A 72,089-nucleotide genomic window follows, 5' to 3' on the forward strand; every position below is an offset into this window, starting at 1 on the left:
TTAACGAAAGTTATAACGAACCTAAAATTATAAATTATATGTTATAAGATATATTTAGTCTAAATACATCGAAGAGTGAATCGAAATAGTAAAAGGGTAATGTTTTTGTGTTACACCTGTTTTTCCACGATAATTATCGAATATACTTTACAACGATAAGTCACAAAAATAATATTTATTAATTCATACTATTTTAGTGACTTGAAATTTGTTTACGTCTAATTCATAAGCTATATTTTTATAACTTTGGTTGTTTTGTTATTTATAAAAATGTTTGAAGTTTTATATAAGATATGATTTAGTGAGAAAAAGAATTTATTCCATTAAAACATTAATATGTATATATCTTTCGTAGTGATATATATATATATATATATATATATATATATATATATATATATATATATATATATATATATATATATATATATATATATATATATGTGAGAGATATGTATATTAATGAAGACAAAATATCCATACATAGCAAAGATATTTTGTGAGTAAATTGGCCATTAAACAAGTACGTATTTATCATTTAATCTCAACTTTTTTAACGTGTTAACTTAGTATGATGTGAATTTATTGAATAGAGATATAATAACACGACATATACTGGTTTGGATAAGTATGTTCAATAGCCAATCAAGTAATAAAATGAGAGATGGGTGGCATATGTAGGTGTCAAACGACGATGATGGTTATATTTAATTTATGTATAATTTATTTAGCCAAAGTAAGTATAAATAGGAGATTCGTTACCATATCAATAACATATAATTTTGAGAGAGAATAAATGATCGTGGAAAACTATTCAGTAAGTCAGATATATACATCGATCGTATCAAGTGAGTGTATAGTCACTTTCATCTTACACATAGATATGAAATATTTTCTATAAAATACTTCTATAAAATACGTGTTATGTGTAATTATATTGATTGTTTATTTGAAATGACCGATAAATAGATGTTTTATGATAAAAATGCAAAAATGATCCCTGTGGTTTGTCATTTTTTGTGGATTTGGTCCAAACCTTTTGAAAATTGTATTTTTGGTCCTTATTGAGAGGTTTGTGTGTGGAATAGGTCCCTAGAGTTAACCACCGTTTGTTTTTGGCTGTTTAACCCCTCACGTGCATTGCACACGAGGGCATAAATGTATTTTTACTCAAAGGGAGAGGGATGAACCAAATTCATCGATGGAAGCTCCAGCGGTGGCTGATATCACGAGGGGAGGGAAGGGCGTCGATCTCCGACGACCCTTGTGGGCTTAATCATTGTCTGATCGGGAATGAAAAAACGAACGGGTCGATCGGCGAGCATATCACGAGAGGGGAAGGAACATGGCAGATTGACGATGATTTTAGGGGTGTTTGATGCTATGGAGCCGACTAGGAGCATCGAGAAACTTAAGAGGGTCATCGCCCTCTTGATCGCCGACAAACCTACACTCGCCTCAAGTGGAGGTTCTTCGATTGCAAATGAAGAGGAAAGACGGAGGGAGAACGACAGTATCAGGGGTGTTTTGGGGCGATGGTTTTCAGCAGGAGGAGGAGGGGTACCTCCTCGATGGTTCACCACAAAACCGCCACTACCGGTGGTGCTTGGCTGGACCGAAGAGAAAAAGAAGAATGGAAGTAGGGGGGTCTCGTCGATCTTGGTGGTGTTCTGTGACAATGAGGGAGGCCGAGGGTGGGTTGAGAGGGTTGTTACAGGTTTAATCCAGTTGTTTCTTCTCTTTCTTTTCCGGTCACAATAATGGAAGGAAGATGGTGGTGGAGTTGTGGGAGACGACTGGTGGTGTTGGGGTTGCTGTGTGGTCATGAGGAAAAGGGGGATTCCATGAAGCTCCTTCTTGTTTTGTTGCAGGTATACACGAGAACCAGAACCAATTTGTTCTTGGTTGGGAATGAAGATGCAAACAGACATAAAGAATCAATCAATTTTTACTGTAAGGGTTCAATTGTTGTTGGTTGTTTGGATTGTGCATTTTGTCATTGTTAATTTATGGTTGAGTGATGTTCTGATTGAGTGTTGGGTTGAAGAAATTGTTCACGTAATCTTTTTAATTGTGATGTGCAAAATTATTTATGCCCATTGTTTCCTCTTGAGTAAAAAGACATTTATGCCCTCGTGTGCAATGCATGTGAGGGGTTTAACAGCCAAAAACAAACGGTGGTTAACTCCAGGGACCTGTTCCACATACAAACCTCTCAATAAGGACCAAAAATCCAATTTTCAAAAGGTTTGGATCATATCCACAAAAAATGACAAACCATAGGGACCATTTTTGCATTTTTGCCATGTTTTATACAGTGGCGGAGTGAATAGGAAGGTATGCCGGTGCTCTGTCCCTACCAACTTTTTATTTGACCACCAAATAGGCACTCTCAAGAACCATAACAACCATGAATAACCTAAGATCCTAAAGGCTAAAGCCTATTGCCCCCTCCAAAATCCAAATGCATACCCTTAATATAACATTTGAAGTGTTAAATTCTATTAAAAAAGTTTACCCTTAATATAATATTTGAAGTGTTAAATTCTATTTAAAAAGTTTTACTATATAACGAATTCCAATAATGTATGCCCTTAATTAATCACGTTCCAACAAATCTATCATGCCTAAAAAAATTAGGATAAACTATTTTTCCTTTTAAATCGCATATGTATTATACCTTCTAAAATTAACATAAACGTTGCATAAGAGATTAATAGAAGAACAATAATATATCTAACAAAAAGAATAGAAATTACAACTAGAAAACATTTAACAAATTATTTAAATTATTTAAATTATGGTTTATTATTTAAATTATGGTTTGCATCATCAGTATTATATTGAAAATATATATTCACCGTATATTCTTTTGTTTTTTAGATCCTTTATTATCTTGAATTCCATATATCATAATTAAGCAGATTGTTGCCCTCTCCAAATCTAATATGCTCTCTAAATCTAAATTCAAGAATTAAAAAAAAAAAAAAAAAAAAAAAAAAAAAAAAAAAAGGTCATTTTTAACTCCTTATTAGATATTTAACTTTTATGTAATGTGTAATGGTTTTTTTTAGGGATATATACAGTAAAGTTCCGATATTTTCATCCAATTGACACGAAAGTCCCAAACTAATTTTTTTTGACATAAAAGCCCAAATTACCGACATTTATTGACCTGATTGACATTTTTTGCCGGTAACTCATTTAATAGCCGGTAATCGAGATGATGTGGCTACTAACGCTTACTTGGAAGATGACGAGGACATCATTAAATGAAGAAGGGTTAATCGAGCTGGAAAAACCTCTCTTTCTACTGCGACAATTCTAGGGTTTTTACTGTGAAGGAGATACGAATTCGAGTCCAAGGGAGATACGAGTTGGAGCCTTGAAGATGGAAGGTGCGTTGGACTTTGACACGATCGACGTGGAACTAGATGAAGACCTTCTAAAGAAACAGAGTAGGAGATGTAGAGATGGGTTCTTGAACTCACTGTCTCTTGACGATGAAGATGAAGACTTCATTATCCCATTATTCGAGAATGTTGAAGATGATGAAGCACCCGTGGAAGAAGAACCTTTGGATGACGAACAAGAGGAGGAAGAAAATGTAGATGAAGTTGTGGATGAAGAGGAAAATGATACTGAAGCTCAGTTTAAATATTCCACACATGATCCAAATGTGAAATGGAATAGAATGAAACCTCAATAGGGAGAAAGGTATGAATCTCCACAGCAACTTAAACTCTGTTTAACAAATCATGCCATATCTAAAGGTTATCAGATTAGGTTTAATAAATGTGATAGTGTTAGACTACACTGTGTGTGTGCTAGTGATCATGAGAAATTCGGTTGCCCTTATTATGTTAAAGCCTCTTGGATGAGCACTGAAAAGTCATTCCAGATAAAGAAAATGTATCCACATCATACATGTGTCAAGAATTTTAACAATGGAAAACTTATGGGACCAACATGGTTAGCTAGACAATTCCTTAAAGAACTTATTAGCACACCTAATTTGAAACCTAAGGAAATCCAAGAAAAAGTTCAACACAAATTTCACACTAAGATTTCATGGGTAAGGAGTTATAGGGCTAGATGTAAGGCAATGTCCATGATTGAGGGAAAATTAGGTGATCACTATGCAAGGGTATGGGATTATGGTGGTGAATTGCTAAGATCCAATCCAGACAGCACCATTAAAATTTGTTTCGAAGACAACAATGATGGTACAACTATTTTCAAAAGGATGTACATATGTTTCAAATCAATCAAAGAAGGGTGGAAGATGGGTTGTAGAAGGTTAGTAGGGATCGATGGATCTTTTCTGAAAGGGCAGTGTAAGGGACAATTATTAACAGCCATAGGTAGGGACCCAAACAATCACGTTTTTCCCATAGCTTGGGCTGTAGTTGAAATTGAGAATAAGTTTAACTGGAAGTGGTTCCTTCAGTTGTTAAAGGTTGACCTTGGAATGGATGCAGGAAGGGGCATGTGTGTAATTTCAGACCAACATAAGGGTCTTCTTGAGGCAACAAAGGAGGTGTTACCATATGTTGAGCATAGACAGTGTGCACGACATATCTATGCCAACTTCAGAAAAGTATATAGTGGAATTCAGTTAAGGAACCTATTCTGGAAGGCTGCCAAATCAACTGTAGAGGGTGAATTCAAGAATCACATGGATGAGATTAGACAGATTAGCCCAGGTGCTTATGAACATCTAATGGCAAGGGAGCCAAATACATGGTGCAGGGCTTTCTTTTCCACTGGATTGGCCTGTGAGGCTGTAGAAAATGGTATGGCAGAATGCTTCAATGCAGTTTACTTGATGCTAGGAAGAAGCCACTACTGACCATGCTTGAAGAGATAAGGCTATATATGATGGACAGGTTTTACAACCTCAGGGAGTTAGCTGAAAAATGGGAAGGAGATGTGTGTCCATCTGCAATTAAGAAAATGGAAGCATTTGGTGAGGACTTGAAGTAAGTTCTCCTTGTTTTGTATACATTTATGCTAAGTTATTAATAACTTTTATGTTAATTTAGTAACAACTTTTATTTGCAGGTTTTAGAGGGTACACCCTAGTGGACAAAATGAATTTGAAGTTAGAAATGGTCTTGAATCATATGGAGTCAACATAGAGAAAAGGAGTTGTGCATGTAGACTTTGGGATGTATCAGGGATACCATGTGTCCATGCCCAAGCATCTATCATGTTAACTCATCAAGATCCAAAGACATTTATCAGCAAGTGGTTTGGTAAGGCAATGTACATTTCAAGTTATAGTTATAACATTCTACCTGTTAATGGCAGCAATTTATGGATAGAAGCTCCTTATATTAAGCCCTTACCCCCCTTAGAGAGGAGGATGCCAGGCAGGCCTACTGTGAAAAGGAAAAGGCATGTATCAGAGAGGGATGACAAGTTCTCTCAAGTGTCCTCAAAGGGCAGAACTGTCCAATGTCAAAACTGTCAACAAAAGGGGCACAACAAGAAAACCTGTAAAAATCCACATGTTGAACCAGATCCTAAACCCAATAAGAAAATAGGCAGGCCAAGATTGGACCCTAGTCTAACCCAATGGACAAGACGTGGTAGAGGGGGGACAAGGGGAAATAGAGGAGGTGGTAGGGTACCTAGAGGTGGGGGTGGCTTTCATAGCTGGTTTGAAAGAGGTGAAACCTCAAATACAGTACCACCCCAAAAAAGGGTCAATGAAGAATATAATTCTGAAGAGATGGTGGATGTAGATGTGACGAGTGATGGAGATGGGCTGGATATGGTAGATATGGACTACATTACACAACAAATTACAGAGTTGAGGAAATCAGGTTACACTGATGTCGACATTATGAGATGCCTTGGAATTACAAAAGCTCATTTAGAAGAGTTTGGATATGTGGTAAGGTTTCATTTAGTGTTGATGTATATGATTAAGTGTTTTTTACTAATTTTTTTTTCTGTTTTAGGCTGCCAATGTTGAAGGTGGACTAGAAGGAGATGGACAGGGTAATGAAGAAGAAGGAGGACATGGACAAGGAGATGGAGTGGAAGGAGGTGGAGATGGACAAGAAGAAGATGAAGAAGGTGTTCCAGTGAATGATCCAGTACAACAAGGGAATTTTGGGAATAATATGAAACAAAGAACAAGGAGACCCTCAGAGAGGATCATTCTTCAGAAGTTGAAAAAGAAGGTGGTTGACCCTCTTGGTATAGGAATGTGTGAAGATAAGGCATTAGTTATAGATTAGTGATAGGGGTTATCATCTTTTGGTTCATATTTTGTAAAAGGTGGTACTATGTAAACTGATGCATACCATCTTTTGGTTCATATTTTGCATACCACTTTGTGGTTCATATTTTGTAAATGATGGTACATATCCACTTATATTGGTTCATATTTTGTAAACAATTACTGCTAATTAAGCAAGGGCATTAAGCAATGGTCACAATTGATCAATGTCATATTTTATTTCAAGTTTGGTTGTGCAGGTTAGCCTTGGTTATTGACAGTTTTATTATTCATATGTGGTTCATAGTTGTGGTACTTTGATTTCACCATAATTCAATACAACATAAGTAAAATGTTCATTACATTGCAAAAGAAACAACATCGTACATAGTGACTACATATCCTAATTCATTATCTTAAAATACAACCAAAACATAAACCCAAAATAAACCAGAACATTGACCACCTTGGAACAACACCACCTGCACCTTGCACTTGAGTTGGAACAACTTCTACTACTGCTTCTTCCATTTGTTCTACAACATCTCCATTCCACCCATTGTGCAATTGTAAGAGCAAGTCCTTGTACCACTGATTAGGGAGTGGAGGATCCACCAAATCAAAGAATTTGCAATCTTTACTCGAATCCTGGATAATCCAAGATTAAAGAAAGAAAAAAAACTAAAAGATGAATAATTTCAACATTAACAACAAACCCTATAATTTAGGCATCCAATGAATCTTCTTCCAGGATTTCTTGTCTTCCATGAAGTCCACCTTCCAACTAAGTCACCACAGTCGCAATGTGTCCTTTGAGGGGGATTGAACCTTCGCATAACCTTGCTTCCAATAGATGAAGAAGACGACATTCTCATCTTTTCCTTTCAAAAATACGAAGCTAGGGTTCATGGGGATTGACGGTATGGTGCTTAAGTAAGGTCGACAACTCCACATAAGCCTCTCATTTAATAAATCAGTGGTCCATGTAAGCATTTGGTGCCACTTCACCAAGTAAACCGGATGCACCGGCAGAAAAGGTCAATCGGGTCAATAAATGCCGGTAATTCGGGCTTTTGTGTCATAAAAAATTAGTTTGGGACTTTCGTGTTAATTGGATGAAAATATCGGGACTTTACTGTATATATCCCTTTTTTTAAAACGAAAAATATAATAAAATAATTTTTAATTTACTCCACTTATGTTCACTACGGCCCTCGAACCCTAAACATCAAGGCGGGAGAGCAACACCAAATACAGATGGACTAGAAGCCTTTCAGTATGGCTTCTTATAACCGAAAAGAAGATTTTTATGATCTACAATTGTATTGTATTCAAATACTATTATGGAAGGTTTTAATAATACATTATTACAACTTTAAATAAATAGTAATATCATAGAGTAATTAACGTCGATTCGTCGAACAAACAATAATAATCATATCTTTGCCCCCGTTATTCAAAAATTCTGGCTCTGCCCCTGGTTTTATACAAGTTTTAAATTGTATATGTATTTTTATCTACAAATATGTTGGGTAAAACATGGGTAAAACATGAGAGGCCTCGATGTTGTTATTGTTGTTGTTGTTATAGTCATCTAGCGGAGTATAGATGACGACCACTGACCTTTCTAGACAGTCCAGTTGAATGCTAGCAAGCTCGCAACCTGTAGATGTTGGTGAACTATATGTTCGCTGGTGTACTCCTTCCCCCTCATGGTTGCCTTACAAACATACATGGCTGAGGAATCCCCTTAGCAGTAAAGTCCACCCCGATGAAAATCCTTAGACTAGGTCCCTTATGATAGGTGTTTAGGGACGTAAGAGAAGATAATGGGAACGGGCAATCAGGGTTATTGTTGGTTGATGAAATTAGTAAATTTATTGTTAGTTGATAAAATTAATAAATTTATTATTTGTAGGTTGAAAACCTTATATGCTCACCAGGCTCTCAAGCTTGACCCACTCAGCTTTTTATATTACAGGTAGTGGACCCCGAGCATAATTTGGACGATGACGAGGGATTTTGGATTATAGGTCAGTAGTTGTAAATAACTGTTGTAAGGTCTATAATATACTGTTTATGCTTTTGATCTGTATCGATGTGGACATCCCGAGCTTTTGATATATAATGTACACACACACACACACATATATATATATACATATATATATATATATAAAAGATATGTTTTGATAAATTTTTATCATGTTTTGTTTTGGGGACAAATTCCGCAACATCTTTTAAAAGATTACTCTGGTTTTATTTTAAAAGCATAAACTAAATCGGTCTTTTGTGGTCGTGAAATTGGGGATGTCACATGAATCGTCTTCTCACTCTGTCTGTCTTTTTGCGGTTGGTAGGCTATGCTAAAATGCAATCGCGTTCCCAACTCCTCGTGGAACTTCTTCCAGAAAACTGGAAGTAAATCCTAATCAAACATTATAGATGTCGGCACCCCATGCCAAGCTACCACCTCTCGCACATATATCTATTCCAGCCACTCAGCAGAAGAGCTCTCATTGATAGCAAGAAAGCGAGCGCTCTTCGTCAATCGATCCACAATCAACCAAATCGCATAGACATCGCGCGTGGTCCTCGGCAACTTCGTGATAAAATCCATAGACTTTTGTTCCCATTTCCACTGTGGAACCTCCAATGGTTGCAACCTCCCATGGGGATGCTGGTGCTCGGCCTTAACCCAGCGACAGGTCAAGCACCTCTCGACTACCCATGCAACATCTCTCTTCATACAAAGCTACCAATAATCTCTTTTCAGTTCCAAATACATCTTAGTGGCCCCAGGGTGGATCAAGAATCCCGATCTATGCGCCTCCTCCATCAGTATGCATCGAGCTCCACCCGTAAAGGACACCCAAATCCTTCCTACGAAGGTCATAAGTCCTCTGTTGTCCGTCACAAACTTGGACACCTGCCCAATCACACGCTCCCTCTTGCGATTCTCTAGTCTCACGGCCTCCACCTGGGCCTCTCGAATGATATCTAAGACTGGAGTCATCACTGTCATCCTCATATACACGTCTCGGATCGGGGTACTCTCTGCTCTACGGCTCAGGGTGTCAGCTACCACATTAGCCTTGCCCAGATGATAAAGAATCTCGTAGTCATAATCTTTCACCACATCTAACCTTCTCCTCTGTCTCATGTTAAGGTTGGGCTGATCCATAAGATACTACAAACTGTTGTGGTCCGTGTAAATGGTACACCGAACCCCGTACAAATAGTGATGCCAGATCTTGAGGGCAAATACCACTGCCCCCAGCTTCAGATCGTGGGTGGGATATCTCGTCTCATGAGGTTTCAACTTCCTCGATGCGTATGTTATCACATGTCCTCTCTGCATCAGCACCGTACCCATGCCGGTAATAGATGCATCGCAATAAACCATAAAATCCTCTATTCCCTCTGGAAGGGCCAACATGGGAGCCTCGCACAATCTCTGGCAAAGGTTCTCAAATGAGGTTTGTTGCTCGGGACCCCAAGTAAACGCGACGCCCTTCCAAGTCAAACTGGTGAGAGGGACGGAAATGTTGGAAAAATCTCTGATAAATCTCCGATGGTATCCGGCCAGTCCAAAAAAACTCCTGATCTCGGTGGGGGATCTCGACACCTCCCACCTCTTAACTACCTCAATCTTGGTCGGATCGACCAAAATACCATTCTGGTTAATGAGGTGTCCCAGAAACTGGACCTCTCATAACCAGAAATCACACTTGAAGAACTTGGCATAGAGCCTCTCCAATCTCAGTACACCCAAAATATCTCTCATGTGCTCCTCATGTTGCTCTCTAGACCTCGAATACACCAAAATATCATCGATGAACACAATCACTGAACGATCCAACATGGGCCTACACACCCGGTATATGAGGTCCATGAACATTATCGGTGCGTTGGTGAGCCCGAAAGGCATCACCACGAACTCATAGTGCCCATAACGTGTCCTGAAGGCCATCTTCTGTACATCCTCCTTGTAACAACCCGAAATTTCCGTATCATTTTACTGTAACTTTTTCGTAGTACAATTCGCGCAACCAATCGTCGTTTCCATTTCGATTTCCGATCTTCCGTTTAATTAAGTCATTATTTAGTACACATTTAAAATGACTTAATGGGTGTCTTAATACATTTAGAAATCATTTTAGCACCCAACTTTAGTGATCGGAATATTTCTAGAAATTACCGTATCGGGTTACGGTAACTCAATCGGGTACGACCAAAAGCCTCGTCTAACACCGGTATCGGGTAGAATTCCACCGTGTCCAAAACTTAAACACTATATAAACATGTTTAAGACTTCATTTGAAGCCTTTGGCCAATCTCTCACTAAACTCTTACAACCTCTCTCCTCAAGCTAGAATTAAGATCCAAATCTCAAGTTTAAGGCTTCAAATCTTTAAGGTAACCTCCCTAACATGTTATTCAACACCTTTAGCCTTCAAATTGATGAATTAATTGAGTTTTGGGACCAAGAACTTGAGTTTACGGCCAAGGAGCAAGCTTGGGCCGTAAACTCCATTAAATGGGGTTTTAAGCCCTTAAACTCCTTCCTAAACTCAATTGGACTTTAGATATGGCTATGGGACTTCAAGATATGGACTTAGAACATTTGAAACTTTGATTTTGAGCCATTTGAAGGAGTTTACGGCCAAAGCATAAGCTTAGGCCGTAAACTCATGTAAAAGGGGTTTTTCATGCCATAAAACCCTTCCAAATCACTTCTATGGCTTAGATATGAATTATAGGACCTTGGTTAAAACATTTGGACACTTGAAACATGAATTTTGGGAGACTTATGTGAGTTTACGGCCAAGGTATGTGCTTGGGCTGTAAACTCCCCAAAATTAGACATAAATCCAATTCTAAGGTGTTAGAAAGCCATCCAACACCACCAAAATCCTTGGAATAAATCAAGGGACCAACCAAAAATACTTTAAGGGCCTAAAACACATCATTTGTGGGATTTATAAGAGTTTACGGCCAAGGCTTGTTCTTGGGCCGTAAACTCCAAGATTTTTGGTGTTAGAATGCAAACTAAACACCCCTAAAGCCTTTAGATGAATTTTAGAAGTCCTTCTATGCAAGTTTTAGACCTTGAAACACTTTGTATGACCCTATATAAGAGTTTACAGCCATGAGGAGGGTCTCATGGGCCGTAAACTCCATAACACCTCTCAAATGTCCCATAAAACTCATGTAAAGTCTTGGAATAATCCTATTAATCACATGTGATTTGTTTTAACAACATTTAACACCATTTTCATGAAGATTAAGGAGTTTACGGCCAGGATGATTTAAATTCATTCCAAGTGTTCCAAGGCAATTTAGATAATCCATTCTAGCAACCCCTATGTCCATTTGAGCCCTTAAACCATCAAAACCACACCCACATGAGTTTATGGCCGTAAACTCATGTATGTGTGTGTTTTATGGTTGTAAACTCTTTAAAATGTTTACTCTTGGGGAGTAAACTCAAGTCCCAAGTCCCTAGTGCCATTACAAGTCCGAAGATGTCACCCGGGTCACTCCGAACGCTCGTTTTGAGGTGTTTAACCTCATTGGAGTGTAATGTCCCATATGATTAGTGAATGTATCTCTAGTTGTATATATATGGACATTATATCATTTTACATAGGATCATCGCGAGAAATCAAACCCCGAACCAACGTCTAGCATTCAAAACCGACACGTTTCCGAGTCCGGTGAGTTCATACCCCTACCCTTTTTCACTGTTTTCCACTGTTTTCAGGGGGGAACACAAGCAAAGTACAAGGGAATTCTTGTACTCAAAACATGTTTTCAAATATGTGTTTCATATTATTATGCTTTTATAACTGATATTACAACTGATAACAGATTGAACATACAGATCACGTAACATATATTTGTGAAATAAGTCTTTAAACTAGTATGTTTTACATGTATTTCACAAATGGTTTTCCACATTTTATCAGTTAAAAGCACGACATTAAAACGTTTGAACATAATACCTGTACACTGTTTTGTCCTCGGTAACACTCCCCACACATATACGAGTGGAGGACTATCATATTATTACTAGTAAATTTGTTATTCCTGTATGATTGGAGACACGTCCTCGGAGAACACTCCACCCAGATTACGCGAGTGGACGACTACACCCATAACCAAAATCTCTGGTATTTAGAGAGCGTGACTTGAGTGTATAGATCTATACGGGGCTGACTACCCCACACCTAGCTGCTAGCTACAGCCGAACCGAAATGGTTCAAGGGTGACGAAAGTCATAAGTATGTGGACGACTTATTGCCACATGTGGACTACTTATTGCCACAGGTTTCAGTCTATTGTATGGTTATGGAACTCGCAATTAGGATAACAGAGATTTACTTACAGTAATAATGGATTACTTTATATATCGTTTACATCTTTGACATCTTTTACATCTTTTACTTACTGTAACCAACATTCAGGAAGGTACGGGACTTTCCTGGGGAAAACATAGAACCTAATTACGATTACATTTTTTTTTCGTTTACATCTTTAACATCGTTTACATTAGATACATACATGCAGGAAAGCATGGGGCTTTTCTGGGTAACATTTACATAACTAGAAAGAGTAACAAACTGGATAACATTACATCTTTTACAATTTGTAACATACAATAAGGAAAGTATGGGACTTTCCTGGTAACACATGATAAGTAAACAGAACAGTTCAACCAGTCAGATAACCAACTATACATTTTCACATGAATAAACATATTTTCAGTGTACAAACTTACTATACTTTACATTTGTGAAACAATAACCAACGTTAAGAAAATATGGTATTTTCTTGGTGAACATAACATTTCAGATACAGAAAGGAAACCGATACATTTTCATAAAACAAAACCGCTTATGAACTCACCAGCATTATGCTGATTTTCAAACCGCTTGTGTTCTCAGGTCGACGTTAGAACAGGTACCCGAAGATCCTTTTGCTCGAAGACGGAGTACATGAAGATCCGTTTCATTTTGTCTATATATACTATGTATCACAACTGTACAAACTTTACTTTTGAACAACTATAAAACTTTTATTATGTAATGTAATGGTTGCTTTACTTTACTTACTATGTGCATTGGATTTGATACTCAACGTGGTAGTCAACCCCGGAAATGTTTTCCGCCTTCGGTTTTCGGGGTGTGACACTCCTCGCAGACACTCATCTCATGATACCCAGACCTCAGATCGTTCTTGGAAAACCAAGACACCCCCTACAACTGATCGAACAAATCATCGATCCTCGGAAGTGGATAACAGTTCTTCACCGTCAACTTGCTCAACTCCCGGTAATCAATGCACATTCAGTGTGAACCATCCTTTTTCTTGACAAAAAGGTTCGGGGCTCCCCACGACGAACTACTTGATGGGTTTTGGTCATAACAACATCCTATGTGCTCATACAAACCCTAATGCTTGGATCTAGGTTTCTCTATTGTACATGCAAGTTATCCAAGACTATAAACCCTAGATCTAACATATGATAATCAATATAACATATAATTAGGGTTTAGATCATACCTTGATTGTTATGTAGCAATAACAATCTCAATTCCTCCTTGTATTGACTTTAGAAAGCTTAGAGTCACAAATGTCACTCCTCTAATGGTTCACAAACACCATAAGCAAGAGGATGAAGAGGAAAGAGGATGGAGGCTGCCCAAAACGTGTGGAAACCCTAGAACAAAGCTTAGCCACGTTTTTGGTCCTTAAGGGGTCTATATATAGTGAGGCTATTAGGGTTATCTAACAAGGAAACCCTAATTTGGATGCTTAAGCCCTAAGCAACCCATGGACCCCCTTTCCTTAAGGCCTTGGACGATTTCTCATGGGTTTCCCCATAGAATTCGTCCACCCCTTAATATAATGCAATCCATAGCCCAAATTGCAATTATCTTATAATTACAATTCCAGTCCCTTAAGTTTAATTAATCTCTTTTAGTCACAAAACTAATTACTAATTAATTCTTGACTAATATTAATTAAACAATATGATTTCTCCTTTAATATATTATTCTCATAATATATTAATAAATCATATTTAATACTTTCTCTCCATAATTCATCCTATCAATTTGCTTTGGTGAAGGCAACCCAAAAGGACCATGCACCATCGGGTCAAGTACATACCAAAATAGTTATGGACTTAGACACTAATCCAATACTACTTGGCCTGATAAACCCTTTCCCAGCAGCTCATGTAGTTGTGAGGATAACTCCTGCATCTCTGGAGCCGCAAGGCAATAAGGTGCCTTGGCAATAGGCGCCGCTCCCGGCACTAAATCGATCCGAAACTCTACCTGCCTCTCGGGAGGCACTCCCGGCAACTCCTCAGGAAAAACATGTGGAAACTCGCACACTATCGGAACCTCGAAGATAGAACTCGATCTCTCCGCAGTAACTCGCGTATCCATGACATATGCCAAAAATCCCATGTATCCCTACTGTAGACTTTGTCTCGCTATGGCGGCCGAACAAAATGTCGTCCCAGATCGGGTACCCTCGCCATATACTGTAAGCACTCCCCCACTAGGATCTCATATGGTCACCAGCTGACACTCACAATCGATCATAGCTCCAAATCGACTCAACTATTCCATGCCCACAATGACACAGACATCCCTCATCGCAATCAATACTAGATCTATCGGAAACTCAACTCCAAAAATCTCGAGAAAACATCCACGAATCATGTCGGTTTCAAATAGCACATGCTCATCGGCTATGGAAACTCTCAGAGGTCGACTCAACTCCTCTTGTCGGATACTGATATGACGACTAATGCTAAAGATATAAAGGATCGACTCGCACCCGAGTCAAGTAACACCAAGGCAGGCACAGATTTCACAAGAAAAGCACCTATACACAATCACAATATAAGCACAAAATATCTCAAAAGAATACAATAAGAACATGTACCAGCCACAACATTAGGTGTTGCGCGGACCTCCTCCACTGTCAACTGAAAGGCTCTCCCACAAACCTTCAGTGTCTCGGCCTTCGTTGGCTGAATCTCAGTAGCATGCACGGAAGTAGGTGCAGATCCCAGGACTGATCCTTGCACGAGCTGAGGGCACTCGGCCTTCTGGTGGCCGGTCTGTTTGCAATGAAAGAAAACCGAGAATCCCTTGGGGCAATCCTTCGTCGTGTGCCCCTTCTTGCCGTATTTGTAGAAGATCCCCGTACGGCAAGAACCCTTATGACTCTTGCCGCACTTGCCACAAGTGTGGCCCTTCTGGTCCCCAACTCTAGAATCAGCGGGCTTGGCCCGCTTCGTCACCGGCTGAGACTATACTGGTCTCCGATCCCTCCCACGAGACTCCTCCTCCTCCCTGGTCTACAACTCAAGCTCAATCTCTTTCCTCCTGGCATTGGCCTGAAGCTCGGCCAATGTCATATATGACGAGTTTGCCACAAACTCTCATATGTCCTTCCTCAGTATGCTTAGATATCGGCTCACACGTGCCTGCTCAGTGGACATGTGTTTAGAGCAAAACATCGCCCTCTCATGGAACATCCTCGAAATCTCAGTCACTGATTTTGTCTTCTGCTTGAGAGACAGAAACTCACGTGTCAAACGTTCCCTCTCCACTGGGGGAACATACTCGTCTCGGAACATCTGAACAAACCTCCCCCATGACACTGCAGCATGATATGCAGGGATAAAACCAGCTATCACAAACTTCCACCAGTACTTCGCTCCCAAGCGAAGCTGGTTCAATGCAAACCGAACTCTTAAATGGTCGAGGAATGAACACATGTAAAAATACCCCTCAATATTGGATATCCACCTCATCGTAAAAATCAGATCCTGCATCCCATCGAACTATGGTGGCTTCGTGTTGCTGAAATCTTGGAACTGCAACGAGTCACCTCCCTGAGGCCTACCAGGGGTGACGGCTGCAGTGGCCGCGGCAACAACAGCCTCAGTGATAGCAGCGTATTGCTCATCGAACGTCTGTATTAAGGTGGTCTTGATAGACCCAAACATCTCTGGAATCTCACGGATAGCTATATCCACCTCCTCATGGATCATCCTCCGTATCTCCTCATCACTACTCCTACTGGCTCCAGAGTTGTGGCGTGTACCCACTATGATGTCTCTAAAACACAACACAAAATTATCAAAGACTCGCTCGAGCATACTCACACTCGATCACTCGCCCCTACTTGTTCCTTAGCATCCTGAGGATTCTTACTTGGACCGCTCACTGATCCGGTGTTTCCAGTAGTACGGGCCCAATACTACCATCCACACTGCATCAGTGTTCACCCCAAGTCCTCCTCCTCGAATCCCAATAACAAGTACTCTATGCCTCACAAGCTACTCTCATAGTAGTCCTCTCAATAGCTCGCTCCTGCTAGATACTCATACTCAAAGCAACTCACTGATAGCAAAAATACCTAAGCTAAGGCATCACAAATCAGGCCACTTTAGTCCTAACATATGATTTACCTAGCCTATTCTCTAGCATACAATATATCTCATAAAATATCTCGTAACACAAAATAAGGGTATTTTGGGAAATCACCGCTCGGGCTCTGGCTGATTATACACACTGCTCCGGCTCGTCTTCTCTTAAACTCTTTCTTATTTTTAGAAAAAAATTATCTCTTTTGAAAATCTTTCTCAAATCCTTAATTTGAGTCCAAACACACCAGAGGGTGCATCTGAATCCCTCAAACCAAGGCTCTGATACCAATTTGTAACGACGTAAATTTTCTAACAATTTTTTCATTTTCAAACGCAATAAAACTCGTTTCGTAATTCTCAAAATCACATATGTCTCAAATTTCAACAAATAAAACACGATCCTAGAATCATAAAAACAATCTCCCGTCAGTGTGTACAATCATGACGTTGCCTTGCCGCGATCCTCGGAACTACCTAAAACACATAACACATAACACGGTAAGCATAAAGCTTAGTGAGTTCCCCAAAATACCACACACAACACATCAGCCACTCGAGGCTATAACTCAATAAGACCCTCCGGTCAATGTGTCTCAGTGGGACCCTCCGGTTCCACAACTCAGATCGACCCTCCGGTCCCTCAACTCAACAGCTCAATATAATACACGGTAAGCATATCACAAAACATATAGCATGATATCTTAAAACACAGCTCATTCACATAAGACCCTCTGGTCACACATAAAGTTACCACGCACGGTAAGTATAGTGAGAAGAATCACCTCGTAAGCTAGCAAATGAAACCTCAAACTCGGAAATCTTGAACTCTACCTACCGGTCTAGCCTAAACCTAACACATAATAATTATCTCTAATTAATATCGGCTCCCAATAACTACACTAACCCTTCTACACTCATATAAGGGTGAAAAGACCATTTTACCCCTCCATAGGCTTAATAGTCCATAATTTGACCAAACCCTAAAAGTCAACGGCAGGGAGTACGTTGCGCGTACTCGGCTTCCATGCAGACATCAGGGATGCTTGACCCCTATGTCGCGCGTACTGGGATTACGCCCAACATACGACCCAGTTTCACACTCATCTCATTTTTGGTCTTAATCAGTTAAGACATAGGCTCATATCTCAGATTTGGACTTCCCTAATGTCTCTTAGTCCATAAAGTCATTGACTTTAAGCCTTTGCATGGCTGATTAGCTCACAAACACTCAAAACACCCATTCCCTTTGCTTATGTAGCTCATAACTCATGCATGGCTCACTCCTAATGCCCAAGATTGGATTTTTATGACTCTACTACATACAATACACTGAAAAGGGGGAGATCAAGGTCTCTAGAGTTCATTATCTCATAAAGTCTCCATCTTTTGGGACAAAACCCTAATATACTCAAACAACATGCTCATGACAAAGGAAAGGTAAAGTTTGAAGCTTTATAGCTCAATAAGAAGGTTCTCACTCAGATTTGCTCCGATCTAGAGGCTTGGACTTCAACTCCTACTTCTTCAAGACCTCCTCTTCTCTTCAAAATCACACAAACACTCTCAAGGCTCAATCACACACACATAAGCTTTAGGACGAAGGTTAGGGCACTCTTAAGGTTTTCTCTCTGGGAATGGTGGCCAAAAATGAGGCCATCATATCCCTTGTATAGGGAACTCACCCCAAATTAGGGTTGCACTATGGGTTTAGTACGCCCAGCGTACTCACGGGTACGCCCTGTATACTAAGTGGTCTCCGTGTCACAAGCACGCTGATGAGTACGCTAAGCGTACACCTCAGGTACACCCCGCGTACTCATTTTTTTACTCTTTTTAATATAAGGGCTAAATTGGACAATAGTTCAATAGATCAAGGTTTTCGAAGTATATCTGTACTTGGGATGTTACATTCATGCAAGTCTGGACAAAGCTCTTTAGCTCAAAAAGGTCTTAACACATGACTTAATGCTTGCATGAGACTCTTAACTTCATAAAGGTGGCACCTTTATGCATGAGGGGGGTAGGGAAAACCTAGATCTTGAAAAATAATCCTTTTGGGACGTCCTAGTCCAAACATACATCCAACCATGGCAAAAAAAACATAACAAATTGGCCCTAAAGGAGATCTAAGCCACTAGTGTTCAAGATAAGAACTTGATACCTCAAAATCTTTGCAAAACAGGTAGAGGTTCTGTATCTCCAGTATCCCACCAAGCTATGAACTTCACCTCCTTCTAGAGTTTCTTCAAAATGGACCAAAACACACCAACTTTACTTCAAAAGCTCAAAATGTAGGATGGGAGGCTAAAAGGGATGTTTAGGGTTTTCTGAAGGATGTGGGACTTGAAATAAGTCAAGGTCTAAAAGTTAAGAATGAATTTATAGGGTGCAACAACCCATATTAGGGTTTTTCTGAATCCACATGTACACCCAGCGTACCCCAACGTATACTCCTGAAGTCCCGATATGTTCTCAATCCAGTACGCTAAGCGTACTATGTGGGTACCCCCCGCGTATTAGCTGCAAGGGTCAAAAATGCAAAATTCCAAAGTTTAAGGGGAAAAAAGGAAACTTACCGAAAATTGGGATGGTACATATTTTGTATCCCCGCTCGAATAAGAGAACTCTCTTGATTTAACCTTTTTTTAGTTTTAAGTTCTCTGCTACCAATTGCCTCCCTTTTGCACCCTTTCTATGTAACTCTCTTGTAGCATGTATTTTCTTTTACATGAACCACATATCAAATTAACCACCAAAGAAATTTGCTCAAAGAGGTCTTCAACATCATTGTGCTCTTTGCTACATCCACAATAACTTGCTGAAGTTGGTGTGCAAAGTAATGTACATAATGTGCTAAATCGTTATCTTGTAATATCAAAGCTTTTATTGTTTGTCTTATTGTGGCATTGTCCTCTTACCTATTAAAAAATAAGATATAAGACATAAAGGAAATAAAATTCAATTAAAATACATAGTAATCAAAAAAGTTTCGATTACCTAAATCATACTCAATTTATTACCGGTAAAAAAAACTTTATTTATAGCCTCTTTAAGAACATTTGCATGCAAATTTTCAAAATAAATATAATAATGTAATCTTTATTCTTTAGTTTAAAAATTCTTATAATATCCTACTACTCTTTTACAACCAATAATTAAACTTTCTATGAACTAATGATTTAGTGTTGTTTGGTAAAACTATGAAAAAAAAATCATTTTAACTTTTTAAATAAAACCAACTTCAAAATTTTAACAAAAAAATCATCAATTTATAAAGTGTTGTGTATCAAAGAAATTCAATTCACACATGAATTTTATCGTACTCATTAAAGATCAACTCAAAATGAAACAATACATTGGTTTCCCTCCTCCAAGTCCAAGCAGCAAAAAGAAATCCAAATCAATATATATATATATATATATATATATATATATATATATATATATATATATATATATATATATATATATATATATATATAACAATTTAAAGAAAATCTAAAGTCAATTTTCACTAGTTAAATCAGTCTTAAGGGTATATTATTTTTACCAAACACCCTTATGGTAAATGGTTAAGAGATTACCTCTTAATAAAACTAGTAAGAGGTAGACCAAACATCCCAAAACTCTCACCGGATATGTATGATTGAACAGGTTTTCAAACCTAACCTCAAACTGGTTTTGGTTTGACCGATCCAGTTCAGCCTATCATGTTCGATTCAGAGAGACTCACCATATTACAATGTGTAAAGCGGTCTAGAAACCTAATCGACCAGGTCAACACGCCGGTTGAAAACTAGGCTTTGAGACCATTTCAGACCTAAAAACTAACATTTTTTGCCCAGTAAAAATTATATTTTTTAAAAAATAGATTTATATTGGTTCTTGGAATTTCGGACCATTTGATCCTCAATATTATGTGGTGCTCAAGCAGAAGGTTTGTGGTGTTCGGACATAAGGTTTGCGGTGCTCTAGCAAAAGGTTTGTGGTGCTCGATAAGCAGTATGCGGTGTTCGGACTTGAGGAGCTTATGACGTTTTTGGCTTGGCTCACGAGCAGTTTTTGTATGTCAACAGTTAACTCTTCATTATAAATAGATATTCGTGTATGTTTGTAACTTGAAGCATAAAGGCTAGAATTCTAATAAAATCTTCTCTAGTTCTTCCGTAGATTAACCAATCAAAAATCATGTTAACCACGTTAAATCCTTTAAATCCTTGTGTTCTAATTTTTTCCGCATCTTTAATAATGTGTTATTGTGTGGTTATTGATTCTGTATGCCAACATAAAGTGGCCGTTTTCATTTGTTTTCAACATACCTAAAGGAAAACCTACCTGATTCTTGACAAATTATGCGTTCTCAGTTTTCAATTTGTGATATCGACTTTCATAGTTCATAATCTCAGTGTTCATATTACTGCTTACGTCTTAGTTTTGCCTGCTAACTTGTATATTTTTCGTAATCCACATGATATCAAGAACATATCTGGAAAAAGACATTAGATAACGCAATTGCATCCGAATGGAAACGTTACATATATAGAGAAAGAGTGGCACACACATACAACGATCGAGAAAATGCATGAAAAATAACTATAGCATCTAGCTTTATTCTGCATGTTCGTACTAGTATCACCAAGTGAAGTAGCACGTACTACTATCATGATTCATTTTTCTTTCATTAAACAGGCCCTTAATTTTTTAACATTTAGGAATCGAAACGCCACAGGCTGAAGCAACCTTCTTGGCATTTGGAGAGTTGATATATTGTTTAAGACTAGGGTTCTTCACGTAGCCACAGAAACAAGGCTGTTGTGCTTTCAACTTGCTGCAACAAGCTACAGATGGTGTCGCCCCACTAGAGAGAAACGCAGCACATGGCACTAACTCTTGTGGATTACAAGTTGCAGCATTCGTCTTCTCGACATTGTCCACAAGCATCACCACCAAGGCACACAAAAGAATGAATGAAAATGCCTTCTTCATCGTTTCAAAATGAGAATAATAAGTTGAGACTAGAGATCACAGAAGGAAAGATGGTGATTTGTGGTTCTTCAAGCTTAAAGCTTCGTAATTTATAGTGGTTTTAGTAGGGTTTTTTGGGTTATTTAATGGTTTTACTCAAGATTTTGGAAAACCTTATGTGGCATAATACATTTACAAAGTTTATTGAGTTAAAGTGTTTGATAGAAATGTTTGGGTTTGGTCTTCTATACGTGGGTATGCTTCACTTTCGAGCTTTCTTTGGGGCAAAAATGCAAGTGACCATTCACCAACTTTGACGAACTAAAAGTCAATAGATATCGTATACAAGTAAAATCCCGACAGTTGTGTGAAAAATATTAATTTATCTATTCGTTAAATTGTTTAAAATGTTGTATAGGAGTTACAAGAGTCCATGATTCCATTAAGAACAATTTTTTATAATCCATAACAATTTATATTTTAGAGTTATATTTTAGAGGGTTAATAAAACTATATAACCATCTAAATCATGAATTGGTGTATATGTGAAAAGGTTGTTATATATGGATCACAATAGTTATTAAACTAATTAAATTAGAGTTTGTTTGAAATAATAGTTTTCATTTTTCTTTATAGTTGGAGATGAGAATTTTATGATCAGTTATTTCAACCACTTAGACCTGACGGATCACCTGAGGGAAGAGCAGCAAGACCCTTTCCTGCTCACTGGAACACCGCATCGGGAGTGCGGGAACGACGATGTGGGGAGTAGGTGGGGGGTGGGTTGCCACAATCTCTGTCTTTCTCTTATTGGCCGGTTTTTTATTTTTTAAATCTAATTGTTAAAAAATCGTAATATATATATATATATATATATATATATATATATATATATATATATATATATATATATATATATATATATATATATATATAAATAAATTTTAAAAAAAAAATACTAACGGCTAGATATAGGAAATTGAGTTTTTAATTTTTTTTTACCCTCTACAACATATATAAATATACATACGCTTTAACCTTCAAACTCGCACCTCTTTCTATCAATTTCTCTGTACTTTCTTCAAAAAAATTAGACAATCAAACCCCAAACTTCGAGAGAAGAAAAAAATCAATATTTCGAGTTCAAGTACCCAACTCGAAGCATTTTCGCTATCGATTCATCTCAAGGGGTTTATCGTCCATAACTCGATGCTCTCATTCAATCTTCACTACAATTCCAATATCAAAATATTATGCAATGTTACCTGATGCAAGTTTCAAATGTTACTCCAAATATGTTATCAAATTTTATTGTTTTTCCCGATCAACTTTCGCCAAATCAACCCCAAACTCAAATCTCAGTCTTTCAAACCCAAATCCAAACACAACCCTCTCAATCTCAACCACAATACCAAATTTTCGATGAGTTGGATGAAGAGATTATACGGGAAACTCAACCCCACCCCCCTCCCCAACACCGCAAAGGAAAACAACAATTGAAGGAGGGTATTGCACAACTGGGAAGACAGAAGACGCAAGCATGGATTCCACAAGAAGAGATAAGTGTGGTAAAAGCTTGGGTTGACATTTCAGAGGATTCACTGACGGGAAATACACAACCGGGTGACCATTTTTGGTGTCTCATTCTTGAGAGGTTCCGCAAGGAGATGGGAAAAGATAATGAGTACCGTATCAATCATCAACTGAATTCAAAGTTTTGAGAAATAGCTAAGGTCGTTTCAAAAATGAATGGGTTGTACAATAACCTAAAAACCCAACGGAAAAACAACCAAGGAGATGAAGAAATATTTCAAGAAGTTTTGCATTTTTTTCTAGAGGAAGTGGGAAAATCATTCAAGTGGCACGATTGTTGGAAAATATTGATTAAAAGTCCTAGGTGGAAAAAATACGAGCAAGACTTTATACTTGCAGTATAATAATCAAAGCGATCAAAAATGAGCTCTAGTGGTTACACAACTTCCTCCAATGTTCAGGTCGATCTAGATTTAAATGAGGATGACGAACTCGAGCTAGAAGAAAAACTGTCCGACCGTTGGGTAGGGACAAAGCAAAAAAAGGAAGGGAAATGAGACTTCTTCAAGTGCATCGGATTTCAGCATGGGTACGGACAAAATGCGGAGAATGACGGAGCCATTTGATCAATATAATTTTAATTTCATTGAACGTTTGGCGTTCGCCAAAGAAAAAAAAACAAAAAAGAAGGAGCACGTGGAGAGACAACAAATGGAGTATATGAGCTTCTTGATGGAAAAGATCGATTATCTTTCGAGACCGGCTATAGAGCTTGTATTGAAGAAATGAACGGATTATACACAAATATTTTATGTAGATTGTTGTTTGTTTGTTTGTTCTATTTGTTTCTTGTTTTTCCTAGTTATTTAAATCTTAGTTTTTCTATATAATTTTTATTTTAATTAATGTAGTGGTTTTTACTTTTTAATTAATTTTATGTTTATTACTTATTTAAAAAAATTATAAATCATAAAAATCAATTCTTTTTATTTAAAAAAAATGAAGGAAGCTTCACACACACACTGGCTTTTGTTGAGGATAAGAAAAATGAAGGAAATGATGATGTGACATACGAAAAGTGAGAAAAACTTCCCTCACGCATCATCTGGCCTTAACAGTTCAAACACTTATTTCTCATTTTAATATCATCTCGACTTCATTAAATATAGAGTTGTATAATTTGAACAATAAACTAGTCTAGTGCAAAATTAATTGTATCAGAACAATATAATATCAGTATTTTTCATAACTAAAATAAATCATTCATACATTTTTTATGTGTTTTAAAACATTGTTCCGTTCTAAGGTTTGGTATTATATCTCTCTTTCACGGTTTCACCTTTTAATCTTTTATGTGTCACGGAAGCACTATTTCTTTTCCACTCAATCTTTTACTCCTATGTTAATTGCAAGAATGGTCCCTGTGGTATGTCAAAACTAGCAAGTTTGATCCAAAATGGTTTGGCCTGCAAGGATGGTCCAATAGTTTCGTTTTGTTGCGAGTTTGGTCCAATTTGATTTGAACTTTTTTGTAAAGACGATTTTATCCCTTATTATTTAATTTTTCATTTTTATTGTATTACCAACAATTAAAAATTAATTGAAAATAAAACAAAAATAAACTACTCTCTCTCTCTTTCTTTCTTTCTTTCTCCCTCTCTCTCTCTCTTAATCTCTCTCTCTCTCTCTATCTCTTTATATATATATATATACACACACACACACCACTGGCGACAAAAAGGTGTACCGACAGCCCTTCTCCACCCCTCCTTGTTGTCGATCGGAATACACCCCCTGAGGATCGCCGCTTCTCTCAGCTGCTACTTCGCTATTTGTTTCCCTCAACCAAACACCTATGTTCTGATTCCATTCTTCTTCCTTCTCCCTTCGATCCAGTCGTTTCCCTTTCCCCCTTGATTTGTGGATGCTAACGAAGAGAGGAGAGCCAATAGGAGATCACCGGAAATCGAATCCCTTTGCGTGATCTGTTTGACCACCAGACCACCATTTTGACTACTTCCATTCGTATTACTTCTTCCCTCTCCCGATCAGCGAAGATGAAGAGTAAACCCACAAAGGGTTGTCGTTCTCGACGGACCCCCTTGCACTTCATCGCGATTTCTCAGCCGCATCGAAGCTCTCGTCGATCTACCTTTCATTCGAATTGATGGTGGGTTTTCATTTCAGGTAGGGTTTTGTGTGTGGTTTTTGTTTCAAATCTACCCTTCTTCATCTTCGTTTCGGATTTGGAACTAAGAACATACTCACCTTCAACTTTTGGATTTGGGTTTTATTTCATATCCAAAATCAAGAATGTATAACACCCATTGTGTGTTTATGTGTGTGTTGTGTTCTACACTCACTGAAAAATGTTCATCAGAGGGATAAGAAGAGTTACACACATAGTTTGATCTTGAAAGATTTCACATCTACTCCGATCTTAAAAGTCAATTTCATCTAGGTTTACAACTTGAAGATCGTTCTTGAGTTCTTGAAGTTCGTTATTTAGTTCATGAAATCAAGGTTGAGTCTTGATTTGTTAAGAACATACAAGGGGCCACACAGATATATATATATATATATATATATATATATATATATATATATATATATATATATATATATATATATATATATAGAGAGAGAGAGAGAGAGAGTGTGTGTGTGTGTGTGAGAGAGAGAGAGACTTTCTTTTTTTCTTTTTCTTTTTTTATTTTTATAATAAAAAAATTGAAAATGGGGAAATACCAAGGGCAAATCTATCATTATAAAAAGTTTTAAAATTTTTGGACCAAACTCGCAACAAAAAGAAACTATTTGACCATCCTTACATGTCAAACTCATTTTAGACCAAACTTGTTAGTTTTGACATACCACAGGGACCATTCTTGCAATTTTGTCTTCAGCTTAAGTTACGCCCTTCTTCACGGTTCCCTCATTTATTTATTTTCATATATACACATATCAAGAAAAAAAAAAAAAAAAAAGGAAGAGAGAGAGAGGCGTGATTCCATCCCTGGCGGCGGAGGTGAGCACAAGCACCGCCGTAAGGGTTGTTCCCGCCAGTAGCCATTGGACCACATCCGCCACACATATCACTTCCCATAAATTTTATAATTATTTTCTGATTTTTTAATATTAAATAATTTATTTTAAAAAGTTTCATTATTACATAGTCTTGGTGTAAATTCAAAGTAACCAATCGGAGAAGAGGAAATGGAAAGATCGAGTAAATGATGCAAGATGAGATGGAAAGAGTATGCACATATGTTACATTTTGTAAGTAAAACCAAATGCAAATTTTTTTTATTTAAAAAAAATTACAAAAACATAAACATTTTTGCATTTTGGAATAAAAACGTTGTCTATGTTTTATTTTTTATTTTTTTATCATTCTTTTTTGTCTCTTTATCATTTAACAATAAATATTTTACTAAAGAGAGATATATATACAAATACACATGTTTATTATTTTACTTTTCAACAGAAATAATGAAATCATGTTAATAACTTTTAAATATTAAAACACTTAATCAATAAAACCTATAGCCAATTTCAGTATCTAGGTGCGATTCCATTCTTTTAATTTTATATATAGAAAACCATGATTAAGAAGATCAGTACGAACAAAAGATAAAAGGATATTAAATTTTGTTTTTTTTTTCACCCCAAACTTGAATATTAGTTAGTTTAGATGACTCCAATCCAACTAGCCGACATTCCAAACCACAATAATACTTACTTTCTTTCGCTACCGATAAACCATTACTATCTATGTTAAACAGCTAACCAATTCACAAATCACAATCATGATCATATATGATGATTTTACAATTCTGACTTTAACAGTATTTGAGGGATAAAAGTAGCGTTGTGGATGACATGTACAAATTTAGAAGTAACGGGTTCATGTGTGAACCGCTTTAAAAAACATCATAATAAAAATTCTGATTTACGAAACCAAAATTAATCGATCTAATGTTTATAGAAAGAATAGAAGTTTTTTTTTTTTTTTTTTTAAAAAAAATCATAAGAATTACAAGAAAAAACAAAAAAGATCTTAATGTGGGGGTGAAAGCTCATCGCTATTTTTACCTTTCCCCCGAAGCATATCAGTAAAACCACCTCGCATGATTCTCCTGAATCTTGTGTCTTCAACGGGTGATTGTGGGTTAATGACATTTTTCGGGTCGGGTGGTGGTGGTGGTGGGATTTCTCCTGAATCCTTCTTTCCTAAAAGTCCACCTTCACTGAAGAAACTTGTCATGGAGGTCGGGAGTCCAAATTGAGTCCCCATCACTTTGCTAAATGCATCAAAAGTTCCACTCGATCTCTCTTTTACTATCACTTCTAACGCCTCTTTATGCGCTGGGTCGAGCGCTTCCGTGTCTTTCAATAGGTTTTGTATTGTTGGCAGGAGGAGATCGCGTACACTCGCTGATGAAAGATCTGCAAAGAGTGGCAGGAGGACATTTTCGTAATTTTACTTTCGGTTATTTATTTATTATAGTAAAATGAAAGTAAACCTGTAGCATCGAGAGCACGGATAGCTTCGCAAAATGCGTTGGCTCGATCGCGGCGTCGCACCATGTTGGTTACGGGGAGTTGAGCTGAAGAAAGATGAAATATTTTTGATAACAAATGTGCTCTTTTGTCAAAGAAAATTAAAATTAAAAAGTTATTTTGATAAATAATATAAATGTATAGTTATAGATTAAAGGATATAATCTTTTAGGCTCTCGGTTGTGTGTGGAACAGCAACTACTAATGCACGAATAACAGCAATTGTAGCTTCATGAGATCCATCTTCAAGAAAAGCGTCCATTTGAACACGTATTTTGTCAACAATCTACCAGAATATATACATATATAAGTTAGGTTGCTATTGAATTTATTCCTAAAGGAGAAAAAAAATAACATGTTAGTAATTAACTTACAACATCATTTTTGAAGTTTTGAGCTACAGTTCCAAACGCATCGATGCTTGCATACAACACATGTAAGTTTGGTTCAGAGCCCAAAGTCACAAGAGCAGGCAAAACATGTGATGAAGCAACTTTAGCATCAATATAAGGCACCTATTCAAAATCAAAGAGATTAAAAAGGCAACATTAAAAAAAAAGTCAAAAAGAAATCGACTTACAATCACTTTCAGAAGCTTAGCAGCGTTAATTTTCAAATCCATGTTGGAGCTCACAACCATCTCCCATAAGATATTGAAAACCAGATTATGGTGTTCTTCAAACAAGCTGCAAAACAGAATAATGTAATCCAATCCAATCCAATCCCAGAAGTAGTTTTGATTTAAAGAAAAATGAAGGAATACGCACCAAAGGAAACGGACAGAGTTGTACACGTCAGCACTGTGGATTGCTGACTGGGTTGTCTTGTCAGCGCTTTGGATCAACAGATTCCTTAAGTATTCAGTTAATAGTTCATGTTTGTTAGGGAATCCGAGGACACCTGCTAATAGAACTGGTAGGACACACAAGGTGGCAATTCTTGCATCCATAGCAATTATTGGTCTTAGAGCTGAAAAAATAAAAAAATATTTAGTATGGAATATTTTGTAAAAAAAAAAAGGAAAATAACTAAATAAGTTTGTACCTTTAATTTTAGGTTGGGATGTGGAGCGGAAGCATGACAAGTCAGCATTATCGCCAACAGCCACTAAGAATAGAGGAAGGATTATATGTGTTAAATAATCCTCCCCAAATCTTGTGGAAACTGCTAGTAAAAACTGAGGTAATGAAATAATGATGAATAAGGGTTTGTTTAAGATATGAGTAAGGGTAAAAAAGTAAAAAAAATAAAGTTGGAAATATTCTGTACACTTGAGATGCGTTTTCTTAAACTATCTTCCTTTTGTGGTAAGAGAGAGAGAATCTGAATCAGACTGGGAAAGCAATCATCATGAAGCCACTCAAATGTAGGCCAATCTAAACGTCCCCTGTTAAAAAATAAATAAATATAATTTAGAAAAGATAAAGTGGGTGTTTATGATTTTAAATAAACAGGAGAGGTGTGTTGAAACTTGGAACTTACTCTGCATACTTTTGAAGCAATTGAAGTGAAAAAAATGTTCCTGTAGACTCTGAAAAAGACTCATATGAACAAGTGTCGATAGCTATTTGGTGTACAATTGGAAGCAATTGCATCAGTAACCGAAGTAACACATCAACAGTCCATCGTTCTCTTTCACCTAAAACATGGAAGTGTGACTCTACAGAATCTTCAACCCCTGAAACAGGTGGACAACACTAAAAAGATAGAAAGTATTAATTTAAGTGCTAAATGTACAAAATTGCTATTTTGCTATAAGTAAGAAAAATTAACCTACTTTCATTTATTTGTGTATTCACTTATAACAACCTATTTTCATTTCTTTCTATTAGAACCTAGTACTTTCAATTTTTTTCTTCTTAGTTATGGACTTATGGTTAATCTCATAAAAGACCTTATATTTTATGGTTTTCCAGATTAAACCTCATCTTTATTTTTTCCTGAAAAAGACCTTGTATTTTTTCATTTTTTCCAAAAAAAAAAAAAAACCCTTAACCTTCTAACTGTTTCCAAATAAACCCTCAATTTTTTGTTTTTCTCAAAAAAAAAACCTTGCATTTTACAAGTTTTTTCAGAAAAAAAAATGATTAAAAGGGCCAGATCGGAAAAAATGAAAAAATGCAAGGTTGTTTTCAGTAAAAAAAAAGAAAGTTGAGGTTTAATCCGGAAAAAACACATAATATAAGGTATTTTATGAGATTAAACCTATTAGTCATCACAGCATTGTAGTTTGAAAAATCTACCTAATTATAATTTATAGCACTTTACTTCCAATTTTTTTCTTATTGCAACAATATACTTTGAAAAACCTACTCAATTATTTGTATCTGGATGACATTGCTATAACGGAATAGATTTTTCAAAGTATAATGTTGTAATAGGAAAAAATGAAAGTATGATGCAATAATAAACAAGAAACAAATCAATGAAATGAAATGAAAGTATTTATTGGATTTAAGTTTACCTCTACAGAGCTCAACATGTGAGAAATCAAAACTCGTAAAATATGATCCAATTTGTTACCCCACATGAGCACAGCAGGAACTAGCTCTTTAATAGTTGTATCCACAACTGCTCCCGATGGATCACAAACTAAATGGAACATCATTTCCTCCACCTAAAAAAAACAAAAAAAATATATCGGGAAAACAGAGTATCATAATTTTATTTTATTTTTTTTTACAGTTTGGTTTTGTATTTTTGTTGTAAGTCACTGGGCATATTATGATCATGGGAAAATGGTGACATGACATGACATGACATTCCCTTAGACCATGTTATAGCTTACATTGTAGGAAATGGAAAGCTTTGTTTCTCCATTGATAGCCTCTGGAATCATATTTAGTGAGGCTGAGGCTGATGCTGACCTTGATATATTTATCCATATTTGGGAAGAGTGGAAGCAGCAGAGCCAGATTTCTTGCAGCAGCCTCACGAACTACAGTGGCGGAATCCTCTATGAGCTGTTGCACAATAGATAGGATGAGGGAGTCTCTAATCTCTGGCCTCACAAATCCTGCAAGCTCCCCACATGATTGAGCTACAAGCAGCCTGCGTTCCTCATACATGTGACTAATCTGCATAAAATTAAATAAAATTAAATAAATAAATCACAAAACTATAAACACAATAAAATGAAATCTTTTTATCCTCACTTGCTCCCAACATTGGGGAAGCAACTCTGTTTCTGTTCGCATCTCTCCAACATTCCTAGCAAGTGTGACACAGGCCTGAATTGAAAAGAAAATATGTTATGATTTTAGTACTAAGAGAATATACTTATTATATAAAAATGAAATTTGTTAAGTGTTAAAAAAAAAAACATACATCCATAATAATTCGCCTTTGTTGTTCATCTGGGCGTTTAATCAAGTTAAACAATGTGTGTGTCAAGGAATCCCTTGTGTTGCTATCTGGGTGTCTCTCAATTGCACACATCATCAAGGGAAGAAGCTCCTATAAGGAATTTAACAAACAATTAACCCAAGAAGATTTGTATTTTTTTTGAAATTTTATGAAGAAAAAGTAGGAAGATAGATGTAAAGTAAAAAGTAACCTCTCGATGATTGATTAGCACATAAGGAACGATTTTAGGCAATGCATCTGAAAGAATCTGAATAGTTCCAGGACCCTGAAAAGTTAAAATTTTGCATATATAAAAAGATTACTAAAAAAACAAGTGGTGAATCCTGAAAGAATCTGAATGGTTCAAACTTCAAAACTCAAAAAGAGACCTTTTTAGAATCATGTTGAACAGGAGTGTTTGACTCTGGAGTCAACCCATTATCAGTTTTGACTTGCATATTGTCTTTAAGGAGATCCTTAGCCACATCTCTATCATCTGATTTAGAAAATTCCTCATGTTTATCAGCAGTGTTTTGATCTCTCACGTTGGTTGAAGATGATATCATGTCGTTTTCACATAATTTTATGACTTCATCTTTCCTATCGGTTATTTCTTCAACATTTTTTACAGGTGTGGTGTCACCAGATTTTGTAGCATGTAGTCTTTCAATCTCCTGTTGTAGAGATTGTATTTGTTCCTTGTAGCTTTCTTCATCTTCTACATCGCCAGGTGGCACATGTTCTGATTGAGCTGCTTCAGTTTGCTTTTGAAGTGAGGTTATTTCAGCCTTGTAGACAGTTATTTCTTTTCTTCTTTGTTCCAGTGAGTGCTTTACATCTTGAACCTGATTATCTTTCTCCTTGATATCCTTCTGCAAAGTCTCTAGTGACTTTTTTAGTGTTGCTATTTGTGAATCAACTAAATCTCTGCTTCTTAATAAGGTCTGTTTTTCATGTTTCAGCTTCTCGTTTTCTTTCACCAATGATTCGTTCTCTTTTTGCATGGAAAGCTTCTCCTGAAAAAAATGAGGTACTTCTTGATATATTCACTTTAATAGTAGTTTATAATCATTTTTTATATCTTATAATTATTATAATAATTAAAGCTTTTAATCATATTTATCCATACGTCTATAATAATTGAACTTCTACTTCTAAATTGTTGGAATGTTGCTCTCTTGACAAACAAAACACTTCATCTTCAGCTCTCTACATGGAATGTATGCATTGATTGCTTAGTTTTTGATATTGTTGAATATTGTCATATTGTAGATGGATTATATTTAAGATATTGCTATTGATATTTTGATGTTTAATAAGGGCATATATTTGATATTTAACAAGGGCATATATGATATTTTGATATTAAAGAAGGGCATGTACAATATTTTAAAGTTTTATGAAGGGTAAATATGATATTTAGAAATTAAGTTGGGCAAACATGATATTTTGATGTTTAAGAAGGGCATATATTTGATATTTAAGAAGGGCATATATGATATTTTGATATTAAAGAAAGGCATGTACGATATTTTAAAGTTTTATGAAGGGTAAATATGATATTTAAAAATTAAGTTGGGCAAATATGATATTTTGATGTTTAAGAAGGGCATATATTTGATATTTAAGAAGGGCATATATGATACTTTGATATTAAAGAAGGCATGTACGATATTTTAAAGTTTTATGAAGGGTAAATAAGATATTTAGAAATTAAGTTGTGCAAACACGATATTTTGATGTATAATAAGGGTACATACAAAATTCTCCCTTTAACAAATACATGGGATGCAAGTTGTGTGAACATAAAGCAAAGTGCTTGAAGAATTAAATTACCTCAGCTGCTTCTGTAGTGGAAGAAAGATACTGATAATAGTAATGGCGCAAAGCATCTGGCACAGATGCAGATGAATTCTCCCAATCATCTAGATTCTGATCAGTAACCTGAAAAAAATCCAAAATCATATGTTGTCTTTTTTAAATGTAGCATGTATGTTTCATAAGTACAAATGAAACATATGAGATATGAAGTAGCAAAAGTAATTAACCTCTTCATAAAAGGTCATGGCAGTTAAACGATATCCTGCTAAGAGCAAATATTCCTTTACAGCACAGTTTAGGTCATGACGTTCTTCTGCCTTTAAAGGACCCAAATCAGAGAATTTTGTCTCCCCACTTTGTTGAATACTTGACCCGTTTTTTGCTTTAGCATCTGCATACATCATAAGTTACATATTGTAGAAGAAAGTAATTTCAGAAAACAATAAATGTAAGGAAGCTTCTTTCATGAAGGTAGATAAAATTGATGTTTAATCATTTTATTTACACTAAACATGGTTTTCTTATTCATTGGGGAAATGACTAATGGTTATAGAATAAAATGATCATGGGTTCTTATATTTAAACAGCATTTGTAACACTACATAGAGGTATTTTACACACAAACAAGAAAACCCATCAAGTTGAATGAAAATAGAAGATGAATTAAGCATTTTACCACTTGGTTCATCTTGTTTGGACTCAGATTTCTTTTGCAACTCAGTTTTGAGCTTCAAAATGTCTTCTTGAGCCAAACGATTCTCATAGTCTCTGATTGCTAGTTTCTCCTCTAGTGCTTCTTTTTCCTCCAGTAGACTCTGTGGGTCGGCAACTAGTTCAAATAAATTAATAAATAAGTCTCCAAAATGCATTTATTCACAAATATGAATCTTATACAACCAGGCTTATAATACTATTTAAAGAAACATGGCCCTAGTGGCTTAAAAACGATCAATTTCATTCAAATTATTAGTGGCTAAATTGTAGCAGTTATACAGATGTTCTGTTCCAAGGATTAGACAAGTGTGTGACATAGCTATTGGACACTGCTACTCAGAACTTAATGTCCTAGAATTCTAGCTTCTTTTAAATTCTGTTTATGATGTTATAAGAGAACCTATTTCTTTTCATGGTAGACACATGAAAATGGAGGCCATATAACAAAAGCAAACAGATATTAAGAATGATATAAATAGATATAACAATGTGGGTTTGGTTTGTGCACAGGAGAGAGGAAGAGAGAAGCTGCTTGAGAGGGGGAGTAAAATATTTGTTTTACAAAGAAAACTACACCATTTTGTTGTTGTACTTGGTGTAGGTGCAACTGAAATACTGAATCAAAAAATTCTTCATCTCTACTTGCCATAGGAGAAATCTTGATGAAAAAGCTAATACAAAGAAATGTCTATCAGATCAAAAACCTAGATATCACTTGTGAATCAAGTAATGAACTACACAATTGATTGCCAATCCCAAACATCAATGTTCAACAACATGGTAAAACTGGATTAATAGTCAAGTAGTATCCCAATGATTATTCAAATGATTCAGACTTTATACTGATGTGGAATAAACATCAAATCTAATTAAAATCACCAAACAACGATAAGAATTTAAAAAAATAATGTAAAGAGATAAAGGAAAGGAGACGAACACCAAGATTTGAGTGGAAAACTGAAAATGGGAAATGCTATGTACTTAAAAAGTCATTGATTTACACTAGCTTATGAATTGGAAAAAAAGAATTCCTTCAAACAGAACAAAGGCTCTCCTGCTAAATGGGTATAAGTGTAAAACAAGTCAACCAAATTTGTAAAGAAAGAACTATAACTCTATAAGTTGATTCTGCTTAATCAAAATTAACAATGGATAACATTAATTTGGGCTATTAGGATGAAGAATTCTCAGGTTGATTTCGACCAGTGACCACAAGGAATATATGCATGCTCCTAAAGTGGCTTTGATTGTGAGCATATAAATTCTAAGAGGATAAAAATTCAATTGAGAAACCTACCATATTCACAGCTAATTCTGTATGTCAGCAGAAAAACATCTAATGAACTGCATGCAATCTAATTTAGAAATACAAGTGTCTAATTAGTAACAGATACACTGATCCTCATATACTAGACTTACAAATGAAGCTTGTTCACTTTGTGAAATTTCATCAGCCAACAAGAGAATCGTATTCTTGTAATTTTATTATTTCTAGGGTTCGCCTTTCATGAAATCACACCATGAATCTCCTACACGAACACATAAACTAAATAACTCTACAGAAAAATCAAGTCGTTGATAGTTGAGATCAAACTCGGCTCTCATTTCCAATGGCAATTGTCAAACGATAACAAGCCAAACTTAAGCGAAAAACCAGTTCAACAGTCATACAACATGACCAGTGATTGTAAACATATGAAGTCTGTATGGATTTTCAAACCTAGTTCCCTGCGGATTCACATCACATCCTGCTCTCATTTCAAATTTCACTACTAATAATTTATAAGACAAAAATTCAGTCAACTAAGGACAATTATAACAATATATCAACAATTTTAGCAAATAGTTCCAACCTCGAAGAGAATTAAACCGTGAGATCTGATCTGGTGGAAACTGAATGGGATCAGCAAAGAATTCCTTGAGGCGAATAGCTTGATCATCGCGTCCATCATCGAGGAGCTCGTGCAGCAGCTCAAACGCTGATAACAAGTAATTCTCCTCCAATAAGAAGTTTACCACGCAATTACACAGCGATGATTTCTCCACGTCCATTTGACTCTAATCAATCTATCGCAAGAACATTGAAATTTCAAAAATGTCTTTCGCTGTATCCGATTCGATGGAGAAAATTCTATGCATCTCAGGTTCATGAAATTTGAAGGTTTTGTTAAGATCTGTTCATGGAGTCCGAGCTCGAAGAGGAGTAAAAACTCGTTAGTCGCTGTAAGAAATTCTAAGGGGTAAATTTGTAAAATCCAATGGTCGGGTTATTAGTTAAAACTTAAAACTTAAAATGGGTCAGACAAATATTTTGGGAAAATTGCATATTTTTGCAACAAATTATATTTTATATTTTATATTTTTTATTCTCCTTTTTAATCGGTTTTAGTGCCGACTAAGAAGCATTGAAATCTTATCATTTTATTATAATTTACAAATAATTATCAAACTAAATTTTGTTTACCAAATAACATGAATTTGTTGATAAAATGATAATTTTATCATTTTCTCTCTATAACATATATTTTACCTTTTCATTACTAATATAGGCGTTCAATCATAAAATGAGATGGTGAGATGTATATGTTGAGTTATATAATGTACGTCTATCATAAAACTTAATACCCTAGTACCTTTATATTTTTTTGGAATGTTAAATGCATCTGATTAAGAATACAATAATTACATAAACTAGCAATAATTGTTGGATTATGTGTCTAAACCTATAATTATAGTTGGTGTAAACTTGAATTGATAATAGCACAGTCTTTTTAGGTTGCCCTTAAACCTAGCAGTTGAATATGATAGCTTTTAGAGAGAAAAAATTATTTATTAATTTATTATATGGTTAATAAATTAATTAAAAATCATAATAAATGATTTATTAATATATTGTGAGAATAATATATTGATTGGAAATCATATTATTTAATTAATAATTGAAATTAATTCGAATCAATTTTTGGATTAATTTGATTAATTAAAAGTATAGGGTATGTTTTGTCATTTATTGAAAGTTGAGGAAAGGTGCCCATGGACCTTATTGGATGGGGTGGACGAAAATCTCTTGGAAAAGCCCAAAGAATTTCGTCTAAGCCCCTTGAAAGAGGGGAATGGGTTGTTTGGTCACCAAGCAAAAGGATTAGGGTTTTCTCCTTAAACTTTAGTTTTGGCACCAAACTACCTCAGCTATAAAAAGACCAATAGCCTTAGATTTCCATCAAATGCTTCCTTTTGGAGACTTAGGGCCGAAATTTCACTCTTATCCTCTCTCTCTCTCTCTCTCTCTCTCTCTCTCTCCAAGCTCATTAGTTGCTAGGGTTCGGATGTGAACCATTAGAGGCACGACACTTGTGGTGCTTACTTCCAAGAGTTTTTCAAGAAGATTTTAATTAGTTATTTACTACAATAACTACAAGATATGTAAATCCTAACTCATATTAGATTATTGATAATTCACTATGGTTTCTTATTTGTTGTTTAAAGGTCGTATGTTCAATTAGAGAAAACATATATCTTTAATTAGGGTTACATGCACACATAGGTTTTTGTTTGTTATGCTCAAAACTTATTAGTGGTATTAGAGCATTGGCTTGTTATCTATTGAATATTATTGTAACTGTTTGAATTTGATCGATTAGGGTTTGTGGCAATTAACCCTTTTGGGGACTTAGGATTTTCGATTTAATCAGATCCTTTAATTTCAAAATGAATATCAAATTTATTTCTGATTAATTACTAATTAATAATATGATTTCCAAATAATATATTAGTCTTATAATATATTAATAAAATCATTTAACCACTAATTTATTATTCCAAATAATAAATTTAACTCTCTCTCTCCACTAGTCATCCTGTTAAATTGCATGAGTGAAGGCAACCCAAAAAAATCATGCTACAAATCAAATCAAGTACATACTAATTATAGTTATGGGCTTAGACACCTAATCCAACACATGTATCGCAGGGGCTTTAATGATACACATTGTATGCCATCTATACCCATTAATGACACATATTGTATGTTGTAAATATAACGACCCAATTTTCACAACCAAAAATTTTTTTGTTTAAAAACGTTACTTTAGAAAATATTAATAACTAAAACATCGTTTGATCAATCATAATATAAACTGAACCATGTCTGAAAACCACAACGTACAACCAATCAGAATATCAGAGTATCAATCCCAGAAAAGCTCGTAATTGCGGAAACCAAAGAGTGTGTGTGTGACGTGCTGCTACCGCGCCGGCTCCTTTCCCCTAGCTGAGGAGGTACCTGAAACCAAAACTGAAACTGTAAGCACAAAACTTAGTGAGTTCCCCCATAATACTCATACCATGCATACATATAACAAACAATGTTCAGCTAGGAGTTACGGGCCTTGCCCACCCTCGGGAAGATACGGGCTCTGCCCACACTTCGCTAGCCGGGAGATACGGGCCTCGCCCACACTTATGAAGATACGGACCCTGCCCACACTTCGCTATCGGGGAGATACGGGCCTAGCCCACACTCCAACCTCGGAGAGATACGGGCCCTGCCCACACTCAACCGCTAACCCATAACATACAAGTATCACGCAGACAACAAGTATAAGCAACTCTACCATATTAACACATATTTCATACTTGACTAAACCCAGAGGTACGGGCTCGGCCCACATCTCTAGTACTAACATCTCGCCTACACGGGTTGGCCTTGGTGCCTTAGACCCATTCCTACTGGAAAGGAAACTCACCTCGAAATAACTGCTGGTCTGTGTGGGAATTGATCACCTACTACTATTGCTGCTGCTCCGGAAACTCCCCGGCTGTAATTCCCACAATATACTTAATCATACACTGCTAACTGTCCTTTGGGTAAAAAGACCATTTACCCCTGGTCTAGCCCTAAGTCAAATCAGAGTCAACTTTTAGTTGACCCGACTCGCCGAGTTGGCTCTCCAACTCGCCGAGTCCCTGTCCAGACAATTGTCCTGGGTCCCTGATTCTACTCGTCGAGTTAGGCTATGACTCGACGAGTTCATCTCCTAAACTGACATTCAACCCCTTCATCCTACTCGCCGAGTTGTATGAACAACTCGTCGAGTTCATCTTCATCCGAAGAACACTTATGCTAAGACTCGCCGAGTTGTATGAACAACTCGCCGAGTCTGTTCTTGATCTATGAAGATTGCCTTGGACTCGCCGAGTCAGGGCATTGACTCGCCGAGTCCTAACATGGGTGAGTTCAGCTCCCAACTCACCGAGTCACCCCCTGTGACTCACGGATCAAACTCGATACATCATAAAGGGACCAATTCGGTGACTCGCGACCAGACTCGCCGAGTCACATATACGACTCGCCGAGTCGCCGCCATGCATCCACCAAATACACCGATTTGCTCGATTCCAGTCCATGCCATTCATAGATCTGGACTTCTAGGACGCAAATCACACGTAAAGTTTCCAACTTTACGTGTGGATATTCACCAATATGGATTTTAGGGCTCAAAATGCCTTAAAAGGGTAGATCTAGGGCTAACAAGAAACATGGGGCCATAAAGCTAACATATCTGAGCTCCTGGAGCTCAATCTTGCCTAGATCCAGAGGCCAAACATCTTATTACGACATATAATGCACATACAAGCTTGGGGATTTGACCAAGAAAGACCCAAATGAAGTTTTAAGCATAGAATCATGGGGAAAACGGGTTATACCTCAAGGGAACTGCTGGAAGGACACAATAGTTGCCTGGATGGCTTCCCTTCTTCTGGATCTACTTCCTTCCTCCTTCAAAACCTTCAAAAACACACACAATAGCCTCAAACTCTCAAGGAACAGCTTAGAACGAGGGATACAGGACTCTAAGGGTGAATGAGGGTTGGCTTGGGGCAGTTAAGTCGTTTAAATAGGGTGCAAACCCCTGGAACTTAGGGTTTCATCCAACAGCGGCGACTCGCCGAGTCCAGGATATGGACTCGCCGAGTCGCCAACTTAAAACGTGACCTGGGTCACGTCTCTACTCGGCGAGTCGGACCTATGACTCGCCGAGTCCAAGGCTAAAATAGGCATTATTCGAATAAGATTTACATACCAGAAACCAGGTGCTACAAATCTCCCCCACTTATTTTAGACTTCGTCCTCGAAGTCTGCTGCTCGATCCTGAAACAGCTCGGGGTAATGCTCCATCATCTCGTCCATCAGCTCCCAAGTCCATTCCGAACCCTTGCGGTGCTGCCATTGCACCTTCACTAACTCCACTCTCTTGTTCCTCAAATCCTTCGATTTCCTGTCGAGGATTGCGACTGGGCGCTCAATGTAATTCAGGCTGTCATCAACCTGAATATCCTCCAAAGGCACTACTGGTGAATCGTCCACTAAGCACTTCCGCAACTGTGAAACATGGAAAGTGTTGTGGATCTGGCTGAGCTCGGCTGGCAGATCCAACCTGTACGCCACCTTGCCCACCCGGGCTACGACCCTGAACGGTCCGATGAATCGCGGGCCCAACTTGCCCCGCTTCCTGAATCGTATGATGCCTTTCCAAGGCGACACCTTCAGGAGAACCATATCCCCGACTTGGAACTCCAAATCGGATCGACGCTTGTTGGCATAACTTTTCTGCCGACTCTGAGCAGTTTGAAGCCTGCTCCGGACCTGCTGGATCCTCTCGGTCGTCTTGAGCACCACTTTGGTGCTCCCCATGACCCTTTGGCCAACTTCACCCCAGCATATCGGGGTCCTACACCTCCGTCCGTACAGCATCTCGAAGGGAGGGCAGTCGATACTCGCGTGATAGTTGTTGTTGTGGGAGAACTCAGCCAGGGGAAGATAGGTATCCCAGCTACCACCGAAGTCTAGCACGCACGCCCGCAGCATATCCTCCAGAGTCTGGATGGTCCGCTCGCTCTGGCCATCCGTCTGCGGGTGAAAGGCGGTGCTAAAATGCAGACGAGTGCCCAACTCGTCATGGAATTTCTTCCAAAATCTGGAAGTAAAACGCACATCCCTGTCCGAGATCACCGATACTGGCACCCCATGTCGTGCCACAATCTCCCTGATATAGATGTCGGCTAATTTTTCGGCCGATATGCTCTCCTGAATCGGAATAAAGTGAGCACTCTTGGTCAATCTATCCACGATGACCCAAATCGAATCCACTCCACGTGCGGTCCTGGGAAGCTTCGTGATAAAATCCATCGTGATATCTTCCCATTTCCACAGTGGAATATCCAACGGCTGCATCTTGCAATGCGGTCTCTGATGTTCGGCCTTGACCTTCCTGCAGGTCAAACACCGCTCGACGTACCATGCCACATCCCGCTTCATGCAGGGCCACCAGTAATCCAGACGAAGATCCCTATACATCTTCGTCGCCCCGGGGTGAATAGAGAATCGGGACTTGTGCGCCTCCTCCATCAAAATATGGCGCACGCCTCCGTGATACGGCACCCACACCCTACAGTGTAGTGTCAATAGTCCTCGGCTATCATAATCAAAGGAGGAAACCTGACCCACCACGCGCTCGCTCTTCCGATGCTCCTCCTTGATAGCCTCCTGTTGAGCCTCCCGAATCTGCTCCAACAGGGGAGTCACCACGGTCATCCTCAAGCAGACGTCCCTGATCGGCACCGCCTTGCGGCTAAGCGCATCGGCCACCACATTGGCCTTCCCCGGGTGGTAAAGGATCTCGCAATCATAATCCTTCACCACATCCAACCACCGACGTTGCCTCATGTTCAGATTCGGCTGGTCCATGAGGTACCTCAAACTCTTGTGGTCCGTGTAGATGGTACACTGAACCCCGTAGAGGTAATGTCGCCAAATCTTGAGAGCAAAGACCACCGCCCCCAACTCCAAATCGTGCGTCGGGTAGTTCGCCTCGTGAGGCTTGAGCTGCCTCGAAGCGTAGGCAATGACATGCCCCCTCTGCATCAGTACCGCGCCCAACCCAGAAACGGACGCATCACAATAGACCACAAAATCCTCTACGCCCTCTGGCAGGGCTAAGATCGGCGCCTCACACAATCTCCGTCTCAGCGTCTCAAATGAAGCTTGCTGCTCGGGTCCCCACCGAAAGACCACGACTTTCTTCGTCAGCCGTGTCAGGGGTACGGCTATCTTGGAAAAATCCTGGATAAATCTCCGATAGTAGCCCGCCAATCCCAGGAAACTCTGAATCTCAGATGGAGACTTCGGGACCTCCCATCTCATCACGGCCTCGACCTTGGCCGGATCAACCAGAATCCCGTTCTGGTTGACGAGGTGTCCAAGAAATTGCACCTCGCACAACCAAAACTCACACTTGGAGAACTTGGCATACAAGCTCTCCCTCCTCAGGGTCTCCAATACCTCTCTCAGATGCTCCTCGTGTTCCTCCCGAGTCTTGGAATAAATCAAGATATCATCGATAAAGACTATCACAGACCGATCCAGCATCGGTCTGCATATGCGGTTCATGAGGTCCATGAACGCGGCAGGAGCATTGGTGAGCCCAAACGGCATCACCACGAACTCATAATGACCATAGCGCATCCGAAACGCGGTCTTCTGCATATCCTCCTCCCTGACCCTCATCTGATGATAACCCGAACGCAAATCAATCTTGGAGAACCAAGATGCTCCCTGAAGCTGGTCAAATAGGTCATCAATCCTTGGAAGCGGGTAACGGTTCTTCACCGTTACCTTGTTCAGCCCCCGATAATCTATACACATCCGATGCGACCCGTCCTTCTTCTTTACAAACAGAATCGGGGCTCCCCAGGGTGAACTGCTCGGACGAATAAATCCCTTGTCTAGCAGCTCCTGCAGCTGCGTAGACAACTCCTGCATCTCGGGAGGGGCCAACCGATACGGTGCCTTGGCTATCGGAGCCGCCCCAGGGACAAGGTCAATCCTGAACTCCACCTGTCGCTCCGGAGGTATCCCAGGAAGCTCCTCTGGGAAAACATCTGCAAAGTCTCGGACCACCGGAACCTCGCTCACTGTCGCCTTAGCCACCTCTCGGGTATCCATCACATATGCGACATATCCTGCGCATCCCTGCTGAAGGTAGCGCCTAGCCCTCGCAGCTGAACATACAGTGGGTCCACACTGAGGCCTCTCTCCATGAATCACTAACTCTCCCCCGCTTGGGGTCCTGACCCGTACTAGCTGTTGCACGCAATCTATCACCGCCCCATTAGGGCTCAGCCAATCCATGCCTATAATCACCTTGTTCCCACACAACGAAATGGGAACCAAATCTACCAAATAGCGCTCCTCAAACAAACGCAACATGCAATCTCGAAATATCATCGATGCTCATACCGATCGATCGTCAGCGATCTCCACTTTCAAAGGGCAATCTAACTCGCCCGATGACTCATGAAACTTCTTGCTAAGTGCAAGGGAAACGAATGATCGGGAGGCACCTGAATCAAATAACACTTGAACTGGGAGGCCGTTCACATGGAACGATCCCGTCACCACATCGTGTGCGGCGCGTGCCTCCTCGGCAGTCAACTGAAATGCCCGGCTCATCACCACTGGAGCCTCTGCCTTGCCCTGCCGACCATCCGTGATCCGCAGGGTTGCTGGAGCTGGCGCCTTCACTGGCGCTGCAATTGTCAACTGGGGGCAATTGGCCTTCTTGTGGCCCCTCTGGTTGCAGTGAAAACACAGCAACTCTGATGTCTGAATAGCTGAAACTGGAGTAGTACCATCCCTACTAAAGTGCCCTGTCTTGCCGCACTTGTAGCAGCCTCCTGATCCCATCCTACATGCCCCCACCTGCGTCCTGCCGCATTTCCCGCAGCGGCTCGGTCCTGACTGGCCTTTCGGCCTACCATCTGATCCCTTGGGCTTCTTCCCCGAAGCCCCTCCTGCCTGACCCTCCTCTAGTTTTCGTTTTCGGATGTGCTCCAAATCTATCTCCCTCTCCCTAGCCCTGGCAATCATGGAGTCCAGGGTAGGGCAAGCCGAAAAGCTAACATGCTCCCGGATGTCAGCTCGTAGCATATCATGGTAACGAGTCCTCCTCATGTCCTCGTCACCAGCATACTGGGGCACCAATAAATCCCTCTCCCGGAACTTGGCGGTGATCTCCGCCACAGTCTCCGTCGTCTGCCTCATGTCTAGAAACTCCCTGGCCAGCTGCTGAAGCTCGACAGCCGGTGCAAACTCTGCCCTGAACCTGGTCACAAAGTCCGACCAGGTCATTGCCTCGATAGCTGAGGCTCCCAACGAGTCACCCACTGACTCCCACCAATCCTAGGCTCGGTCCCGTAAACACCCCGCTGCGTATCTCACCTTCGACCCCTCGGGGCAGAAGCTAGTCAACTGGGCAGACTCGATATCTGCAATCCATCGCCTGGAGACAATGGGGTCTTTCACCCCATGGAAATCCGGCGCACCACTGCCCCTGAAGTCCTTGAAGGACAGTGTGCGAGATCCTGACTGGCTAGAGGCCAAATCGCTCCTGAATGCCCGTAGGCGATCCTCCATCAACTCCATGATCCCTTCCTTGATCGATCCAAAGAGAATGGGGGTCGACTCAAAGATGCCCCTGGTGATCTCTGACGCGATGAACTCACGTAGCCTCTCATCAATTGGCTCGGAGCCTGATCCCGAACCTGACCCCTCTCCTGAACCGCCATCCGCCGGCCTCGATCGAAGTACCACCATTCTGCAATACATCACAACAATCATTAGTGATACTGCTACTTCCTGAGGGATCACAACTACTTACAGGTTCCCTGGTCTTATCTTGGCCTTCCTTGGTTCGGGTACGGATCCTCTGCTTTCAGTAGTACGGGCCCATACTACCTTCCACATCAATCCGTACCTTCTCCAAGGAATGCCTCGACTCCACCAGATCCTCTTCACTACTGGTGATCACAGCTATACTCATCCTAGGCTTGCCCTAGGGAGATCTCTAATTCTACCCTAACCAGTCCTCAGCTGCTGCAGGCCTCATTGTAATGCCAATTGGCCATTACCCGAATACCATCACATGTGACGAGGCTCAGATAATCCTTCGAGTACCCGACTCGTCCCTACAACGGTTGGACTCAAACAAGAGCTGCGCAGTAGGATCAAATTCGGCACTCTAAGATTATTCAATCCTGATTACATGTGACATGGCGCATTCGCCTAATGGCTAATTCCCATTATTCAGAGTCCCACGAAGCACGAAGCAAGTAGCATTCAGACAAGGGTAACAATCTCAATTAACTCTATCCACTTTCAGGAACTGAGCTAGCATATAGTGCTAAGCTCATACTACCAGGCATAACCTAATCAGGCTATCCTACTTATTGTCTACTCAATAACTAGCATGCAATTTCCCAAACAACTGAAACACAAATAGTAGGCACATAAGGCATCACTCCTAGATCATTAGTCCTATTCTAGCATGCGGTTATACGAAAGCTGATAAACATAACATAAACTTGTATGGGTACTATGGGGAATACTTACTTGAGCTCGGCCGGTCGCGCACATCACACACTTCGATCTTTCTCAAAACTCTTTTCTAAATTTTAGAAAACATTTTCTTTTAGAAAATCTTTCAATCCCTCGATTTGAGTTCAGACACTCCCGAAGACGTGTCTGAATCCCTCAAACCAGGGCTCTGATACCAACTTATAACGACCTAATTTTCACAACCAATTTTTTTTTTGTTTAAAAACGTTACTTTAGAAAATATTAATAACGAAAACATCGTTTGATCAATCATAATATAAATTGAATCATGTCTGAAAACCACAACGTACAACCAATCAGAATATCAGAGTATCAATCCCAGAAAAGCTCGTAATTGCGGAAACCGGAGAGTGTGTGTGTGACGTGCTGCTACCGCGCCGGCTCCTTTCCCCTAGCTGAGGAGGTACCTGAAACCAAAACTGAAACTATAAGCACAAAGCTTAGTGAGTTCCCCCATAATACCCATAACATGCATACATATAACAAACAATGTTCAGCTAGGAGTTACGGGCCTTGCCCACCCTCGGGAAGATACGGGCTCTGCCCACACTTCGCTAGCCGGGAGATACGGGCCTCGCCCACACTTATGAAGATACGGGCCCTGCCCACACTTCGCTATCGGGGAGATACGGGCCTAGCCCACACTCCAACCTCGGAGAGATACGGGCCCTGCCCACACTCAACCGCTAACCCATAACATACAAGTATCATGCAGACAACAAGTATAAGCAACTCTACCATATTAACACATATTTCATACTTGACTAAACCCAGAGGTACGGGCTCGGCCCACATCTCTAGTACTAACATCTCGCCTACACGGGTCGGCCTTGGTGCCTTAGACCCATTCCTACTGGAAAGGAAACTCACCTCGAAATAACTGCTGGTCTGTGTGGGAATTGATCACCTACTACTGTTGCTGCTGCTCCGGAAACTCCCCGGCTGTAATTCCCACAATATACTTAATCATACACTGCTAACTGTCCTTTGGGTAAAAAGACCATTTACCCCTGGTCTAGCCTTAAGTCAAATCAGAGTCAACTTTTAGTTGACCCGACTCGCCGAGTTGGCTCTCCAACTCGCCGAGTCCCTGTCCAGAAAATTGTCCTGGGTCCCTGATTCTACTCGTCGAGTTAGGCTATGACTCGACGAGTTCATCTCCTAAACTGACATTCAACCCCTTCATCCTACTCGCCGAGTTGTATGAACAACTCGTCGAGTTCATCTTCATCCGAAGAACACTTATGCTAAGACTCGCCGAGTTGTATGAACAACTCGCCGAGTCTGTTCTTGATCTATGAAGATTGCCTTGGACTCTCCGAGTCAGGGCATTGACTCGCCGAGTCCTAACATGGGTGAGTTCAGCTCCCAACTCACCGAGTCACCCCCTGTGACTCACGGATCAAACTCGATACATCATAAAGGGACCAATTCGGTGACTCGCGACCAGACTCGCCGAGTCACATATACGACTCGCTGAGTCGCCGCCATGCATCCACCAAATACCTATACGGAGAGGATAATGTATACATGTATGCATAAGAGGGAAAGAGCAATTAATGAATGATGCTAGCAACATAATCAAACTTTAGTCATAAAATGTAACATGTATGTGTGAAAACATTCTTATTAGTGACCGTTGGGTCAACATTATAAAAAAATCATATATTAATATGATTCTAGTATATCATTCAATAATAGAAATATCGTTGGTAGCAATGGAGTTTAATTCGTTGTCGAACTGAATTGTCTTGATGTTTTTGCAATAGAAAAAGCTTTAAGATTTTTCCAAAGGAGTTGCATTCAACTCCATGATCATATGCAACAAGGATTTAGAGATTGAGGTATAATCCATGAGACAATTAATATACTAAAAGAACATTGGAATATAAAGGAATTGCATTAAAGGATAATCTTATTAATCTTCAAAAAAATTGTAATAACATTACTAAATTATTGCTTAGGCAATTAGTAAAAAGGCTCAACTAGAAAACATGACGACCGAGAAGTAAAAAATTATCATTTTTTATATCCGTAAACGCCTATCTTTGTCAGCAAACACCCCCCCCCCTCTCTCCAAAAATAACAATATACTAGTTTGATGACCTGTGCGTTGTGACATGTTTATTAATTTTGTATTTTGACACAAATTTACTAATATTCTCTTACTATGGATAATTTATGTAATTTTTTATATAGGGACTATTTCTATAATATTTTGAAAATCAGGGAACATTTATGTAATTTTGTGAAACACAAAGACTATTTCTATAAATTTGCTAATAAGGGTGATCATACCGTTTCTATAAATTTGCTATTAGAAAAATACCATTTTTATAATTTTGTGAGACAATAAGACATTTTCTGTAAAAAAAATTATGTAGAGGGACCCTTTTTGCAAATTATAGAGACCGTTTTTATAATTTGTTTTTCACATAGGGACCATTTTTGTAGTTCTCTATTAAAATAGGAACCATTTTAGTAAGTTAAGGGACCATCTCTATTTTTTTTTTTTTTTTGGCAAAACTTCAAAAATTGTCCCTGTGGTTTTTGAAAATATCAAGTTTAGTCCTTAAGTTCAAAAAACCTCACAGATGGTTCTTGTGGTTTCAAAACTTTTAATGTTTAGTCCTTCCGTCTAACTCCGTCAGCTTTCTACCGTTAAGTGTGGGGTATTTTCGTCATTTCAATACCCAAAGACCATTTATGAGGTTTTTTCTTATTTTAATTAAAAATAAAAAATAAAAGTTAATATGTAAAGGGTCCCACTCTCTCTCTCTCTCTCTCTCTCTCTCTCTCTTTCTCTCTTTCTCCCTCTCTCGGATGCTAATTGTGTCGCCATTTTCGAAGAGTAAAGATTAAATGGGGAGATTGAATCTTAGAAAATCTAATCTCAATTTTGTCACCAACACCTGGGTGTTAATTCGAATCACTTCTTGTTTTTCTTGATTTCTCGTTCTCCTTTTGGACAGCAAATTCTTGAGGGTTTTTTTTATTCCACCAACACTTTGTAATCTGTCAATCTCTTTCTTCATTTTGTTTTTCTCTTTATTCTGTTAGGAGATTTTAGTTTCCATGTTAGTGATGCTGAGGAACAGATCCAGAGCTGTAACAAAACAATCACCGATCATGGCGGATCACCAAGCTTCGTCTCTTTCACCCCCTACTCCACAAAACCCGACCCGATCTATTTCATCTTTTCTTGGTTCTCCAAGGTTCTTCAATGGTGGATTCTTGCCTAAAAATCTTTCACCAACCTCCATTCTTGACACCAACAAACAGTTAATCAATTTTCCCGGCAACCCATTTGGATTCAGTAAAAACCCAGAAAAATCCACAAAGGTCGTTGAAAAAAACACCCATCTGAGAAAGTTGGTCTCGAAGGAATTTTGGGATCAAGACCCGAAATTCTCAGTTTTCAGCCGGTCCAACTCCAACTGGATTCGGATCGCCAAGATTTTTTACAGGTCCTTTGTCTTTGAAGGTTTAGGTTTTAGAAAAATCCCAAATCGATCCCCGCTTGAATTGAATCAATAAAAATCCCAAAAGTTGATGGTTTCAGAATTGATGCTTTAATCGAGTTTCCAGCACAACGAAGACGAAAGCAAACATCCCTGATTTTGTTACCAGCACAACGAAGACGAAAGCGAACATCCCTGATTTCGTTGATTTCAGGTGGTGGTTTTGCATATTTCCAGTGGTGGTGGTGATTAAGTTTTCTTCACCATAAGAGAGAGAGAGAGAGAGAGAGAGAGAGAGAGAGTGTGGAGAGAAAGAGAGAGAGAGAGCGTGTGTGTGTGGGACCCTTTAATATTAAATAATTATATTTTTTCTTTTTTTTTTTTATAAAAAAATAAGGCAAATCTTCATAAATGGTCCCTGTAGCAGTGAAATAAGATAAATACCCTCCACTTAACGGCCAAAAGCTAACAGAGTTAACGAAAAGTACCATATGTTAAAAGTTTTGAAACCACAGGGACCATCTGTGAGGTTTTTTGAACTTAGAGATTAAACTTGATATTTTCGAAAACACAGGGACCATTTTTGAAGTTTTGTCTTTTTTTTTTTTTTTTTTTTTAAATCTTACTGTTTGGTTAAATATTCCTAAGAATATATGAAAATAATAATATTACGTTTACTTATTTATTTGCCAAAATGAATAAAAGTTCTTGCTTATTTTCATTTTTTTTTCTCTTACTTTATTTAGATATGGTTCATCGATTTTACTTTGTATAACTACAAGTGAAATTAAAAAAGAAGCAGACGAATTAGTCATCATATAAACTCCAGGTTCCATTCTCCATTTTCGTCAATAAGCGATTGTCTTTTGTTAACGATAATTCGTGATGGTGATAGTATGGATTATTCCTTGGATGGTTTTAGAAAAACAAAGGAAATGATTTGTTGATTATTCTAATCCTTTTTACAACAATTAAAAAAATATATATTATGTATAGCTACAGCTCCACAAATGTATCGAATACAAACAATTTAAAAAGGCTAATCAATCAAAAATCTTATGTAACTTTAAAACCTAAAACCTGTTTCTAAATTTCATTAAACATCAATAATAAAATACAAACCTAATTTTATTATTCACAACTTCAAAATTACAAACCTGAATTACACTAAACATATACAAATTAAATAGAAAAATATTTTTTTTCTAATTAGAACGTATATGTTAAAACCATGAAAGTTTAGTGACTGTTTTATACACAATGTTCTGACAGTTCGAACATATCAGGTTAAAAAATGTGAGGGGGCTTACAGTATTTACTTAATATTCGAGGGTCCTTCAGTGGCATGGTGACCTATTAAGGGGTGGGAAAAAGAAAATCAAAAAGAAGGAATTTATGAGCCTATAATGAAAATACAAAATGTGCCAAATATAAAATATACATGGTGGGAAAACACTAGAGACTAGGAAAAATATGATATATCCGTTCCATAAATCAGTCAAATTTGTTTAATACAATACGCAAAAACGATCTCAATACACTAAAAAACGCAATACACGAAAAGTGGAATAAAAAAGACATTTTTTCTTGTTCTAATATTAAAACATTCTGAAATCAACAAATGCCAATTTACAGTGATGTAATAAAACAATATTGTGGAGGAGGACAAAGTAAACACTCTTCAAATACTCGTGATCCAAGTTCAATAAAACAACATTGTGTAGGACATGATCCAAATGCAAATTCCGTACAAAACACAAAATGGTTGGTTAGTTGGAAGAAGGATTTGAAGACCCAAAAAGGTTGAATTTATAATTTATAATAAACAAATAAATAAATACTCTGTTTAATTTTATAAGAAAAAACTAATAATTCAAATAAAATAGTTTTTGAGATATGTTATGATGTTTTATGTTAGCTTTTATGTCTTATGTCAATTTATATTTTTCACACTTACAATTACTATATGAAAACATATTTTTAATTACAGTTTTCAACTTCTAGCTTATAACTACCAACTAGTATTTTTGAGTAAATTACACGTATGGTCCCAATGGTTTAGAGTAATTTACACATTTGGTCTCTAACTTCTTTTTTTAACTTGGAAGGTTCATATTATTAGTTTTTGTTACGCGTTTGGTATTTGTCTTACATAAAAAGACTATTTTGCTCTTGATTTTTTAATTTATTTAAATAAACACACTTCCAACCCTACCCTCATCATTTTACCTTACATAACCCATCATTTTTTCCTATTTAGATAATAGTATTTTTAAATAAAACAGAAACAAACGTGTAATAAAAACAAACAGTAAGAATCAAACGTGTAATAAAAACAAATAGTAAGAACCTTCAAAGTTAAAACAATAAATTAATGACCAAACGCGCAAATTACCCCTAACCATAGGGACCATTCATGTAATTTACTCTAGTTTTTTTTTAACATACCTCTAGTATAACCCAAAGTATTTTGAGTAAATTCTAAAAAATGGTCACAACTTTGGTCTTTTTTTTGGTTAACTACTTTTTTTTTACAGATTTCGTCCTAAATGGTCAAGTATAACTTCTTTTATGTATCTTTTTTTTTTTTTTAAATAATCTAATACTAAAAATATAATACATTACAAGGACAAATTTTGTAATTTTAACAATTAACACTTGAGGACATTTTATAGGCCAGTGAGGGGTGAGCAGTGACCAATCAAGTAAGTAGGCCCATCAAGAGTATAACGAATTAAAGGCTGTCGATGCTAACAACACACACCAGTCATCAAGATTTATATAAATTTTGTCCCCTCAATTCCAAATTTACAATTTTACCCCTCCACTCCCACCCCTCAAGTAAAGCATCTTCTTCATTCCCAAAACTTCAAACTCATTTTATCCAAATTATCCAGGTATCCCTTCCTTTCAAAATTTATCTTTTCTTAAAAATCCATTAATATTTCCACTTTTCTCACATAACTATGTACGATTTCTTGAAGCCAAATCCAAGAAAACACACCCAAATGGAATCCTCACAGGTATTTACTATTTTAAAGTTTAATTCTTACATTCTTTTATTAAAAGTACAATCTTTTAGCTCCTAATTTATGATTCAAATCCCTCAAAAGCCATTTCCAACTGAAACCAACCTATCAGATGCTCGAAAAAACGTAAGAGATCTCGCAATCAAGATTGAAAAATCAAACTCAAGAACTCAAAAACAACATAAACAAGAAGAAAAAGAGGAAGATTCTGAATACACAAAAGTGATGAAAGAAATTGAACACATCAAACAAGAATTGGCAAAACTGAAGCTCGATATGAAACGTGTTTTGGAGGAGAAGAAATACGCAGAAAACGTATTCAAAGCCTCGAGTTCTAAAAGTTATACGCTTTCAAGTGCAGTAGAAAGAATCAAGAAAGAAATCGATGAACTCGATGAAGAACAAGTTCTTGTTGAAATAGCAAGAATCGAAGCTATTAAAGAACGTGAAGCCATTGATGCTCAAACGAAAGAAAAAGCCACTCGTTATCAAACCAAGTTGAAAGAAATCAAAAGGAAAACCGAAGAAATTGTCCAAATGAAAAGTACTCCAGATTTGTTACAAATGATGAATGTAGAATTAGAATCTGCAAAAGCTGAACTTGAAGAAATTAAAAGGGAAGGTTTTGGTTTCATGACCTCCATGGATGTTATTAGAAACGAGCTCAAAATCATTCGAGAAGAATTGAGTCGATTAGAGAAAGAAGAAGAGAAACGGGACTTGACTATTGAAACCCTAAATTCAAAGATTTTGAAGGGGAAAGCGAAATTGGAATTGGTAAACGCTACAACCGAAAAAGCAAACTCGATCGCGTCGAATTTATCGATCACGGTCGACCAATTACGAGCCGAATCCGAGACCGTAAAGAAAGAAAAAGAGATTATAATTGAAGAAATCGAAAAAATCAAATTGGAAATCCCGAAAACGGAATCCGGAATCGAATTATCCGGGAAACAACTGGAATCGGTGATGGAGGAGTTGAAAAACGAGAAGTTATCGGAATTCAAAGCTCTTGAAAATTTAAAAAACTTAATCGATTCCACCGTTCAGGCGCGGGACCCGTCAAGTTTAAATAGTACAACGATAACAATAACGAGTTTTGAATATGAGTATTTGACCGGAAAAGCAGGCGGGGCAGAGGCGGTTTCCGATAAGAAAGTGGCGGCAGCTCGAGCTTGGGTGGAGGCATTGAAGGCGAATGAGAAGGAGATATTGATGAAAGTTGAGATGGTTAAAAGACAAATTAGTGAAATTGAAGTAATGGAAGAAGATTTATCGATTAGGAGGAGATCATCGATTGATGGTGGGGTAAAGGTTTTGGCATCACCTCGAAGATCGATGTATAAAATTGGGAATATGACACCCGGGGGGAGACGAAGATCATTGAAGTTATTATCGCCTGCGACTCGACACGCGATTAGATCGGCAAGTTTTAGTAAGAAACGGGAGAAGGCAACGAGTAATTTAGCAAAGCTTTTAGGCGATGAGGATAATGAAACGGGTGAGTGAATTCTTGGAATGTAAAACGATGTTTGTTTTATGTTTGAATAAAGAGTTAGGAAGTTAGTTTACCCGTAATTCTTTAAACTTTTGTTTTCAAATCATGTAATTAGGCATACAGATAAAAGGGTTCGATTCTTCGAAGTTGCAGTGTAAGAGTCTTAATTTCAATATGGCTTAAGAGGGGATCGGGTTCTTATACCATATTTGGTATACTTGGAAAAATGGTCTAGGGTTCGCATCTCAATAGCCAAAGTATAAAATTTTCAATTCCAATGTGGATTGTGCTTCTTACAATTCCAATGTGGATTGTGCTTCTTACATACACTCGATTTTTATGTCAATACAGTTGTCGTTATCAGTACAGTATCAGTTACTATTATTATACCTGATTTACATTTTACATGATGATATCATTGTATCACAATAAGTGAATAGCCCTTGTTGCATAAACCATATAATAGGGTTTCAAGTTTCAACTACAATCATTTAAACTTTGATTCATATTATACAGAATTAACATGGGGGAAAGATGAATTAATAACTCAACAAGCTCTAATACTGTCTAAATAGCTTATACATAAACAAATGGTGATTTCGAAACATATAATATAACTTTAAAAACATACCTAAACCAGAAAGCACACACTGAAAGAAACTGGTCAAACTGTTATTGTTGTGAAGCACCGATTTGTGCAGAGGAATCAGACAACGCCACTGCTTCCATTTTCTTCACGATTTCAAACTTTTGAGGCGGAAATGGAGGTACAGAAGGCTGGCTCTTGTAAATCTGAGCATACACAAGGTCATTATCATACTCGGTTTCATAAACCGGGCCCACCTGTGGTGGTGGTGGTGGTGTCGCCACTCGTTCAGGTGGTGGAGCCGCTGCCATTGTATCTTTATGCAAAGGAGGACGAGTTAGGGTTCCGGTCATGTCAGCCGGAGTAGGGATATTGTAAGATTGATCTGCGGGGATCACGTAGATGGGGTAGGGTTGATGTGGCGGCTGTTGGTAGGGCATGTACATTGGGTAGTAAGAGGAGGAGATTGGTAGTGGTCCGGTTGGGTATTGAATGTAATGTGGTGGTGGTCCGGCGGGAATGTATTGAACCGGCGGCGGCGGTCTTTGGTCGGAGATGTGTTGTATCTGGTAACCGGAAACTTGACAGGTCCTTTGCATTTGAATCGTGGATGAAGGATTGTAGATTATACTCTCCGATTCAGGAATCATTTGATCTTGATAGATTCGAGCTTTTTGATCGGGAAAACCATTTGCGACAGAATTATCACTATCAATGGAAAGCAAAATTATCTAATTATTACAAATAGCCAAATCATGGAAAATATGAACATAAGTATATAAGTTGAGATTCGTTCTTCATTACCTTTCAATCGAACCAGCTGCAGCTACTTTAATCTTCTTATCCACAAAATTACCTCCAGCATCTTCATTGTTAGCCCCAATTTGGGTCAAATTTGAGGCTGAAATCGACGAATTGATTGACCCAAAAGAGGAACAAGTTTCCAAAACCATTGATTCCGGCACCGAACCCGAATCACCACCAGTACCACCGCATTTCCCCGAATCCCCACTGTTCATCAAACTCTCACCATTCCCTTCCAAACAATCCATCCCCATCAAACCATTACCCATACCGGACCCATCAGACAACCCTCTATTAATAATCATGGTGCTCTTCAAAGCATCAGAAAACCAGGTCTCCGATTTCGGGTCAAGCAATAACGACCCAACAGATTCGGGTCTGGTAGGGAAGAGGAATAATCGGATACGGGAGGGAGTTGGGGAGCTTGCGATTCGGTCATGTTCTTCGAGCATGTTCTGGAGATCTTCATCGGTGGTGATGGAAATGAGAGAATCGAGGTCCTCGTTGGGGAGCTGGTACTTGAGCGTGAAAGGGCGGTTGCCATAAAGAGCCCGAGAGAGATGGTGGGTGAGGGAGGAGATGGTGGAAGCTGTGGTGCGACGGTCAACGGCGACGATGCGGGTTTCTCCACCGGCGTAGCAGAGAGATTTGGTTTGTGGACGGGGGACTATGTGGCCACCGTAGCTGCACATAAGGCGGATTTTGGGAGTAGGTAAAGGTGGGAGGGAGTGGGAGTGGGAATGGGAATGGGGAGGTTCAACGGTGGTGGCGATGGTGGTTGGTGGCGGAGGTGGCGGGTCCATCGCGGTGAAGAAGATCTCGAGAGCGGTTCTGGAAGGGTTTTTTCGTAAGCTACGGCTTTTCTTGCAAGGGTAAGAGTATAATAAGCAGGTGGTGGAGTGGGTCACGGCTAGGTGACATAAGGACTCTCACTGCCATGTTTATCCTTTAATTAAAAAAATTTAAGAAAAAGTTAAATTTGTAGATACTATTTTATATTATCACAAGTTTTGTTTTTCTAAATTTGTTGGTTATGACTTATGATTTCCACTAGTGTACGACTTTTTTTTTTTGTTGCTATGTAATTTATTTTTAAACCAGAAATTGCTCCTTCTCATTTTCTTGATTTCTTTTCTTTGTCAAGCTTTTAAGTTCTAATATCCGTTTTGCGTGTAAATTATTTATTAGGTAAAGACTATTTTTCAAAAACTTTTAAACGCTTAGACTATTTGTTGTAAAAATAATTGGCATAGAGATTTTTTTTGTAATTATTACAGTGATAAGTTGTAATTTATTTTCTAAAAATGATCAAACTTGCCAACATACAAAAATTTTATGGCGAAAATATCAAACTCAAATAGTATACAATTTAAACACATCGGCTGAGAAGCTAGCCGATATCTATGTGCGTGAGGTAGTAGCACGACACGTAGTGCCTGTTTCGGTAGTGTCAGACCGAGTTGTCCGTTTTACTTCCAGATTTTGGAAGCGGTTTCATGACGAGATGAGAACTCGTCTTCATATTAGCACCGCTTTCCACCTTCAGACGGATGGGCGAGCTAGAGGACGATTCAGACTCTCGAGGACATGCTCCGGGCATGTGTTCTAGACTTCGGTGGTAGTTGGGATACGTATATTCCACTAGCGGAATTTTTGTATAACAACAGTTACCACTCTAGCATTGACCGTCCTCCTTTCGAGATGTTATACGGAAGGAAGTGCAGGACCCCGATTTGTTGGGGCGAGGTTGGTCAGCGAGTCATCGGGAGCACCGAAGTGGTGCTCAAGACGACAGAGTTGATTCAGCAGGTTCGTAGTAGACTGCAGACTGCGCATAATCGGCAAAAGAGTTATGCCGATAGGAGGTGTTCAGACTTGGAGTTCCAGGTGGGCGATATGGTCCTCCTGAAGGTGTCACCCTGGAAGGGTGTTATTAGGTTCCGAAAGAGGGGCAAGTTGGGCCCCAGGTTCATTGGCCCTTTTCGAGTTTTGGCTAGAGTGGGTCAGGTTGCGTATTGGTTAGATCTTCTGGCAGAGCTTAGCCAGATCCACAACACTTTCCATGTTTCTCAATTGAGGAAGTGTTTGGTGGACGAGACAGCAGTAGTACCCTTGGAGGATATTCAGGTTGATAGCAGCCTGAATTATATCGAGAGACCGGTTGCGATCTTAGATCGAAAGACGAAGACCTTGAGGAACAAGGTGGTTCAGCTAGTGAAGGTGCAGTGGCAGCACCGGAAGGGTTCAGAGTGGACGTGAGAGTCCGAGGGGGAGATGAGGGAGCATTACCTAGAGTTATTTTCAGTAGCAGCAGCAGCAGCAGACTTCGAGGATAAAGTCTAAGATAAGTAGGGGAGAGTTGTAACGCCCCATTTCTGGTATGTAATTCAAATAAAGTATTTTCATTTTTGAAGGGGTACTCGACGAGTCTGTAGCCCGACTTGTCGAGTAGAGACGGGGATGATCACGTGTTTTGAGCTGGCTACTCGACGAGTCCATACGCTGGACTCGGTGAGTCCGCCTGTCTGGATGAAGCCCTAATTTTAGGGGTTTGCACCCTATTTAAACACACTTATGTGCCCCCAACCTCGCCTTTATCACTCTTAGAACATTCCCCCTGTAAACCCTAGCCCCATTGTTGAGTTTGAGTGTGCTTGTGATAGCTTGGAAGCTTTGGGAAGGAAAGAAGGTCCATTGAAGGGAAGGAAGATCCAGGAGTTAGCTTACATCTGTTCTTCACTCAGGTAATGAAGTTATGACCTTATGCATTCCTCCATTATAACCTCCTTTATGCTTGTTGTGCCTTCTTTGGAGCCTTTTATGATTCAAAACGTGAGATATGGACTCTCCTGGAATGAAATGTAACATCCGGATTCCCAGGTATCTTATTTTATGCATTTATATTGAGTTTTGAAGAGGGACTCGGCGAGTAGGCGCTCAGATTCACCGAGTAGGATCGCACATAGTCGGACTGATTTAATGGCGGACTCGGCGAGTCCATGCTATTTAATGAAACCAATTCTTCGGGGACTGATCCATATTTAAGGACCTTTTAGCCACCATTTGCGGCTATCAGACCCCTGAGAAACCATAGAGAGCAGAGAGAAGGCTTGTAGTGCAAGAGGAGGGCTATTTCATCATTCTAAGTGTGATTTTGCAAGAAAGAAGGAAGGAGGACAAACAAGGAAGGTTGAGGAGCTCATATCTATCATCCATTCATCAGAGGAGGCTACTAGAGGTACTAATCTGTGCTCAAACTCGTGTATTTGGTGTTCTAGTTGAATTTAGGGTTTTCTTGTACATTCCTTGGATTGGATTCGAAGTATGTGAGGTCCTAAGGTGGAGTTCTTCTTAGATCTGGACCTTGAGAGGTCCAGAGAGTCCCATTCACATTGCTTTTTGCTACCCCATTAGAGATATGGCCCTAGGTTGCCATTTTAGGGATTATTTCACCCAAAGAAGCTTTTTGGTCATTGCATGAGTGTAAAGGTCAGACCTTTACGTGATTATAGTGGTTGGTAAGGCCAGGTCTATGGACTGGAGGAACAAATCTGACCTCAGGATGTCATTTAAGTTTGAGCATGGCATGAACTCGCCGAGTCCAAGAACAGACTCGGCGAGTAGGATAGTTTTCCCCTATGAATCACACAGTTGGTGACTAGCTGAGTTGGGGAAGTGACTCGGTGAGTCATTGGGGATTTTGAGGACTTGAGTTCATGACTGAACTCGCCAAGTCACAATTGTGCACTTGGCAAGTCTGGTCAAAAGGGTTGACCGTTGACTTTTGTTGACTTTTAGGGTTTGGTCAACAATTGGACTTGTGAACTGTTTGAAGTGTAAAATGGCCTTTTAGCCTTCTTAGAGGACGTGTGAGGATTTAGTCTAGCCTGGATAGCCGATATTAATTGAGATGATCGTTTATGTGTTTAGGTAGAGGCTAGATCAGTGTTACGCGAGCGAGATATTACCAAGACATCCGAGGTGAGTCTTCTCACTATATTTTACCTTGTGTGGGTAACCAGAGTTATGTGATAGAGTATTTTGTATGCTATCTATGTGATGTGTTGCACTGCATTATTTCTATGTGATTTATGATGTGAGTATATCAGAGTTAGGACCGGAAGGTCCACAGAGCTAGGACCAGGGGGTCCACAGAGTTAGGGCCCACCAGAGTTATAGCCTTGAGTGGCTAATATGTGCTATATGTGATATTTTGGGGAACTCACTAAGTTTCGTGCTTACAGTGTTTGTGTTATGTGTTTCAGGTACTAGTGAGGATCGCGGGAAGGCGCCGGCATCATCAGTACACACACACGGAGCTTATTTATATGTTATGATCTTGGGATTTTGACTTATGCGGAATATAAGAAACAATGTGTTTTATAATATTGTGAATTAAATCGTTTTTAAAATGTGAAAATTTGTTTGAAATTTTATGGCGTTACAAGTTGGTATCAGAGTCTTGGTTTGAGGGATTCGGGTACACCTTCGGGCGTATCTGAACTCAAATTGAGGATTTGAGAGATATTTTTCAAAAAGTGAAACAAAGTTTTCTAAAAGGGTAAAAGAATTTGAAAAGATCAGAGCAAAGCCGTGTGTACGATCAGCCAGCGCCCGACCAGTGATTTCCCAAAATACCCTTATGTTATATGTTATAAGATGATATGATACATTTTGCATGCTAGAGCAGGCTAGGTATTCTATTAGGACTAGAGTGGTCTGATTTGTGATGCCTTAGCCTAGGGGTTGTTGCTAGGAGATGCTTGAGAGGAGGTAGATAGCAACGAGAGGCTTATGAGAGATCTGCTGGAGAGTAGACTTTGCTTAGTGAGAGTAGAGTACTTGGATCTGGGATCCTTGGAGGAGGACTTGGGGTGTATACTGATGCGGTGTGAACAGTAGTATTGGGCACGTACTACTGAAGACACCAAAGCGGTGCACAGTCCAAGTAAGAATCCATGGAGCATTAGAGATCAAGTATGGTAGAGTTATCGAGTGTGAGTATACTCTATCGAGTCCTTGATATTTTGTTATGTTGTATTTCAGAGACATCATGGTCAGGACATGCCTTACACCAGAGAGAAGCGGTGCTAGTGATGAGGATATTCGTAGGATCATTCACGAGGAGGTGGCTGCAGCCATCAGGGCAGAGATACCAGAGATGTTTGGGTCTATCAAGACCACGCTGATAGAGACTTTTAATGAGAGATATGCTGCTCTTTCTGATGTTGTTGTTGCTGCAGCCACTGCAGCTGTAGCTGCGGCTAGACCGTAGGGTGGTGATGCGTTGTTGTTCCGGGAGTTCAGCAACACAAAACCACCAAAGTTTGATGGGATGTAGGATCCGATTGCGGCGATGAGGTGGGTTTCAGATATTGAGGGTTGTTTCTTCACATGCTCATGTACAGAGCATTTGAGGGTTCGGTTCACGCTGAACCAGCTTCGCTTGGGAGCGAAGGACTGGTGGAAGTTTGTGACGGCGCACTATTCGCCTGCTGAGCTTGCTACAGTGACCTGGGAGAGGTTCACCGCTATGTTCCGAGAGGAGTATGTTCCCCAGGTGGAGAGGGAGCGTTTGGCCCAGGAGTTTTTGACCCTCAAGTAGGGTACTGAGTTTGTTACAGTAATTACCAGGAGGTTCCAGGAGAGGGCGATGTTCTGCCCAGAGCACGTGTCTTCCGAGCAGGCACGTATGAGCCGATATCTGAGCGTTTTGAGGAGGGATATACGAGAGTTCGCAGCGAACTCGTCATATCGGACATTTTCCGAGCTTCAGGCAAATGCTCGGAAGAGGGAGATAGAGCTGGAGACCCAAGCTAGGGAGGAGGCGGAGTCTTAGGGGAGGGACAGGCGACCGACACAGTCTTAGCCGACAGCCAAGCGGGCCAAGCCCGCCGATTCGAGGATAGGGAATCAGAAGGGTCGCACTTGCGGCAAGTGCGGCAAGAGTCATGACGGGGTGTGCAGAGCAGGGTCTTGCTACAAATGTGGCAAGGAGGGGCATATGGCCAAGGATTGCCCCAAGGGGTTTGCAGTCTGTTTCCACTGCAACTAGATCGGACACCGGAAGGCAGAGTGTCCGAAGTTGCGAGGGTCAGCGCAGGGAGCATCTCAGGGATCTACCCCTGCTACTATCAGAGCTACAGAGAGCCATCCGGTGAAGGCTGAGGCACTGAAGGCACGAGGGAGAGCCTTCCAGTTGACCGTGGAAGAGGTCCGTGCTGCACCCGACGTTATGGCTGGTATGTATTCTTTCTCATGTTTATTTTGAGTTTGTGATGATATGCTTATATTATGATATGCGTAGGTACATTTCGTGTATGTTCTGTGCCTGATTTGGTGTTATTTGACTCAGTTGCGAGTTGCTCTTTTGTATCGTTAGCCTTTAGTCAGCATATCAATATTTGTCGTGAGGCATTGAGTCGACCTTTGTGAGTCTCCATAGCTGACGAGAGAGCGGTGTATGCCACTGATGTGATTCGAGGATGTGTACTCGAGATTTTCGGAGTAGGGTATCCGATTGATTTGGTCCCGATTGCTATGGGGGACGTGTGTGTTATCGTGGGCATGGATTGGTTGAGCAAGTTCGAAGCAGTTCTTGACTGGGAGCGACAACTGGTGACCATTCGAGACCCTAGTGGGGGAGTTCTTACGATGTACGGCGAGGGTACCCGTACTGGTTCAACGTTTTGTTCAGCTGCTAGAGCGAGGCAGAGTCTACAGCAGGGTTGTAGTGGGTTTGTGGCTTACGTGATGGATACGAGAGCTGATTCAGAGAGACCGAGGTCAGTCGATGAGGTACTGATAGTGCGTGAGTTCCCGGATGTTTTCCCCAAGGATTTGTCGGGTGTGCCTCCCAAGAGGCAGGTAGAGTTCCGCATTGATTTGATTACTGGGGCAACACCTAACACCAAGGCGCCCTATCGCCTTGCGCCTCCAGAGATGCAGGAGTTATCCTCGCAGCTTCAGGAGCTGCTGGGGAAGGGGTTTATTCGTCCGAGTAGCTCGCCGTGGGGATCACCGATCCTTTTTGTCAAGAAAAAGGATGGTTCACCCCGGATGTGCATTGATTACCGGGAGTTGAACAAGCTGACGGTCAACAACCGTTACCCTTTTCCGAGGATCGATGATATGTTCGATCAGTTACAAGGAGCGTCTTGGTTCTCCAAGATTGATTTGAGGTCTGGATACCATCAGATGAGGGTGCGTGATGAGGATATTCAGAAGACGGCATTTAGGACTCGTTATGGGCACTACGAGTTCGTGGTGATGCCTTTCGGGCTCACCAATGCACCGGTAGCATTCATGGATCTCATGAATAGGGTGTGCAAACCGATGTTGGATCATTCGGTGATTATGTTCATTGGTGATATATTGGTATATTCAAGGTCCACAGAGCATCACGAGGAGCATTTTAGGGAGATCATCGGAGTTCTGAGATCGGAAAGGTTGTACGCCAGATTCTCCAAGTGTGATTTTTGGTTACGGGAGGTCCAGTTCCTGGGGCACCTCGTCAACCAGAATGGGATATTGGTCAATCCGGCCAAGATCGAGGCGATGATGAACTGGGAAGTACCGAGATCCCCTTCGGAGATCAGGAGTTTCTTGGGGTTGGCCGGATATTATCGGAGATTCATTCGGGATTTCTCCAGGATTGCGGTTCCACTCACCAGGTTGACCCGGAAGGGCGTGATATTCAGTTGGGGACCGGAGCAGTAGGCCTTATTCGAGACACTTCGCCAAAAGTTGTGTAAAGCCCCAATTTTGGCCCTTCCGGAGGGAATGGAGGACTTTGTGGTATATTGTGACGCGTTGATATCAGGTTTGGGTGTAGTGCTGATGCATAGAGGACATGTCATAGCTTATGCATCAAGGCAGCTGAAGCCTCATGAGACGAGATATCCTACGCACGATCTGGAGTTGGGGGTTGTGGTGTTCGCTCTTAAGATCTAGCATCACTATTTGTATGGGGTTCGGTGTACCATATACACGGACCACAAGAGCTTGAAATATTTGATGGATTAGCCCAACCTGAACATGCGTCAAAGGAGATGGTTGGATGTGGTAAATGTGACAACCCAATATTTCGACTCTATGTAATGACCTAAAAAGTCAGGTATTGTAACCACTTTTGAAATAATGAAATTAACTTTGAAAATAAAATGTACAAAAGTCTCTATTCGGTTACCTACTATGTTAGATATCATTAAATCGTGAGTGTACATAAAAAGAAAGTCCAAATCTGACTTTGTATGAGGAAGTTATAAATTTCCGAAGTTCGGTATGGCGGTAGACAGCTAAAAACTCGAAATAGAGATCGAGCGACTTTTGACTGGAACGATGTCACACCCCAAAACCAGGAACGGCAGAAACGTTCTGGGGTGGAGGACGTCATGTATAATATCAACAACAATGTAAAGTAGTAAACAAGCAACAACATCATCCATTGCATTAATAATATAATTATTATACAAATGTGTTCTGTCAAATTTTGATAAACACTAAAGCATAAATCAAAATGGAAGATAAGTCTTGAACAAGCTCCATCTTCCTTTCTCCTTGCATCGGTACCTGTCTATGATGACCTGAGGATACAAGTAATTTTGAAAGTGAGTATCAGCTTTAAAGCTGGTGAGATCATAAGTATTTAGTGTCTTAATTTGTATGTGAGAAAATGTAAGTATATGTACTTAAAAGTATTGAAAGTGTATATGAACTGTAAGTGTTTGAAAAACCCTAGAATCCCTATGATTCCTATTAATAACAAAAGGAGTCTTCTACCAAGACCTAATTGTTCTGAATGTAGTCTTCTACCAAGACCTAACTGTTCTGAATGTAGTCTTCTACCAAGACCTAACTGTTCTGAATGTGTGTGTCTCTTGTAAGAGGATGTATTTTCCAAAGTATAACTATCATTATTCAAAAATATAGTTTGTACAATAATGTTTAAGTGAGGTTATCACTAAAAATATGTAATGGAAAATCAATGTAGTACTATGGTGTAGTGTCCAATTACAACCATACTTATTACCTTAAATCTAGGGTAATACTTCCAAGTACTGTAGTATTTAGTAAAAATAACTACATCGGTACTCAACTGCCTTATTTGAGGGATAAGGTATAATGTGATGTCTAGATCCCAGACTATACGCTCCCCTATCAAAGGGATTTTGGGACCTACCCACGACCCCTGCATGAACGCAAGCCGTGAGCATCCACATTACCGAATGATCATGTATACTCGATATAACTATCACAATTGTGGTGTGATTCATCAGTATAGTTAGATCCTGAACTGGTTCCGTGCTATAGCACCTAATGACGTCTGTTCTATGTATATGTAAGTGTGATCATATAATTGTACTCAAGTAAGAGCGATCATGTAATAGTACAGTAGTGTACTGTAATGTTCTACGTGTGCTAGCTGTAATGTGTGTTCTCTCTATCTAGCAAGTATAGTAATGTAATCATTCTAGTATAGTTGTATATGTTCTCGTCCTAGTATAGTTGTATATGTAATGTACTGAAAAGTTCTAGAAAGTATTGACTCATGAATGAACTGAATCATTGAATGATATCGCGTTCTAGCAATGGTTCTAGTATCTTCCTGAACTACCCATATGGTAGCTTTCTAGTAATCTAAGTGTACGTATGGACATGGATGTATACCCTTGCTACCCAAGGGCATAGGATGAACTGGAAGGACCTTTTATGACTATATATGTGTACATGATATATAACTAATATTTAAACGACCTTCGGACGAATACCCAAAATCCCACCAGACCACATCTCAAGGCGTGAAAAGGAAATAGGGTGGATAGCCTTCCTAAGTCTTTTAAACATTTCTTATATAAGTATACATATAGAGGCATGCAATTTATAATATAAAAGCATAAATAAGATTTGTAAGACATTTGAAATATAAGTATTATTTTAAGAAAAGATCGACTTGGTGTCAATCTATAAAACAATTTGAAGGCATAAGTTTAATAAAACAGTTTAAGTATAAGGAAACATTTGTTTGAAACACGGTTGTAAATAAGTTTGAAAGGAAATGTACGGAGTAAGCTGTACGGTGTAAAAAGGAGTTTAAAACGTATAAAATGTTATAAAAAGTCATTTGAAGGAAACTGTTTGGTAAAACGGCTAATGAGTAGCCAAATCATTTGATTGCTGTATATTAATCACATGTGATTGATGTAATAAGTAATATAATCCTACTTGCTAATCACATGTGATTGACATAATAAGTATCATGATTCTACTTGTATCCCCCCCCCCCATAAAACATTTAAAAAGAGTTTAAAACATTAGTTAAGGGGTATGAACTCACCTGCGGTAAGTGACTGGAATTGAACGGACTGTTATCGTACGGAAGGATCGGACAAGTGCTTGGTGTCAAGTGGAGACTTAGACACACACAATGATCCTAATTACATATGAAAACATATGTATATAAATAATTAGTGATTATAACACTAATTATACAAGTAATAACATTTAAGCGCGAGGATAACACTTTTGGTCAAGTGCTAGGAGGCTAAAGGGTTGCAACAAAGGAGTGCAATGCCCCTAATGTGAGCTTAAGGTCAAAAGACCATATTCATTAGAGTTTACGGCCCAAGGAAGTAAGTTCCTGGCCGTAAACTCCCAACCAAGGCTTGGGGTGGTACTTTCAATTACTACAACCTTAGTGGGAATTGTTTCAAGGCATATACAAGTGTTTGGGCACCATATTGACTCCTTTGGGGAGTTTACGGCCCAAAGACCCTTTTCCCTTGGAGTTTACGGCCGTAAACTCCCTTGGGAGGGTGATTATGGTGCTATCAAGTCCCTATAATAACTAGGAACAATTCTAGGCTTTTGTACTTGTCTTTGGAAGAGTTTATGGCACCATTTGGTACCATTTCTTGGAGTTTACGGCCATAGAACATCTTGGGCCATAAACTCCCTCAAACATGGGGTTCTAAATGTTTTAGCTAGTCCATAACTCATCTAGGTACTTGTCAAAATTGTCCCTTGGCCTTAGGAAGTGTTTAGGGTGTCATTTGACCCCTTTATGGGAGTTTACGGCCCAAGAACCATTCTTGGCCGTAAACTCTTCAATACTTGTGCTTTTCTCATGTTTCCTAGGTCCTAAACACATTAAGGTAATTGCCAAAAATAGAGTCCAAGCCTTTGGGGGTCATTAGAGCACTTTTAGCCCTTCAAAAAGGGGTTTACGGCCCAAGAGCTTTTCTTGGCTGTAAACTCCTAGAACTTTATGATTTTGAAGTGTTTCTAACCTCTAATGTTCATACATAAAGTCCTTAGTTAGATGCCTAACACGGAAATGGGACTAGGTGGCCTTTAGGCTTGATTTTGGAGTTTACTCCCCAAGAACGTTCTTGGGCGGTAAACTCCCGGATCTTGTGTTTTGGACATGTAACTAATGTTATTAAGCATATAACAAGTATTAAAACACATCTAGGGAAGTAGACTCACAATCTGGGATGAAAACCCGAAGATCCGTGAGAGAGAAATGGGCTTTTCTCTAAATGGAATTCAACTAATGAACCAATTTGGTTCAGAATTCTATTTATAGTCCTGAGATTTTTGGCAGAAAATATTTCTAATCTCGGAATGGATTCTAATGATTCTAGGGTAATGGAATTTACAGTGTTGTACAAAATCCTAGTGCAACCACTCTCCTAATACCCCTTTTTGGGTGTAAAACCCTAAAACTGCCAAACTTATTCCAAAAGTTTGGATTTTCACTGTAACTGCTCTACTACTATTGGATTGAAATGGTTTGATTTAGAATGGAAATTTCGGGGTGTCACATCGTCCCCCCGTTAAAGGGAATTTCGTCCCGAAATTAGAATTTAGGCAAGGAAGTATGCACGAATGATCGAGTCGTGAGGAGAAAACTTCCTAATTGATTGGTTCTAGCGCACTTAAGTGAAATCGGGCTCTCGGTTGGCATTCCAACGAACCTTCACTAACTGGCGACGACGTTGCTTCGTCCACTTGACCTCTCGGTCGAGGGTCACTATGGTTCTAATACGAAGGCGAGGATCTCGACGAGTGGACTTGCAAGAGTCCTAACGGAAAGGTATGGTTTCACGATCGAGAAGCGAAGAGTAGAAAGTATGTTACTGAGTTCGCGGAGTAGATCTAGTTTGTGCGAGGCACAAGACCGATTCTGATAAGAATCTCGGAGGTCCTGTCTAACTTGGATTTAGCTTTCCACGCTTTACGAAGCGTATAAAGCCGTTCCCAGAGTGAGTTATTCTAAAGAACTTGGTCACTCACTTGGAATTTCAAAGGTTCCCTTTCTTGCGTAACTTCCCAGTCAAAGGCCACCCCTTGCTGGGTCAAAGTCGTACGAGTTTCTGTAGTTTGCAAGGAGTTCTGAATGAACTAAGGCGGTAGGTCGGTAAGACCTAGAGTTTGGCGAAGGAATGTCAGCGTCTCTGATGTCGATACATGCTCAGCGGTTTTGACAAATCGAAAGAGTACTCAAAATTCCCCACACTACTAATAGTGGGTCTTAGAAATTTGACTCTTCAATTTCAAAACTCGTGCTTTGAGAACATCGTTAAAAGTTTCTCTGGAGGAGATGTTTTCCCATGGGTTCCTTCTAACTACAGGGGTAGATAAGTAAGTCATTACAAGGAGAAATGACGAACTGATCCAGGTAAGAAAGACGTACCCTACTCGTTTAGCTTATAAAAGCTATGGGCGCATTGGTCCTATCCGAAGGGTATCACTACGGACTTGAAGTGTCCGTATCGAGTTCAGGAGATAGTCTTCCGGACATCTTTCCCTAACACTCGAACTGGTGATATTCGGATCCCGGATTCACTCCTGGAAGTAGTTTCTTTCTTTGTGATTGCTCAACCATTTTGTCTACGCGCGGCAGAGATAACGATTTCTAATGAAAAATCTCGACGGGGTCCTCAATAATCGAGGTACATGCAATGCGATCCGTCGATCTCTGGAAGAATATGACTGAGGTTCTCTAGGGTGAGAAACCTAGTCTTCTAATTCTATTTATGTGTAGTTCGCTAAGTTGTCTAGACTGTTCTTGTATCTCCGTGGGTGTTTAAACTATAGGGCGACCTGTTTTCAGGAGTCGTACTGGGTTCTATGCTTGTTCTCATGATGATGTGATTACTCGTACTTAGGCAGTTCTCCGTCCTGAAGTTCATATTAGAATTCATACCTAGTTTCACAGTCACCCTTTCGTGTATACGAGTCATATAAAATTAAGGTTGAAAAGGTAGTCGAATAACTAGTTCTTCTTTAAGTTCACATCCCATCGGGGAAAAAGAATTTAAAGTGGAATCATCAATTCTAAACCTGTAGAACCTTTATTATATATCACTCTTATGCATACATTCTTCAGTGATAGATCAACCGCATGAATCCCTGGATTAAACTTGACGTACTGCACGAGTGGTACTTCGGGGATTTCTTCGGAAAGAAAATAACTAATAGGTACTCCTGGCATGAGTACCTCGGCGTTCTGATGTAACGGTTTTGCTGGAAAAGTGATCTAGAAGAAAGGGGTGTACGTATGAAGCTGTTTTCGTGAGGATCAAATTGAATCGAGTCGTATGATAATGTCGAAATCATACCGAAACTTAAAGACATTAGATTTGAACATAAGACGTTTACAGACAAAACACAACCGTGCAACCATGAACAGAGTTACAGTACTTTAGGTTTACCACAAGACTATTGCTGCGAATAAGATATACTACAAAAGACAAGTATACGCAGCACGAGAGTCCTTATACAGATAGGATCTCGCAAAAGGTAAGACTCTAGTTGCACTAGTTCTAGATAGTTTATAAGTCTGTTACAACGAAACGCCTAATTTATATATATCGTGGTTCCGGAGCAGGCTCTCCTGCAGCTGTGATCCTGAGAATCTTCCCGTCAGCGCCAATGTTCTGCATTATCGGGCAATCCTTCTGGAGATGTCCAATTTCACCGCATTGGTGACATATCTGGACAGCACCCACGTCAGTGGAGGAAGTGAAGTGTCGAGTATGAGTTAGGGAGACGCGGGTTCCTTCCTTTTTCGGGCAATCTCTTTTATAGTGCCCAAACTCTCCACAATGATAGCAAGTCTGGTTTCCATCGACGTTGGGCGAATTGTTGACCGGTTTTGATAGTCTCCTGTAGTAACGTTTGGTGTGCCCCATTTTGTTGCAATTTTTGCATTGCAAGGCTCGGCAGATTCCCTCGTGGTGATAATTGCACCGGTCGCACTTCGGGAGTGTTCCTTTGTATGGTCTGCTCGGTACTGGGATGGCATAGGTTTCCGCTTGTTGTTGTTGCATGGAAAGTTTTCGGGGTTTCTTGCGTTCTTTCTGAGTTTGACGCTTACGTTTCTTGTTCTTTGGTTTTTGGCTTTGCGGGCCTGAGGCCGTTACCATTTGGTGATTTCCTGGATGGATACTACGATTGGAAACTTCATTCCCATCAGTAGCATTGACTGTGTTGTTAGCGCTACGGTGCGAAATGACCGCGGTTACGGCAGCCACTACACCAGCTGTTAATGTCGTTTGAAAGGTAGCGGCGTCCATCGAAAAAGTAGAGGTCTCGTTGCTTGGCTGGTTGTTTCTGGATGACGACATGATTCTGTAATACGAAAGATAAGGATTTGTGAGCGACTTCGGTTGACCCTGATGTACTTAGATTGTTCATGTAAAGAGTAGAAGTATGTTCTCGAAAGTTGGACCTACATCCCCATGATGCAGTCCTAGTCACGGGTGGAAGTAAGTTCGTAGAATGGTCTCAAGATGTTTGTCGTTCGAGCTGAGGTATCGTGAGTTGGTGAATAACAAGATCCAACCACTGAAAGAGACTTGGAAGTGTCTCCGGAGATAAATCGCTATAGTCTAATGATTTGACTAAAGCATGATTCAGATAGACTCTTATGAATGAATGACAAGAGTACTTGAATGAAGAATGACACAGAAGTTAGCCGGCTGTCAATATCTGTGATATTCACGATGTAAAGATTCTGGAAAATGACCTTGGAAAGGTCTTACATCATATCCACTAAGGATAGTTCCTGATAGCATAAATACCTGACTAAAGTACTTACGGTACAAGATAATTTCATAGAAAATGCCACATCGGGCATAGACAAAAAACACGATTCCTTTTTATAAGGAAAAATTAAAGTAACGGGTCTACTACTGTAATCTGATGTAGGGCTGTCCTGCCTTGAATCTCATTTCGGGCCACTTTGCGGACCAAGATTGGCAAGACTACATCTGCTAAGCCCTCATCGCTCCAGTCGTAAAAGCTTCGGTCGCCATAAAATAGCATAGATTGATCTTATCCTTGGCTCCTCTTTTCCAAGCATTCCCCTCACTCAGAGGGGGTCGGGCCATGAAAAGCCGGACGGGGGTCAGGAATTGGAAAGGAGCTGCTCGGGGTAGGTTTTCAAACTCTGGTTCAGAGTTAGCATCATACGAAAGGTCTTCGTCATGGTGATCATTCAAGGGGAACAGAATGACCATTCTCTGGTTATTCTCCAAACCAACCAGCTATGACTTCATTCAGAAGATACTGGTTGTCGAGGGGATGGAGTCTAGTTATGATTTCTTTGCGAGAATTTAGGGTAAGAGAATAATTATTAGGCAAACTATCTAGATAATTATTTAGAAAATCTTCATTAGTTACATCGCTATTTGTGAAGTGCATACCAGCTATGTGTAATCTAAACAGGATAGACCTTCGAATAAGTGACCTTAATTCCAAATTCACACAGAATAGGGGTAAGGCAAAATTATCACAGATTCTAAGTCTATAACATCCTAATTACATGTAGCCTTAGTGTATCCACTTAGCAACTATCAACTTAGTAATGAAGATCCCGTTTTAATTCTCAAGTATAAAGTACTTATAGTAACACCAAATACACCTATAGTATTTGAATTTTAATCTTATGTTCTATTGTTCTCATTGTGGCAGGGTTGGTAAGATTTTAGCATTGTTGCAACCACACACTTAAACTTAGGCACATGCTAGTCAACCCTCGGATAATATAGGTGATCAGGCTATATCTTCCCAGTTTTGACCGTATGTCTCTAAGCCCACTTGTATTGTCCAACAATAGTAATTCTTTTGTACTGTCCTAGTGACACTGATTTTAGTATGAATGCAGCACGTATACCTACTTAAATATTTTACTATTTAAAGTATAAACTCTTGGTCAGAGTATTTTTAATCCCTTATGTATTTATAGTTAGTATATCTTTTATGGGTTGATATACTTAATTCACTATAAACAATGCTCTGATACCAATCTGTCATACCCCAAAACCAGGAACGGCGGAAACGTTCTGGGGCAGAGGACGTCATGTATAATATCAACAACAATGTAAAGTAGTAAACAAGCAACAACATCATCCATTGCATTAATAATATAATTATTATACAAATGTGTTATGTCAAATTTTGATAAACACTAAAGCATAAATCAAAATGGAAGATAAGTCTTGAACAAGCTCCATCTTCCTTTCTCCTTGCATCGGTACCTGTCTATGATGACCTGAGGATACAAGTAATTTTGAAAGCGAGTATCAGCTTTAAAGCTGGTGAGATCATAAGTATTTAGTGTCTTAATTTGTATGTGAGAAAATGTAAGTATATTTACTTAAAAGTATTGAAAGTGTATATGAACTGTAAGTGTTTGAAAAACCCTAGAATCCCTATGATTCCTATTAATAACAAAAGGATTCTTCTACCAAGACCTAACTATTATGAATGTAGTCTTCTACCAAGACCTAACTATTCTGGATGTGTGTGTCTCTTGTAAGAGGATGTATTTTCCAAAGTATAACTATCATTATTCAAAAATATAGTTTGTACAATAATGTTTAAGTGAGGTTATCACTAAAAATATGTAATGGAAAATCAATGTAGTACTATGGTGTAGTGTCCAACTACAACCGTACTTATTACCTTAAATCTAGGGTAATACTTCCAAGTATTGTAGTATTGAGTAAAAATAACTACATCGGTACTCAACTGCCTTATTTGAGGGATAAGGTATAATGTGATGTCTAGATCCCAGACTATACGCTCCCCTATCAAAGGGATTTTGGGACCTACCCACGACCCCTGCATGAACGCAAGCCGTGAGCATCCACATTACCGAATGATCATGTATACTCGATATAACTATCACAATTGTGGTGTGATTCATCAGTATAGTTAGATCCTGAACTGGTTCCGTGCTATAGCACCTAATGACGTCTGTTCTATGTATATGTAAGTGTGATCATGTAATTGTACTCAAGTAAGAGCGATCATGTAATAGTACAGTAGTGTACTGTAATGTTCTACGTGTGCTAGCTGTAATGTGTGTTCTCTCTATCTAGCAAGTATAGTAATGTAATCATTCTAGTATAGTTGTATATGTTCTCGTCCTAGTATAGCTGTATATGTAATGTACTGAAAAGTTCTAGAAAGTATTGACTCATGAATGAACTGACTCATTGAATGATATCGCGTTCTAGCAATGGTTCTAGTATCTTCCTGAACTACCCATATGGTAGCTTTCTAGTAATCTAAGTGTACGTATGGACATGGATGTATACCCTTGCTAC

The 72,089-nt window shown here is 39.1% G+C and overlaps 5 protein-coding genes across 8 annotated transcripts; 3 read left to right on the forward strand and 2 right to left on the reverse strand.

Moving 5' to 3' along the window:
- Positions 1–3,910: 3,910 nt before the first annotated feature.
- Positions 3,911–4,852, forward strand: LOC145040750 (uncharacterized). The gene has a single exon (XM_078988651.1). It carries the CDS (start codon positions 3,911–3,913, stop codon positions 4,850–4,852), a length of 942 nt encoding a protein of 313 aa, XP_078844777.1.
- Positions 4,853–26,985: 22,133 nt separating this feature from the next.
- Positions 26,986–35,817, reverse strand: LOC145043756 (HEAT repeat-containing protein). Of its 2 annotated transcripts, XM_078992504.1 has the most exons (19): positions 35,489–35,817; positions 33,598–33,750; positions 33,149–33,312; positions 32,937–33,044; positions 31,490–32,116; positions 31,312–31,386; positions 31,083–31,211; positions 30,911–30,985; positions 30,623–30,832; positions 30,220–30,372; positions 29,238–29,452; positions 29,025–29,142; positions 28,800–28,932; positions 28,523–28,724; positions 28,336–28,441; positions 28,130–28,270; positions 27,918–28,041; positions 27,719–27,835; positions 26,986–27,641 (listed from the first exon to the last, which is right to left on the reverse strand). In XM_078992504.1, the coding sequence occupies exons 1-19, from the start codon at positions 35,685–35,687 to the stop codon at positions 27,253–27,255; spliced, it is 3,438 nt and encodes a 1,145-aa protein (XP_078848630.1). In that variant the 5' UTR covers positions 35,688–35,817; the 3' UTR covers positions 26,986–27,252. The 2 variants fall into 2 exon arrangements, with proteins under 2 accessions (XP_078848630.1, XP_078848629.1); XM_078992503.1 differs by lacking the exon at positions 26,986–27,641 and having other exon boundaries at positions 27,796–28,041; positions 33,598–33,736; positions 35,489–35,796.
- Positions 35,818–48,066: 12,249 nt separating this feature from the next.
- On the forward strand, positions 48,067–48,580 carry LOC145040751 (uncharacterized). Its single transcript, XM_078988652.1, has 2 exons — positions 48,067–48,444; positions 48,491–48,580. Exons 1-2 carry the CDS (start codon positions 48,166–48,168, stop codon positions 48,578–48,580), a joined length of 369 nt encoding a protein of 122 aa, XP_078844778.1. The 5' UTR covers positions 48,067–48,165.
- Positions 48,581–51,354: 2,774 nt separating this feature from the next.
- Positions 51,355–53,224, forward strand: LOC145043757 (protein PLASTID MOVEMENT IMPAIRED 2-like). 3 transcript variants are annotated; one of them, XM_078992506.1, is made up of 3 exons: positions 51,355–51,448; positions 51,536–51,574; positions 51,665–53,224. In XM_078992506.1, the coding sequence occupies exons 2-3, from the start codon at positions 51,560–51,562 to the stop codon at positions 53,087–53,089; spliced, it is 1,440 nt and encodes a 479-aa protein (XP_078848632.1). In that variant the 5' UTR covers positions 51,355–51,448; positions 51,536–51,559; the 3' UTR covers positions 53,090–53,224. The 3 variants fall into 3 exon arrangements, with proteins under 3 accessions (XP_078848632.1, XP_078848633.1, XP_078848631.1); XM_078992507.1 differs by having other exon boundaries at positions 51,379–51,448; positions 51,693–53,224; XM_078992505.1 differs by having other exon boundaries at positions 51,436–51,574.
- A 283-nt stretch (positions 53,225–53,507) lies between these two features.
- Positions 53,508–55,342, reverse strand: LOC145043758 (Octicosapeptide/Phox/Bem1p family protein). The gene is made up of 2 exons (XM_078992508.1): positions 54,469–55,342; positions 53,508–54,372 (listed from the first exon to the last, which is right to left on the reverse strand). The coding sequence occupies exons 1-2, from the start codon at positions 55,269–55,271 to the stop codon at positions 53,751–53,753; spliced, it is 1,425 nt and encodes a 474-aa protein (XP_078848634.1). The 5' UTR covers positions 55,272–55,342; the 3' UTR covers positions 53,508–53,750.
- Positions 55,343–72,089: the final 16,747 nt, after the last annotated feature.

Source organism: Lactuca saligna, chromosome 4 (genome assembly GCF_052625555.1).
Source record: "Lactuca saligna cultivar CGN05327 chromosome 4, ASM5262555v1, whole genome shotgun sequence".
Taxonomy (NCBI): domain Eukaryota; kingdom Viridiplantae; phylum Streptophyta; class Magnoliopsida; order Asterales; family Asteraceae; genus Lactuca; species Lactuca saligna.

Excerpts from the sequence above, each read along its gene's own strand:
- LOC145040750 (XM_078988651.1), top strand. The coding sequence starts at position 3,911 with ATGTATCCACATCATACATGTGTCAAGAATTTTAACAATGGAAAACTT.
- LOC145043758 (XM_078992508.1), bottom strand. The coding sequence starts at position 55,271 with ATGGACCCGCCACCTCCGCCACCAACCACCATCGCCACCACCGTTGAA. Across the intron at positions 54,373-54,468 it reads GCAGCTGGTTCGATTGAAAG|TGATAATTCTGTCGCAAATG; the intron begins GTAATGAAGAAC and ends TTCCATTGATAG.
- LOC145043757 (XM_078992505.1), top strand. The coding sequence starts at position 51,518 with ATGTACGATTTCTTGAAGCCAAATCCAAGAAAACACACCCAAATGGAA. Across the intron at positions 51,575-51,664 it reads CCCAAATGGAATCCTCACAG|CCATTTCCAACTGAAACCAA; the intron begins GTATTTACTATT and ends ATCCCTCAAAAG.
- LOC145040751 (XM_078988652.1), top strand. The coding sequence starts at position 48,166 with ATGTTAGTGATGCTGAGGAACAGATCCAGAGCTGTAACAAAACAATCA. Across the intron at positions 48,445-48,490 it reads CCACAAAGGTCGTTGAAAAA|ACCCGAAATTCTCAGTTTTC; the intron begins AACACCCATCTG and ends TTTGGGATCAAG.
- LOC145043756 (XM_078992504.1), bottom strand. The coding sequence starts at position 35,687 with ATGGACGTGGAGAAATCATCGCTGTGTAATTGCGTGGTAAACTTCTTA. Across the intron at positions 30,373-30,622 it reads ATATGGATAAATATATCAAG|GTGGAGGAAATGATGTTCCA; the intron begins GTCAGCATCAGC and ends TGTTTTTTTTAG. Across the intron at positions 28,271-28,335 it reads CTAAGCTTCTGAAAGTGATT|GTGCCTTATATTGATGCTAA; the intron begins GTAAGTCGATTT and ends GATTTTGAATAG.